Source organism: Rhinopithecus roxellana, chromosome 16 (assembly GCF_007565055.1).
Source record: "Rhinopithecus roxellana isolate Shanxi Qingling chromosome 16, ASM756505v1, whole genome shotgun sequence".
Classification (NCBI taxonomy): Eukaryota; Metazoa; Chordata; class Mammalia; order Primates; family Cercopithecidae; genus Rhinopithecus; species Rhinopithecus roxellana.
In genome coordinates, this window is record NC_044564.1 from 64766698 (window position 1) to 64838786 (window position 72089).

Consider the following 72089-nt stretch of genomic DNA (forward strand, 5'->3'; position numbering starts at 1 on the left):
ATACAATCTGACGCAGGACTTGACCCTCAGACAACAGGTGGGTTGGAGCCAGATTCTGAAGGTTTCCAGGCAAAGTGTGAGGTTTGGCGTCCATCCTGGAGTCAGTGGGAACCAGAGATATTGAAGTAGAAAAGTGAAATAGAAACAGAGGACTAAAAAAAAGGTAACTAAATAGAAAAGACAAGAATTAGTCTCCTGAGATTGTTCCACTTAACAAAGCCAGGATTTTATTATCTGATGCCTTATATTTTGTGTTTTGAAGACAAGCCAGACTGACACTATCATTATAAAAATTATCAAAGTTATTCCCAATGATTTTGTGTTACCACACCAATTTTGTTCCACAATAGAACTAAAAGCTAATTGAGGCCTGTATGTGACAATATGAGTATGCAAAGTAAATCAGCATGTACCAGTTTATGGAAGTGACCTTGTTTTATTCTATTAGAAAAAAAAATGTTTTTCATTGTTTACCATAGTACTGACTACACATAAAGTGCTATTCTCTCACCTCCATTTGAGGTCTACATTAGAGGTTTTCGACACACAGGATGTGTTGGCTTCAGTGGAAAACTTCTGCACAACACATGACATTCTCACACATCTACATAACGTGAATATGATTTCAGGTTTAGCATGGAAGTTTAGAAGCCTGTAAGGAAAGGCTGTGGAATAAATTATTAGTAAAGTATTCATCAAAGAAAATAGTCTAAAATCCTTCAGCAGCAATAGTATATATTTTTTTCTTTTTTGTCAAGAACCTATTTAATTTTTATGCTACAGAAGTACACACTTTTATCCATCACAAATTTAAGTCAAACATTGTATTTAAGACATTTAAAGAAATCCAAAAGAGTAATATTAAATTAAAGATACTATGTAGAATATTTTATACTCAAAAAATTTCCTAGCACATTTATTTCATCTATTTCAACAGGTGATATGCAGCCTTCTATTTGCTAGAAATCTCTCTGCTTAGTTATGTCTCCCAACTGCATTTTTCATTGCTTGTTTAATAAGAAGATATACGAATAATTTCAGTCATTTTTTCCAAGTATCCCTTGTTAAAAATCACAGGAAATGATTCTGGAATAAAATAAAGGTTAAATGCATCTTGGACTTTACAAATCAGTACTTACACAGAAAGAGACATATTGTTTTATGAAAATATATTGGTTTGATGACTATATGGAAGTAATATTTCATTCTTAAAATAACTCTAGTTTTTGTAAGGGTTCCAGTTTGGTACTCATAATGTGTTTTACACTGGGGAAATCTGCCATTTCCATAGAACTGATATCCACAGTCTTCATTTTGAAGCCAAGGTAGGGAATATTCTCTTTCAGAGTAGGCACACAGGAGAATCTTGCACCTTGTTTGTTTCACATGTTTAAATATTGTCTTTATCTTCCAACTGTTTTTGAATTTCTTGAAGTCTGAGACAGTATCTCTTCCTTGTTAAGGTGTTAAATAAGAACTTACTGAACTGCTGGATTTTGTACAAGAAGTAATGGCTAAACTTACTGCAATCTTGCTATTAGTGTTTTGACATGCATCCACCATGTGATGATTAAAATTCTGGATGATTTGGACAAAAATTCCAAATGTATATTAGGTTAATATATATATAATCTGTGCTTATGATTATGTTTACAATAAAGAGACTTTATTCCTTCATTCATTGCAAAAAGCTGACGGATACTTTCTAGGTGCTGGAATAGTAGCTTTGTGGAACTTACACACCCGAGGGCAAGAAAGGAGATGAATAAATAAATAATCCAAGAGGATGGTTTGTTCTGTCTTTAAAATGAGGTCTAAAGCAGCAATAAAACACCACAGTCGGCTTTCTGCTGTTGCTGCCTTTCTAACCCTAGCCACAGAACTGAAGCTCTCCACAACCTCAGACCATGAGATAATCTAATTTTTCAATCTGTAATGAGGCATAGTATCTGAAGTTGTGGAAATAAATTACTCAGACACTGGTTCAGGGAGCAGAAGCAACAGAGACCTCTACTTTAAGTCATACCCAAAGGACTCCTGCATGAAACCCACCAAAGAATTAGTCACTGGGACATGCAGCAAACTGGAATCAGGGAAGCCACATCAACCAGCCTGTCAGAAATGTGAGACAGATGTTTGAGAACAGATGGAAATAAAGACTGGCAGATCCTCCTGCCCTCAGATGGGTCTCTGTTCCTCCAGTATTTATGTGTGCCTTCACACAAACTGGCAACTAGAAGATATAGATACACAAATAATAAGTTGCTTTTTTTTTTTTTTTTTTTTTTTCTGACAGATTCTTGCTCTTTTTCCCAGACTGGAGTGCAGTGGTGCAATCATAGTTCATTGCAACCTCAAACTCCTGGGCTCAAATGATCTTTCAGCCTCAGCTTCCCAAATAGGTAGGACTACAGGCATGCCACCACACCCAGCTAAATTAATATTTTTTTAGGTTTCTTTTTTTTCTAAAGACAGGGTCTCACCTTGTTGCCCAGACTGGTCTCCAACTGCTGGTTTCAAGTGATCCTTCCACCTCGGCCTCACAAAGTGCTGGGATTACATGCAGGAGCCACCATGCCCAGCCCAGGTTGCTTTCTGTTCCAATGAGTTCAAAAAGTTCACAGGCTCTGGTCTAATCACTAATCATTTAGTTTCTGAGATTGAAATGTTAGCTCACAGCATTTAAACCAGTAGATTTTTGCTGTGATACTCAGTTGCCACAAATAGACAGCAATAATATTTGGCTCTGATTGAGGTATACACAGTAGACAACTTGGTTTCTCTTCCATCATAGCCTCCAGAGCTTGGTGAGCATCCCCGTCCTTACCGCTTACTAACATCTCCTCAACCTCTGGCCTCATTCAGGTACTGAAATATCCAGTTCCATTCAATTTCAGTCACAGCAGGGTCTGCTTGGACACTCATTTTCCATCAGGCCTGAGGACAGGGAAATGAGGGAAAATGTATTCATATATACGAACCAGGTTGTATATATGAATATTGTGGTAATGGAACACCTGCGTGGGCAATTCCATGTCCGTGACTTGGACAATGGGCTTATTGCTGATCTCTTCAAATCCTGCCTCAGTTTTTGTATATTTCCAGTCACAGCTAAGGACCTGGCCCACACACCCACAGCATCTCTGCCATACTAAATGTGGGCCTACATTTTGATCCACTGTGGGTCCCTCTCTCTCCACACATGTCTATTTCAGCCAGTTACCACTTCTCCAGCTAAAATCAGACACTCATGTCTAGACATCATGGTCCCAAATGCCTGGAGACACATATCAGACCCTACTGAGAGAATTCTCTCACCAAGCTCTGTCTTGGTGGCTGCACTATGAGTGCAGGACTGTGAGCATGTAAAGCTCACTCCTCCTACCCTTCTGGCACTGCCTACTTTTTAGATACTTCCAAACTCTACATTTGATTCTCTTAGATCTTCCCAAATTTTGGCCTGCATGAGGATAAGGATCAGGTAGCCAATCTCTTCCCCTCACCACCCTTATAAGCAAGGGAAATAGAAAAGTCAAAGCTCTCTTTACTCCTACACTTTCCTTTCGAGGCATCCTCCTTATGGATTTCAAGACATGGCTAATAGTCACTGGACCAGTTTTTCTCTCGTTAAAAAATCCTATGCATGTCTCTCCCAGCTGGCTGTCTCTAGAATATGAATGTATTACCATTGGTCATCCTAAATTTGAGGCTTACCCCAAGAAAGCAGGAAAATCACATTTCAAATCCTGTCATATATTACATTTATTTAAACTATGATCAAAATTGAGACACCAATCATCAATTCTAAAAGCAAAACTAATATAGGAATCCATGATATATACTTGGTATTTTTTCTTTCTTTCTTTTTTTTTTTTTTTAGACGGAGTCTTGCTCTGTTGCCCATGCTGGAGTACAGTGCTGTGATCTTGGCTCACTGCAACCTCAGCCCCCCAGGTTCAAGCGATTCTCCTGCCCCTGGAGCAGCTGGGATTACAGGCACCCGCCACCATGCCCAGTTATTTTTTGTATTTTTAGTAGAGACGGGGTTTTACCATGTTGGATAGGCTGGTCTTGAACTCCTGACCTCAGGTGATCCACCCACCTTGGCATCCCAAAGTGCTGGGATTACAGGTGCAAGCCACTTGCCAGGCCCTTTTTTTTTTTTTTTTTTTAAGGAATGTGTCTGAGTGAAAATCTGTTTGTGCTGTACCTCTCTTCTTGGCAATGGGTTCTCGTTTTATTTTGGCATTGCTTATTTAACACAAGATTTTATCTTCAGAAGAAAGACAGCAGGAGATAGAGAAAGCAGAAACCAGTGGGAGAAATGTTAGAAAAGAAAAAGGAGAGGATATATGTGAATGAGAGATTCAGAATTTTTAGATGATAATTTTCATCCATTATTCTAAATTCTACATGCAACTTTGCCCCCGCCATCCAAAGAAAATAAAATAATAGCTGATAAATGATATTTTCTATTTTTTGTGACATGGCCTACATCTTTCAATGGAAGTGCTTATAAGAGTATTTGGGGAACAACATACATGAATTTACTCTGATTAACATCGGAAATTATCTTCTCAGAAGCCGTATCACTTTACTCTGAGTATGGAAGGTTGTTCCCAGCTGATTCTCAAATGGCTTTGAAAGGCAGAGCCTCCCTGACTGATGAGTGGTTGAACTAAGGCCCTCAGGCATCTATTTGCAAGTGCTGATAAGCCTGGGGACAAGAGAACCTTCAAAGGTTTGTACTAGGTGCCTGGAGAGTCTCAAAATATATAGAACTGAAGCATTAAAAAACATGAATGTGCTATCTCAGCCCTACAGGCTAGGTCAGATGCCCAAGAGAGAGAACTGAATTTCACAGAGGATTTTCCTAGCCTAGTTTGCAGTTTTCTTAAACCTGCTAACCTTGAATCATATAATTGTTTGTTTTTGTTTTTTTTTTTGAGACGGAGTCTTGCTCTGTCGCCCAGGCTTAGCCCAGGTCGTGCAGTGGCGCGACCTCAGATCACTGCAAGCTCCACCTCCGGGTTCAGGCCATTCTCCTGCCTCAGCCTCCCGAGTAGCTGGGACTACAGGCACCCGCCACCATGCCCGGCTAATTTTTTGTATTTTTAGTAGAGATGGGGTTTCACCATGTTAGGCAGGACGGTCTCTTATCTCCTGACCTTGTGATCTGCCCGCCTCGGCCTCCCTAAGTGCTGGGATTACAGGCATGAGCCACCGTGCCCGGCCTATGTTTGCTTTATTAATGGCCTTCTTCTAACACACTTATATTCTACATTTGTGTTGGAAAAGCTATAAATATTGTTTCTTTACCTTGATCCAGTTATCATGCTTTCTGTAGATAGCTAGGTCATATTTTAAGTACTTGATTACAAGATAGGCACAATGATTTGTTAAACCTTTTACTCTGTTAACATGCAGTGCTGTACACCATCCTTTTGCAATTGTTTTATGAATGAGGCCTAATATAATGAAAACTGAACACGTTAAACATGTGTGAGCTGTAGCATTCTTTTCCCATCAACAAAGATTGACATTGATTATAGGACTTGGGAATCTACAACTAATTTCATGTCTAAGAACAAAAATCTCTATTTATATTGGGACAATGCTCAAGTAACCTAAATGTCCTCATACCTCACCAAAAATGAGGTAAATGACTGGAAATGAGATAATATTTAAAACCACTACCTAAATCTCACCACTCCCTAGCCTTTACTTGCCAACCTTACAACCTTGGCTACCACTATCACTCCCAAGCCCATCTGTCTCCTCTGTACTTTTCTCTTGTCATTGTTACTCTTTTATTCAATGCAGACTTTTTCCTCAATGTAGCAAAAATTGAGAATCCTAGTGTTTACATTTTATAGTCTCAACCACACAAAGATTTGAACAACTATATCTTTCTGCATTTTTGAACAAAAGTGCAAAATCCAAAAGCACAGACTCGTTAATCCATGTAGGGTAGCATCCAATCCCCGGGCCAATTAACTGCAGTCAGGGAGGTAGCTACATTGAAAATAGGCTGCTAATGTGATAACTTGTAGATTACGAGGAATGGGTACAGTTGCAGTAAAAGTGAGAACTCTCTCTTAACAGGAAAATCGAGTCGTAAGTATTCATTCTTTCAATCATTTACCTATTATGTGCCCAATATTTTCTAGATCCTGGGGAAACAACAATTAACAATTAATTAAATAAGAGGGATATAGTTCGTGTTTAACAAAGCTCACAGTGTTATGGCAGAGAATGGTAGTTAAATAAGAAATAAAAATTAAGTAAAATAGTAAGCTATCACGAATACAATAACTGATATGGCCTCTGAGAAAATAATTTCTGATATCAATACACTCACTGTATTCATTTACTGAATTACTTATTAAGAGAGGACTTACTAAATAATTAACCTAGTCATGTCATCAATGGGTTCTAGAAACCTCACTTCATCAGTAGGTTCTTAGAAACTGGAACTTTAAGTGAAATGACATACAGCAGGTCCACAAATAATGTCCTTTTGTTCAACTCTTTTGCTACAACATTGATGAGGGAAAAAATGGCTTCGTTATACACCATTTTGCTTTGTTATACATCATAGTTTCCAAGAACCTATAGATGATGTTAAATGAGGACTTACTGTACTTTGAAAAAAAATCATGCACCATTCTAAACACTTTGTATACATTACCTCCTTTAATAGTTTTATAGAACTTACTCATCACTTTACAACTGAAGAAACCTGATGCTTAGCCTGGCAGTATAACTTACCCAAAGTCACACAGCTAAGAAAGCAAAGATTTGAGATTTTGACAGAGGTCTGCCTGTCTTAGTCTGTTCAGTCTTGCTATAAAAGCTTACCTGAGATTGGGTAATTTATAAAGAAAAGAGGTTTATTTGGCTTATGATTCCACTGGCTGGAAAGTCCAACACTGGGTAGCTGTATCCAGTGAGGGCCTCATGCTGCTTCCACTCATGTCAGAAAGCAAAAGAGAAGCAGGTTTGTGCAAATAAATCATATGATGAGAAAGGAAGCAAGAGAGGGTAACCAAGGAAGCCAGAATCTTAACAACCCATTCTCATGGAAACTAACCCATTCCTCAAGAGTGAGAACTCGCTCACTCTCTCAGAAAGGCATTAATCTATTCATAAGGCAACTGTTCCCATGAACTGAACACCTCCCACTAGGCCTCACCTCCCAACATTGACACATTGGGGATCAAATTTCAACATGAGTATTGTTGAAGATAAATCTCATCCAAACCATAGCACTGCCTAACACCAAAATCTGCACAGTTCTACACTAAGTTACACAAGTTACACTCTAAATGCTAATCTGATAGGAGAAGCCCATAGGAACATGTAACAGAGTCCCATGATCAAGGAAAGATTCTCAGAGAAACTAAAGTACTCAACTTACAGATAAACAGAATGTAGTTAACTGAAGAGGAGATAAGTGTATTCTAGATAAAAAGAATAGCATCAGCAGAGATGAGGATAACATAGTCATGATAAAGGAAATAAAAGGCCTGCAGTAGTGCTGGAACATATGGAGGGAAAATCCTAGCAAAAGAAAAGTTAGAGGGCCAGGCGCGGCAGCTCACGCCTGTAATCCTAGCACTTTGGGAGGCCAAGGCGGGTGGATCATGAGGTAAGGAGATTGAGACCATCCTGGCCAACACGGTGAAACCCTGTCTCTACTAAAAAAAAAAAAAAAAAAAATACAAAAAAAATTTAGCCAGGCGTGGTGGCGGATGCCTGTAGTCCCAGCTACTCGGGAGGCTAAGGCAGGAGAATGGCACAAACCCAGGAGGCAGAGCTTGCAGTGAGCGAGATCACACCACTGCACTCCAGCCCGGGCAATAGACCGAGACTCTGTCTCAAAAGAAAAAAAAAAAGAGAGAGAGAGAGAGAGAAAAGTTAGAGGAGAATGCATCCATGTTGGTGTATATATCAATAGTTCCTTTCTTTTTATAGGTGAATAGTATTTCATCATATGGCTGTACCACCATTTGTTTATCTGTTTGTCATTGATAGGCATCTGGATTGCTTCCAGTTTACAAATAAATCCATCATGATTTATTTGTATGAACATATGCTTTGATTTCTCTTGGACAAATACTTACAACGAGAAAGATGCTTATATCGGAGTGTGTGCTTATTTTTATAAGAAATTGTCAAATTATTTTCCAAAGTAGGTGTACCATTTTATATTCCTAACAGAAGTGTATAAGCGTTACAGCTCCTCCACATATCCCTGTCAACACTTGGAATAGTCAGCCTTTTTAATTTTTTTTTTTTTTTTTTTTTTTGAGACGGAGTCTCGCTCTGTCACCCAGGCTGGAGTGCAGTGGCCAGATCTCAGCTCACTGCAAGCTCCGCCTCCCGGGTTCACGCCATTCTCCTGCCTCAGCCTCCCGAGTAGCTGGGACTACAGGCGCCCGCCACCTCGCCCGGCTAGTTTTTTGTATTTTTTTTTTTTAGTAGAGACGGGGTTTCACAGTGTTAGCCAGGATGGTCTCGATCTCCTGACCTCGTGATCCGCCCGTCTCGGCCTCCCAAAGTGCTGGGATTACAGGCTTGAGCCACCGCGCCCGGCCCAGTCTTTTTAATTTTCAGACCTCCTAATAAGTGTGAGGTGATATCTCCATGTGTTCTCAATTTGTGTTTTCACCTTTTCATGTAGTTATTTGTCATCCACATATCTTCTTCAGTGAAGTGTCTTTTCAAATTATTTGTCCATTTTTATTGGGTTGTTTTTTATTGGGTTTTGAGAGTTTTTATGTATTATGGATTAAAATTTTTTATCAGATACATAACTTGCAAATATTTTCACTTAGTCTTTGACTTTTCATTGTGTTTCCATCATGTTTTGAAGGACAGAAGTTCTTAATTTTGATAAAATCTAATTTATTGATGTTTTACTTTGTGCATCATGCTTCTGGTATCACATCTAAAGATTATTTGCCTAATACCAGGATCATGGAAATTTTCTTACAGATTTCATTTTAAAATTTTATGCTTTTGAGTTTTACATTTGTCTTTGATTCATTTTGGATTATTTTTTGAATCATATGGAAATGAAAAGGACCTGTAATGACCAAAAACACTTTGTAATGAAAGAACAAAGTTGCTGTACTACCTGATTTGAAGACTTATTATAAAGCTACAATAATCAAGAGAGTATGTCATTGGTCTAAAAATAGACAAATAGATGAACAGAACAGAGTGAGAAGTCTACATGCAGACTCACTCATATATGGTCAATTTATTTTTAAAAAAGGTACACAGACAATTCAGTGGAAAAGGCTGACCTTTTCAATAAATCATGCTGCAACAATTAGACATACATAAGCATAAGTATTGATCCATACTTCATACCATTCAAAGTGTGTTATAATTATAATTTAGCTAAGAAAAATGTGACAGATGAAGTCTTGATTGACAGGACAGATAAATTACTATTGCTAACTTATGTCAACAATAAAATTAAACCTATTTAAGAGTAAAAATATCAGAAGGGGAAAAGATTTCACTAAAATAAGAATATTGTATATAAGATACATAGATAAAATAATAACACCAAAAAAGGAGATACAAAGAGAAAAAGCTTTAAATTAGATCAAAGAGTTTTCTAAAAGGAAATGTCATCACTTTATAAAAGAATGTCTTCTTATTCCAGTTGTTTTCAAGTTTACTTTTAGTCATGGAATTCTTCATTCAAGGGAAGTCTTAAGTAGAACTAAAAACAAATAACTCTGGTTGAAACCAGGATAACGGGCCAACCACCACATTAATTTACCACTCTCCACCCCACCTTACTATACATACACATAAACATCTACCATGAGATGCATATAATACTTTTAAAAGACTGTAAGTTGCACTCACTAGGTTCTTTGTGTGACTGTGGGAGAATTTGTTTAGGGTGGATAGAATCGTGAATCATCAACATGCACATTTTTAGCTTAACTAGATGTATTATTTCCTAGGTCTACCATAACAAAACATCTCAAATTTGGGGACCTCATGGAAAAGAAATGCATTGTCTCATTTTTTGGGAGGCTAGAGGTCCAAAATCAAGGTGTTGCCAGAGTCGTTCTTCCTGTAAACACGAGCAGGAAGGGTGGATGCTGTCTTGCCCCTTACCACTTCTAGTAACCCCAGATGTTCCTTGAGGAAGCGTAACTCAAATCTCCACCTCCTTCTTCACCTAGCATTCTCCCTGGGTCTTTGTGTCTGCACACAGCCATCTTCTCATGTGGATGTCAGTCCTGTTGGATTAGGGGTCCACCCTAATCTAGTACAGCATCATATTAACTAATTATATCTGCAATGACTGTATTTCCAAATGAAGTCACATTATGAGGTGCTGGAGATAAGGATTTCAACATGCCTTTTCTGGGGTGAATACAGTTCAACCCATAACACTAAATAATTCCAACTTTTTCTTTCACTTTGTTGTGCCAATGTTCACTCCATTATAATAACAATGTATTAAGAATTTGGTTGTTTTGGGGTGCTAAGCATTATCAGATTTTATCATTATGTCTAACCTCATGGCTACAAAATGATACTTAACTGTTGCATTCTTCTAATTACTAGTGAAATTAAACATTGTTTTATATGTGTAATGAGCATTCTAGTTTCTTCATTTGTAGATTATTTATTCACGTATTTTGTCAATTTTTCTGTTGGTTTGTTTGTAATTTTTCATGGATTTGGAGAAGTGTTTATAGCTTCCAGATACTAACGGTGGTTACTTAAATGTCTGCTGTAGTTTACATACTTAACAATTAAAGCTCAATTTTTAATACAACTCACTTACTCTACTACCCTAAAAAGGTAGAAATGACAAGTTGGGGATAGAGAGGCAATACACAGCATTTGTCAACTACGGAGGGAGTGTTGAAATTGTATTGTTTTACAAAATCCAAGATATTCCATTATACACGCATGTACAAACGCACACAGGCACACACACACACGTACACACAGATGTACAAACATTCATAAACTGCTGATTATTCTTACTCAAAAGGTGAAATTGCTGTTTCCAGGCAAGTAGCAAAGCTTCACGTCATGCCAGGCCCCTTAGCAGAGAACCCAGGGGGATTTTCCATGACTTAGAATAAGATCAAGACAAGCTTCGGTAACTAGTTTCAAACAATTTCCTCTATTCATCGTATAAAACACGATTGCAGAACTAATGAAATAACCTGAGTGTCAACATGCTGGGAAATAACTGAAGATGGAAGGAAAGAAGGAACAACTTAAGGAACTACATGGAGGATGCCATCAATAAGAAATCTACAGCTGGATAAAAACCAGCTTACCTTTAGAGTTTATTCTACTTGCAAACATCTAAGATTATGACTGGAAGAGGGAATGCAAATATCTAAGAATAAAAAGTGGTTGTTTTCACTTTATGCTCAGGAGGATTTTATACATAATCACTTTTTGGAGTATAATTTGTTCATTTATAAAAGTAGTATGTATATATGTTCAAACCTAAAACAGAAAAAACATGCAGTCACACTACTTAAACTGAAATAACTGTCTTTCTGGCTTGTTCTACATATAATTTTTATGTCTATTTCTTTTGGTTAACTGATATGTTCCTTAGAATAACCCAGGTTATATTGCAGTAACAATTTAACTTTGATATCTAAGGGTCTTAATACAATGAAGTTACATTTCTTGTTAACTCTGAATGTCCAGTACATTGTATTTTGCCCTACTCCACACAATCTCCACCTGATGGAAGCTTAATTATGGAAAATGTGGTTTCAGAACACCTTTTAGTGAAAGAGTGAGAATACTGGAAAATCTCAGAGATGTTTCTGTTCACATTCCATGGACAAAAACTAGTCAAAGGCCACACACCACTGCAAGGGTGCTGGGAGGAGTAGTTTCCCCTAAGCCCAAGAAGAAAACAGAACTGGATAGATATTGGTAAGCATTATAATGACTACCAGAGCTAATGTGCTTTGTTTTACCTTTGTTTTGGAGCAGTGGTGTTTTTTCTTGGTAATAGTTTCTGAGGAATTTTGACTTATATCTTTTTATCTTACCCAACCCAAATTTGTCTCAGAATTGCTGGGAATTTCCATGTGTAACACTATGTTGGCACTATTTAATCTAAGCATATTACTTGTTTAATCCTTTCTGAAAAGGATCAGCTTAATATACTAGGAATTGAGCTGACAGATATGACCAGAAAGCAGCCCTGGAAGGTAGCAGGAAGGCAGCACTCCTTGCTCACAAATTTTTGTGAATTCACCATTACAGAATTTTCAGTCCCAGCATTTCAACAAAATAGGAGTCCCTCAGCTTGAAGATTAGAAAGTAATGCTTCTTAAATTATTATTAGTCTGAATTTGATTCCTCCCCAACAAATGTGGTCATTTGCATTTGATTTAATTTTTCAGTAAACATGTAGCCCTTTCTTCTCTCCTGTAAAGAAAACTTAAATAGCCATAAAAAATATTGAAATAATCCAAAGTTAGATAGGGTAGGAAAAGTCAGTTTCAGGTTTAATGTCAAATGTGCATTTTCACAACTTTGGGGGGAAAGGAAACCAAAATTTAAATCAAATTTGAAAAAAATGTTATTTTTTTAAATCTATTCTATACATTTTGAGAATTTTTTTAATGCAAAGGTTTGACAGACAGCCATCATTGGACATAGTGATCATTACTCATAGACCTGCCTAGCATCTTACAAGGGATATTTCATTTCAATTTTGATCTCTGTTTTTTATACATACACTATACACTATTTTCATTTGAGTAGGAGAGAAGTTATAATGTACTGATCATGGGCCGGGCGCGGTGGCTCAAGCCTGTAATCCCAGCACTTTGGGAGGCCAAGACGGGTGGATCACGAGGTCAGGAGATCGAGACCATCCTGGCTAACCTGGTGAAACCCTGTCTCTACTAAAAAATACAAAAAATTAGCCGGGCGTGGTGGCGGGCGCCTGTGGTCCCAGCTACTTGGGAGGCTGAGGCAGGAGAATGGCGTGAACCCGGGAGGCGGAGCTTGCAATGAGCTGAGATCCGGCCACTGCACTCCAGCCTGGGCGACAGAGCAAGACTCTGTCTCAAAAAAAAAAAAAAAAAAAAAATGTACTGATCATGCACTTAGGGGTTTTGTCACCGAAATTTTAAAATATTCTTAGTTCAAACTAATTATATTTGGCTTCAGGGCCCAGTATTAATACTATCTCTGTCACAATGTCTTAGAATTCACTAGAAGCAATCACATGTTTGTTCTTTTGTCATAGCCCTTTGTCAACTAACTCCTCTAATAAATAATTACTTTTTTTAGGTTGAGTGCTGTTTTTCTAACCTCATTGATTCTAAACTCCTTGAGAGCAGAACCTATCTTTTACTTAATGCTGCCAAAAACCCTGCATTAGCTTCCCATAGCTTTGTAGTAACAAATTACCACAAAGTTAGTGGCTTAAACCAACAGAAATTTATTCTTTCCAACCTCTAATTTATTCTCTTCAGTTCCAGAAGTCTGAAATCACTGAGCCAAAATCAATGTCATCAGAGTCACACCTTCTTTGGAGTCTCTAGGAAAGAATCTGTTCCCTGACCCCCTGGCTTCTGGTGGCTGTCAGCTTCCTTGACTTGAGGCCACATCACTCCAGTCTCTGCCTCCATGGTCACATTGCCTCCTCCTTTTCTGGGTGTGTCTAATTTCCCTCTGCCTCTCTTTTATGAAGACGCTTGTGATGGCATTGAGGGATTCCCTGAATAATCTCTTCATCTCAAAATCCTTATCAAATCTACAAAGAGCTTTTTTTCCAAATAAGGTTGTATTCACAGGTTCCAGGGATTAGAACATGGACAGATCTTTGGGATCGATTATCAGCCTACCACATATCCCAGCTCTTGCCCAGCTTGCGAGTACAGTCCTAAAATACCCAGTAAACCTTTGTTGATTTGAAAAGTAATATCTTGACGGCAGTAATTTTCTATCTGTCTCTGCAGTTGTGACATCTCTTATCTCTACTTTTCCTGGGTTTTTTCTTCTTCCGTGGACTGACTGCTTTGCTCACCATCAAAATCAATCTAAAATGGCATCCTTAATCTTGGCGCATGCAGAATTCTCCACTTCAATTCTCCACAGATTATTGATTCATTCTCTCGATGACTTTACTCTAGAATTTGTGAGTGAGACAATCTAACTGGCCCACTCTCTGTCCAGTGTTGAATTGCTAACCCAAGGCAGCTTCTGTCAAAAGAAAGAGCCCAAAATTTTGCTGATTCTCTATTAAGAGAAAATATATGGGGGAGGAGATACAACTGGTACTTCTACTATGGGGGAGGCACAGGAGAAATACTTTCTTAATCTTTGGTATGTAATATTAACTTTAGTCTTCATGTTTGCTAATCAGGTTTTAGGACCTGGATTAAAGAAAATTTAGTGAGTCACACTATATCTTTGTTTTCTATGCTTTACCTCCATAAATCTAGAAATTACTTTTTTTGCCTTTGATGGCCAACAAGTTTAAAACTTGTAAACTCTTACGAGCTCCGAGCAAGACACCCAATTGTTTCTTACCCTAGTTTAATCTCTAACTCTGTATGTGACATCTTTTGGCAAAATACTATACATTCCTTCTAGTTCTAACTGTCTAAACTTCAGCAGAGAAAACTTGTGTCTTTTCTTAGAATTTTCAGATATGTTCTATCAGACTTTTTTTCTTTTCGTAAAAGGTAAGATACAAGAATTTCATATGTAACATCAAAACAAACTGCATTTTGTAAGACTTATCAAATAATAGTCTCTGAGAGATTTGCATAGTATATAGACAACTGTAATTGCAAACTAATTTCACCAATATTATATTCCAAAGATTTTATACATTTGTAACTGTTCTGTAACATTTGTCATTTTTTATTGTATTAAGAACATTTAACATGAAATCTGCCCTTTTAACTCACTTTTAAGCATACAATACAGTATTGTTAACTGTAGACACAATGTTGTAGAGAAGCTCTCTAGAACTTACTCATCTTGCATGATGGAAACTCTAACTTCATTGAATGGCAATTCCCCTTTTCCCACTTCCACTAGTCCCTGGCAACTACTATTCTACTCTCTCCTTCTATAAGTTTGTTTATTTTAGATATCTCATATAAGTGGAATCACACGGCATTTGTCCTTCTGTGACTGGTTTATTTCACTTAGCATAGTGTTCTCCAGGTTTATCCATGCTGTTGCTATTGCAAGATTTCCTTCCTTTTTGAGGCTGAAAAATATTCCACCGTGTGTGCATGTCACATTTTCTTTATCCATTCATCTGCCAATAAATGCTTACGTTATTTCATATCTTGGCTATTGCTAATAACGCTGCAATGAACATGGGAGTTCAAATATCTCTTCAATGATATGATCTCAGTTTTTTGGTTAAATACCCAGAAGCGAAATTTCTGTATTACATGATAGTCCTATTTTTAAATTTTTGAGGAACCTCCATATTGTTATCCATAGCAGTTGCACTACTTTACATTCCTACTAACAGTGCACAATGGTTCCAACTTCTCCACATCTTTACCAACATTTATCTTTATATATACATACTTATAAATATATAAAATGGGCATAGAAACAGGTGTGAGCTGATATCTCACTGCAGTTTGATTTGAATTTTCCTGATTAGTGATGTTGAGTGCTTTCTCATATACCTGGCCGTTTGTATGTCTCCTTTGGAAAAATGTCTATTCAAGTCATTTGCTCATTTTTAAATTGAGTTATTAGGGTTTTTCCTATTAAGTTGTAGGAATTCCTTATATAGTTTTGATATTAATCTTTCACTATACCTATGGTTTGCAAATCTATTCTCCCTTTCCATAGGTTGCCTTATCAACTCTTGAGTGTTTCCTTTGCTGTGAAGTTTTTAGTTTGATGTGGTCCCACTCACTTATTTTTGCCTTTGTTGTCAGTGCTTTTACTGTCATATCCAATAATCATTGCCACAACCAATGTCATGAAGCTTTTCGGGAATGTTGTATCTTAATGTATCATTCTCCACTAACTTGAACAACTTCAAACTAATGTAAAATATACTTTTAGTAAGCAATTAAGAATATAAATTTCTAAATGAATGCATTTTATTGTCTCCCCTAAGTTGTGAAATCCAAAAATCGAAACAGAAACAAAGGAAAAAAATAGAGAAGTTCTGTCTTGTTGCTGCCAACAGGCTGGAAATCCCCTTTAAGAAAATATTTTAAACTTAAGAAAGCAGCTGGAAGCTTTTAGATAGTCCAAGACATTTCAACATTCCTTGTAGACTGTCATTTAAAAAGGATTTTTAATCATGTTTTAAAAAGAAATAAAGAGTGGGTTTATCAGCAAAGTGACTTCTTGAAAAATTGCTTTTTTATTTGTAATCAAAGCAGAGATTATAGATATTTGGCTTTAGACAAAACATTTTCTCCTAAACCTTCAAGAAAATATCTCTGATTTATGTCTGCTGCTTCACTCATCCCTGCTCTCATTTTCAAAGCAATATAAGGCAGGGTGACGGAAGGGTGTTAATCTGACAGATATTGAACCAGTAATTAAGTAAAAAATGTTTACAGCATTTCCTCTGAACATTTTATGTATGTTTTTGTCTGCTATCTTACAGTTTGGACTTTTTAAAATATTGTTTTCCCAAGAGACTCACAAGCTTCTTTCTTAAAATGCTTCCACCCTTTTTGTTAAATTCCTCTCAAATTTTCCCAGGACATTCTTTTGCTCCCTGAAAGCACAGAAGTTAATTTTAGAGAAGTTAGTTAGCTTTCAATGGATGAGAGCTGCCCTGGTCACTCACCACCCCCATGTTCATTGCAGCGTTAATAGCCAAGATATGAAAACAGCCTGTGTGTCCATCAATAGATGGATGCATATAAAATATAGTATACATACACACACACACACACACACACACACACACATACACACAATGGAATACTATTCAGCCATTAAAAAAAAAAAAAAAAAAAAAAAAAAAAAAAAAAACAGAAAATGCTGCCTTTTCCAACAGCATGGATTATATATACTAAGTGAAATAAGCCAGACACAGAAAGAAAACTACTGCATGATGTCACTTACACGTAGAATTTTTAAAAGTCAAACTCACAGAAGCAGAGAGTAGAAGGGTAGTTACCAGAGGCTGGCAGCGTAGGGGGGCAGTGGAAATGAGATGTTACTCAAAAGGTACAAACTTGCAATTACAGGATGAATAGTTTTGGGGATCTAACATAAAGCACGGCAACAACAGTTAATAATATTGCATTGTATATTTGAAATTTTCTAAGAGAATAGACTTTTTTCTTTTTATATAGTATACATTGTATTAGTTTGTACAAATATATTCTCATATTACAAACGCAATTGAGTGCATGCATCTTCCTTTGATATTTGAATCATCTGAAATAACAAATAGAACTATACATTCAAAACAATCCTCATTTGGATAACAGAAAAAAGACAAGTTAAACAACAAAAAAAAACTTTTCCTTTCTTACAGGTGAACACCGAGGTAGATTTAATTTGGCTTTCATTTTAAAAGACCCCAAAACCAAAAGCAGCTTAAAAACTAATTAAAATGGATTTAAAATTTGTTTACTAAGCTATTGGTCTCCAGCATCATTTTCTCTTTTCTGTTGTTTTGATGCAGGTTCTTTTTTGTGTTTCTTCTCTCGCTCTTTTCACTGGTCCACTTGCACCATTTTCATCATGTTCATCATCACTAACAAATTTCATTTTCTTGCCCTGAAACTGTACTTTTCCTTTAGCAAACTCAGGCTAGGCAGCTTTATTACCCTTTCCTTTTAAATCTGTGACCTTTTGGCTTCCATTTGTTTGGGGATTCGTGTTGGTCTTTTATGATTTTTTCAATGCTTCTTTTTCCACCTGTCCTTCTAGTACTTCCCAAGTCACTTCTTTGTTCCTTAATTGTAGATTACCATTATTTGCATCTTTGGCTTTTCCCAACGCTTCCTCAACTTTTTCTTTAAATCGAATTATTCCCTCTTTTGTACCTCTGATAAAGTCTATCCATTTTAGTTCACCATGATTTGAGAAAAGGATGTGTGAACCTTCTCTACAGGTCTGATCATCTAAGTCATCCAAAAATTTCAGCAAGCATCCAATCTTTTTTCTCAAGAGATTCCTTTTCAGTATCTTCTAGCTTTCATTTTCCTTCTTGCTCTTGTTTAGCTCTTAATTTATCCTCCATATTACTTTGTTGCCTTTCTTCACTTTTTTCAGTAAAGTAATATTTCTTGAAAAGTATTAGCAGACCATGTCTTTGTACTTCTGGCCAGGGGTCTCTACAAACTTTTTAGCAGATTCATTGTTACCAAACACAGCAAACACTGATGCTTTAAATGCTTTACACAATGTTCTTCTCATCAGGATATTTAGTACTTGACCTCTATCTTCTAATCATTCTTTTATGTCATTAACAGTTGCATCAGTTGGGAAGCCTTTGATATAAATAGATGTTTTTTACGTCATTTTTATACTCATCGGTCACTTCAAGGAGGAGTTTACCTAGAGACATTCTGATTTTAGTTTTATCTTCACTGATTTCCATGAGTTCTGCCTTGTATTTCCTCAATGCTTCCACAATTACATTAAAGTCTGTTGTGAGATGGTTTAACCTGTTGAATTTTATCAATATCTCCAAAGGTACCCAGCCTTCATTCAGTTTGACCTGTTCCTTTAAAAATTTGTCCCATGGCAAATTGAAGTCTCGAAATTAATACTCAATTTGATGACAGACTTTGGCCTTCAGACCAGCATTTTCAGCCACTGTGGCATTCTTTAAGATCCTAGTCCTGCAGAGTCAAGCCACAAGCTCACAAGCAACAGTAACATCTTGACTTCCCCTGAGTAGCTCTTAAGTGTTCTTACCACACACAGAAAAAAAGGTAACTATGTGAGGTAACAGTGTCAGGTAACTTGATTGTAGTCATCATTTTGCAATGCATACATATGTCAAATAATCACGTTATACACCTTCAATACATACAATTTTTGTTGATAAATTGTACCTCAATGAAACTGGAAAAATATTTTAATAAAGTAAAATAAAATTTGCATTTCTGATTTTATGAACCTGTCTTTTACCCTAGGAGAGCCAGGTCGGGGAGGGGGAAGGGAGGAAAGAATGATCTCTTTTTCTTACTCATCCATATAATTTCTTTATGTTGAAAATGTCTTCCTAATGCTTATTTTTGTTTTACTTATCTTAAAATGGAAAGATTTTAATATAATCAAATAATTTAGTATTTTCCTTTATAATATCTACATAAAAGGCAAAAGAAGGGAGGAAATATGAAAATGAATGAGATTCAAGTTTAATAGAATTTGGCAAAAATAGCACCTTTTTCTTTTTAAATGATATTTGCTCTAGTATATGTGCGTATTTGCTTATGTTTGTAGCTGATACCAGTTCTTGAGGTAAAGAAATTACTTCAGGTCTTGCCTATGATGGGTGTCTTTGTAAGATCACTTTAAGTCCAGAGGAAGTTTTCTCAATTATGCAGGTGTAGTATCTCCACAGTCATCCCATTTCAGGAGAACAAGGCATAAAGACACATGACTCATGCCACTCAAATGCCAGTAAGACCACTAACCAAATATTTATTTAAAATTGGAAGCAAGTTCATAAAGCAATCAGTTAGTCAGCTGAACAAAGCATCCCCTCCCTAAAGGAGAGTCATGAATGAGTGTAAGAAGTTAGTTAGATAATATAGAACTAGAGAAAAAGGAGTTGGAAATGGCAATATTCTAATACCTGTCTTTGAATGTATTGAGACACAGTCTTTAATAGGGCCTAAATGAATTATGATGATTTAATTGCCATGACTGTGAGTAAACTAACAATTGTCCTTTTCTTATCATCACATTTATGATTAGTACCATTGTTTTCATCAGTAAATATTTGGAATATTTGATGAGCATTTTTTGGCCTTTTTTGAAGGCATCCAGGTCCAATGTAAGATTACAATTCTTCTCGAGTTAAATAAACTGATTTGTTGGTCTTGTTAGTTGGGGGTTTCCTATACATTGAGTGTCATGTTAAGCAAAATTTACTCCTAAAAGATAGTTTGATGGGGTTGATGGGTAGGATACACAGGTGCGCAAAAATTGCAAAACTAATTGAAGATAATGAATGCTCCACTGTTCTGCCCTGGAGCCACAGAACAGCAGGTAACATGTCTTAGCTTTTTCTTTATTCTGTTTTTCAACATATTCTTTGCCAATTGAGAAATCTGTTTATTTTCGGTGCATTTAGAGTTTGGCATTTTAGAATTTTATGTTATTTATTTCCAAACCATCTGAAAATTTGTCAGTTTTTATTTAACCTGTTAAAAATATTGACTTGCAGTTGCAGCTTTACATAAAGTAGTCACTGGTTTCCAATATAGTTAAGGTTTGTAGATAAACACCAGTCCTAAGTAGAAATATTTCTATACCTCCAGTCAATAGGCCAACATGTGCATTATCAGATTTGATCATAACTGGGAGATCAATGGAGATTAAATGTTTCCGATTTCATTATATGCTTCTGTTTAATTATCTGAGTACCAATTATGCAAGCATTATTCTTTGCAATTCTAGAAAGAGACAAAATATGTGTTCCAAAGGTGGCTGGGTGGTTGTTGTTGTTGTTGTTGTTGTTGTTGTTTTGAGATGGAGTCTCAATGTGTCGCCCAGGCTGGAGTGCAGTGGTGTGATTGGGGCTCACTGCAACCTCTGCCTCCCAGGCTCAAGTGATTCTCCTGCCTCAGCCTCCTGAGTAGCTGGGTGCACACCACCGCACCCAGCTAATTTTTGTATTTCTTGTAGAGACAGGTTTTCACCATGTTGGTCATGCTGGTCTTGAACTCCTGGTCTCAGGTGATCTACCTGCCTCAGCCTTCCAAAGTGCTGGGATTACAGGCATGAGCCACCACGCCCTGCCAAAATAGCTGCTTTTTGAAAAGCTATTTGAAAATATGACATCCACACGTGAAAAGATCAACATTAGGAAAGTTAAACAGCCTATATATATAAAAAAAAAAAAAAAACAGTGAAATAGATGTTTCCAGGAATTATACATTAATATAACACATAGAATAAATGCTGGGTTCAAATGAGTTCAGGGAAAAGGTCAATAAGCAAACTTGGTCAGAGAATGTTCCATTACTGGTCACACTCAAAGGATGGATAGAATTTGGGAAGAACAGAGGATAAGGATGAAAGTGTGGTTGGTTGGAGATACCAAATGGTGTAAACAGAAATGTTCTATTATTAGGTTGGCGCAAAAGTAATTGCAGTTTTTGCCATTATAGAAGAGGGACTTTATCAGTCTAAGTAAACACGGAGGTCAAGTTAGAATGCTCTATTTAATATCTAATGGATGTTTGAAAACTTCTTTTGTGTTCATGGGAACTGTTGTAATAACATTATAGCAAAGCATATTCTATTGTTCAGAGTTTTGCTTTATGGACTTAACTGAGATTTCTCAGAAGAATACTGTATGCTTGTTTTCCATTTTTACCAGCACTGCTACATAACCTGATACATAAAAGTCATTTACCAAATCTTAGATGAATGAAATGGGGCAAAAATAAATTCTGATAGATTTTCCTTTAATTCCTGGAGCTTACATTTTTAGTGAGAAAGGCAAGAGATACCTGAATATTCTCTGGTTTAAAGTGATATTCTATTGGCTTTCCTCTGAAAAGGAAATGAATTGAAAAATACACTTCAAAATACTGTGTTACTGCTGAAAGAAATCATAGATGACATAAACAAATGCAAGAACATTCTTTACTAATGGACTGGAAGAATCAATATTGCTAAAATGTCCATCTGCCCAAAGCAATCTAGAGACTCAATGCTATTCCTATCAAATTGCCAACATCATTTTTCACAGAATAACAGAATTATTCCAAAATTCTCACTGTTGGTGAGAATGTAAAATTATTTCAGTTTTCAGTCCCTGTGGGAAGCAGCTTGGAGACTTCTCAAAAAAAAAAAAAAAAAAACTTGACCTACCATTTGACCCACCAATTCTATTACTGCATATAAACCCAAAGGAAAATAAACTGTTCTACTAAAAAGACACTTGCACTCATCTGTTCATTGGAGCACTATTCACAATACCAAAGGCACAAAATCAATCTAGGCACCCATCAATGGTGGACTGAATAAAGAAAATGTGGTACATATACCCCATGGAATACTACACAGCCATAAAAAATGATGAAATCATATCTTTGCAGCAACATGGATGCAGCTAGAGGTCATTATCCTAGGTAAATTAACAGAAACAGAAAATCAAATATAGTATGTTCTCACTTATAGTGGGAGCTAATTCCTGAGTACACACAAAGATGGGAATGATAGACACTGGGGACTACTAGAGTGGGGAGCGAGAGGGGCAAGGACTGAAAAGCTCCCTGCTAGTTACTACATTCACTATCTGGGTGACAGAATCAATAAAAGCTCAAAGGTCAGCATCTGGCAATATACTACACCTTGTAACAAAGCTGCACATATACCCCTGAATCTAAAATTAAAATTATTTTTAAGAGATTCAGGCCAGGTATAGTGGCTCACAACTGTAATCCCAGCACTTGAGGAGGCTGAGGCAGGGGGGTCACTTGAGCTCAGGAGTTCAAAACCAGCCTGGGCAACAAAGTGAGACCCCTGGAGAGACAGAGAGTGAGAGAGAGAGAGAGAAATTCAAATCACAAAAGCTAAAAAAGAGAGAGAGAGAAATTCACATCACAAAAACTAAAAGAGAGAAATTCAAATCACAAAAACTAAAAGAGAGAGAGAAATTCAAATCACAAAAACTAAGAGAGAGAGAAATTCAAATCACAAAAACTAAGAGAGAGAAATTCAAATCACAAAAACTAAAAGAGAGAGAGAGAAATTCAAATCAGAAAAACTAAAAAAGAGAGAGTCAAATCACAAAAACTAAAAAAGAGAGAGAGAAATTCAAATCACAAAAACTAAAAATGAGAGAGAAATTCAAATCACAAAAACTAAAAAAGAGAGAGAGAAATTCAAATCACAAAAACTAAAAGAGAGAGAGAGAAATTCAAATCACAAAAACTAAAAACGAGAGAAATTCAAATCACAAAAAGAGAGAGAAATTCAAATCACAAAAACTAAAAAAGAGAGAGAGAAATTCAAATCACAAAAACTGAAAGAGAGAAATTCAAATCACAAAAACTAAAAACATAATTCTATGTTAAAGTTAAATGGGATTATTTTTATGTATTAATTTATTCATTCAACAAATATTTATTGGATACTTAGTACACACTGGATACTACTGTTCTAGGGGAATATGATACAGTGGTTAACAAAGTGAATAAAACTTCTGTCCTCATGGAGCTTATATTCTAGTAGAGGGAAACAAACTAATTTGTTTAAAAAGTAAAAATTATTATATGAACCGTAGTTTGTAGAAACTGACCAAATCGTTCGCTTCTTTCTGTATCCCCACCTTGACTATGTCATGTCACCATGCCCGAATTCTGACTGTGCTTGGCCATGCCACCTGCTTTAGCCAATGGGGCACCTTGCTAGTTTGCTGATGGTTGAGAGACACATGCCACAGAGCCAAGACTCCCACCTCACTGGGCCCCACCTAGATTAGCCAGCAGCCAGGGGAGCCACAGACCTGGAAATGAACCTAGCCCACATCAGTGGAGCTGCCTAGAGACCCACAGTTGGCCACAGACACAGGACAGATCAGACAAGCACTGCACACTTGGAGCTAAATAAATGTTTGCTGTTGCACACCAAGGGATTTGAGGTTCTGTGTGAATGCAGCATTTTTGCAGCAATGCTGATAATTGTGTTTGAGAAAAATAAAACTGCAAGGGTCAACAGGGAGAGCAGGGAGGTGGTCATTTGCAAGTTTATGTAAGGTAATCAGGGAAAGTCTCCCTGAGAAGATGACGCTTGAGAAAAGACTTCAGGAGGTGGAAGAGGGACCTATGTCTCTATCCAGGAGGGAAGGGGGAGTGTTTCAAGCTGAGAAAAGAACGTGTCCGAAGAGAGAGCCTTCTGTGTCTAAGGATCCCAAGAAAGCCAGTGTGACTGGAGCAATGACAAAGAGATGAAGGAGATGAAGTCAGTAAAACCACGGGAACAGAACAGACCCAAATTCTGTGGTGCTCCAGGAATTCTCAAAGCTGTTATGCTTACATGCCTTGTGAATTCTAGAATGGATATTTGGAGTTCTGCAATTCCTCACATGCACTTGATAATCCAACCCTTTTTTGCACAGAGCATCTCAAAGCACAAGAGCCTGCAGAACCCTCCTCTGGGAGGGCTAATTTACTGACATGCAGATAAATGGGTTGCCTTAATCTTAAGGTCCCAGGCGAGGCCCAGATAGAATGGTCTGGAGGCCCAGATAGAATGGTCTGAGACAGGTTGAAGCTAGCACCGAGTACGTTCCAGAGGATCCAGGCTCTCAGGTGGAGCCAAGTCGGCTCCAAATCACGCCCCTCCAGCTACGTGACTTGACATGCAGCACATACATTGGATTTTATCATTAGAAAAGTTTCATATGTGGCATATTACGTCAGCACAAGAATGTTCCAAATGAAATAAAATTCTACCAGGGGAAAAAATTAGATAGTGTGTTAAAATACATGGAAGTTATAAATCACTAAGACATCCAGGCTTTCCATTAAAAAAAAAAAATCAGGGTAGATTCTCCAGATGGTCTCAATCCACATCATTTGGGTGGAAACCAAATGCTTCAACGTATCTCAGCAAAGAACGTCGCATTTCGAAATAAAAGTAAGAAATGGAATGTCTGTGGTGATTTAATAAATAAAGATGGATTAATGTTTAAGTGACTTACATTAAAATGCACATGGCTATCGATTTGCTACAGGAAGTATCTCAACCCAAGGCCCTTGCGCTGGAGAGATTCTGCTGTCTGTGCTGAATTTAAGACAAATGTATACACGACACAAGCATTTTCATTCATACTCTATTATTTTATTCTAAACACCCCTCTTTTCCTAACTCCTTCATTATACCTTTTCACCCCTACTCCTTCCAATTATAGCTACTTCTTTTAAAGCAATAGAGGATTTTAAAGGGGAGAATTTATAACATCTCCACCAAGTACAATCTACAATGTATATTTTATTTGAGTTGTTAAAGTTCTTGGCCATCAGAGATACTACTGAGTATACTATGTCTTCCGTATTTTCCATCTGTCTTATTTACATGTTGATATAAAATAACATGTGTAGAAACATCTTGAAATAATGTAAATTAAGCATTTTGCAAGGGAACATGTCCCTTAAACAGCATAGTACATACATTTTTTAAAGTTTCCATGTAAGGATGAAATATCTTTCTATAAACTGAGAAGAGGCAAATTTTCCTTTGCTCCCTTGAAAGGTCTGTATTTCCTCCATTCATGACTGATCAGACTCTTCTAATTCCTTTTCAAAACTGTAGGCCCAAGGGAGAATTTTCCCTCCGTTTCTGATCCACATAGCTGACAGGGGAGACCTAGAAAGTATCTGTAAAATCCAGGAAATGGTGTGCATGAGAGAGCCAGAAGCAAGTCTCTGAGATTCTCCTGCTATGCAATGTGCTATCTACCTCCTTCAAGCAATGTCTGGGTTATTCCTCCTATTGGAATGGAGATTCCACATGTAAGCATCACACTGCATCCTTAGAGGTAGTAGAGGGGGAATATCTATTATTTACCTACTTTAAGAGAAGCCCTCTCTACTAGATCCTAAAAAATATCAAAGTATGGCACCATCACTGGCCACAAGACAGATACATTATAGTTGCATAAATAAGGTAGCATTTCTATTTTTATAAAAATTTTTAATTATTCAAAATAACTTGAGTTGTTTAGATACTAATATATTAATAGAAGTTCAATAGAATAAGAACTATTACTCTAGGATGAGTCAGGCCATCTGGGTAAACTTCAGAGAGGTGGATACTTTGATTTCGCCCTTGTAACATAAGCTCTGCACTCAGGTAGGATGAGAGATGAGGAGGTGGCTGCAAGCAAGCCTATTCCTTAAAACAGATAAGTAAATAAATAAAAATAAAACATATTATGTGAATTAGATACTATCATAGGTGGAGAGATAGTAAAAATAAAAAAGCAACATAGAATGTCAAGTCCTTTAGATTTTATATTCTAGAGTAAAAAAGCAACAAACATGTAATGGAAAAAAAAATCTTCATATCAAATTGTGATAAGCGTTATAGGAAAATAAAACAGGATGATGGCACAGGGAGGGACGGCCACTTCAACCAAGATGGTGAGGGAAGACCTTTCTAATGAGCTGGCATCAGAAAGCTCATCAGACATTGACCTGGGGCAATGGCTGGGCAGAGAATGTGTAGGGCAGGATTTCCTCAAGTCTAGGTTGTAGAACTCTGGCATCCAGGGACATGTCTAAAAGTGACCAAGATAAAAAGAACCTTTTCCATAGATTTCCCATCTGGACATTCATAATACACATTAGCTATTAGAGATGCTTGAAAGTCCCTCAGTAAGGAGAACCTGTTTAACTCAATGCTTCTCCGACATGCCTGAACATGATGGTTGTTTTTTGGGGTTGGTGGTGTATGTCTGTGTTGGGAGTCATGGGGGAGGAGAGGCCAGTTTTACTCTAATAACATCTCTGCTACTGGTTTGCAAAATGCTGTTCATGGCAAACTAAGAAGTCTGAAGATTCCAACAGAATAAAACCAGAATGGAGCCTCCTGTCATTGTGCAACATGGTGGACTGTTTAGAGTTTGATCTATAATAATAAGAAGTCATTTTAATTTTCGTACAGGAAACATACAGGGTAAAAGTGTCTGCTTTGATAGTGTTACCCAGACAGTGATCATGCAGAGTAGAGTTAATGAAGGAAAGAAAACACAGAGTAGTGGGGAAAGTATTACTCTAGCCTAAGCAAGAATGCGTGAACCTTAAAAATAGCAAAGGAAATGAATAGCAAAGAGAAGATACGAAAGATTATTAAAGAAGAATTTGCCAAACAAGAGGAATTGCCAGATATCTGGGACATGGGAAAGATACTAAATATTGAGTTGGAAGCAGTGGGTTGGTATTAAGGTGATAAATCGAAATAACTACAAAAAAATTAAATAACATTATAATAAGCAAACTGAGGACAGGCAAGGACAGAGGATGAAATGGCAATAAGGATTGAAATGAAATTTTGGTTATAACATGAATAGCCTAGAGTGAAAATTTTAGGAGTTTATTACTCATTTTATAAGGAAGCTACTAAAGCTTTCTTAGTAGGGCATGGGAAGATCAACAGTATGTTTTTGTAAGCTTTGCTGGGTACCAATGTAGTTTAGGATTAACTGGAGAAGGGAGACAGTGGAGCAGTGTCTAAGAGACAACGGTGGGAAAAGGAAAGAGGAGAGAGATGCTCAAGCTGTTTAACTGCTAGAATATGGAAACAGGCAGAGCGAAGTTTATAGCAAGCACTCACAGGTAAAGAAAAGTCAAGCATGGGCTGGGCGCAGTGGCTCATGCCTGTAATCCCAGCACTTTGGGAGGCCGAGGCAGGCGGATCACGAGGTCAGGAGATCGTGACCATCATGGCTAACACAGTGAAACCCCGTCTCTACTAAAAAAAAAAAAAAAAAAAAAAATTAGCCGGGTGTGGTGGCGGGCGCCTATAGTCCCAGCTACTTGGGAGGCTGAGGCATGAGAATGGCGTGAACCTGGGAGGTGGAGCTTGCAGTGAGCTGAGATCGTGCCATTGCACTCCAGCTTGGGCGACAGAGCAAGACTCGGTTTCAAAAAAAAAAAAAAGAAAGAAAAAACAGTCAAGCATGACAGTATTGTTATCAGAATTGGAAAGATGGGGTTGGCAGTCAAAGTTAAGGGTGGAGGCAGCAGGTGATTGAGAGCAGATTCTCAGTTCCATCTGGAACAAGTTGAGTTTGAGTACCTGGTGGGTTAATCAGGAAGAGACATTCTGCAGACAGCCGAAGCTGAAGGGAGATGAAGACTGTATAGACAATTAGGTTATCACTGAGGTGAAAAGTACCAAACAAGACTGTCCTGCCTCCATCACTTACTCTCTGTGTGACTCTGTGAACGTTACTTATCTTTTCTGTGACTTAGTTTTTTTTTTTTTTTTTTTTTTTTTTTGAGATGGAGTCTCACACTGTTGCCCAGGCTGGAGTGCAGTGGCGCGATCTTGGCTCACTGCAACCTCTGCCTCCCAGGTTCAAGCTATTCTCCTTGCCTCAGCCTCCCAAGTAGCTGGGATTACACGCATCTACCACCACACCCGGCTAATTTTTTTGTATTTTTAGTACAGACAGGGTGTCACTATGTTGGCCAGGCTGGTTTCAAACTCCTGACCTAGTGATCCACCCGCCTCAGGCTCCCAAAGTTCTGGGATTACAGGCGTGAGCCACCGTGCCGAGCCTCTGGTTTCCTCTTCTATAAAATGGGGTTAATGATAATATCAATCTCATTACACTGTTGTAAGCGTTTAAAAAGTAGGTGCATGGGAACTGCTTAAAAGAGTATCTGGCACACAGTGTTTTCAAAATTATGTTGAATTACATAAGCCTTTTTAATTCTCCACAAGGATGAGTAAATAATGCCTATTGCTATGGAGTTTATATTTTGATTCTCAAATCCAACCTCAGGAAAAGAGTATCTGAAAGACAATGCACTGTGTCTTTGCCTTGTTTCCAAATCACTGTGTTTCCTTTGTAATAGTTGATCAACTAGGCCATTAAAGTAGCCTAGATACTAGATCTAGATTTTTAAATAATTTTAAGACAATTTAAGACTTAAATCTGTTAAATTGAAATGAACTTGGAGGTTCAGAGGGATGACAGGAGACTGTCATATCACTTTATTCCTGAAGGTTTTCTCTCAACTGTTCACATTTTTTACGACTTTCACCAGACTCAGCTTAGACACATTATGGTTAGGGTTAAGATTAGGGTTAGAGTTAGGGTTAGGGTTAGGTTTAAGAATAGATTTGGGAAAAGTTTAGAGAAGTAAGTCTCTAAAAATACATGGTCATGAAAGTATTAACCATTTTAATAGAAAAGCTTATATATCTTGCATCAGAATGTTCACCAGAGTTATTGGTGTAATAAAACTTCAAAACTTGTTAGTGCAACTTAATGAAGCTGCTTATGAACTGCTACTTTAAAAATTCATGCCTGTTAATCCAGCCTGTCTCTCAAAGTGGGCTCTCACAAAGGAAGGGATTATTTCATAGTACATCCTGTTCTGCTGTAGAGAGGATGCTTCGCTGCTTCTACGGGTGACGGTTTTCTGGAAACAGTTACTACCCTGAAGAGACATGCTCAGATAAAAACTAAGTCGTTTCTCTTTGCAAATGGAAAAATGCTCAGTTCATATATCTTACGTCCAAAAACTTGAAAAATAAAATAAGACACACTTTTTCATGATTTTTCATATCTGAATAATATTTACATATGCATTTTAAAAGAGGATTTAGTTTGTTTTATAGAACTTGTCTTAATAATGACCAATAACATCTGTTTAAAATTCTGATGAAATGTTAACCATTCTATTCTATCTACAAATAGGTTAGATTTATGTCTTTAAAGGTCTGAGTCAGAGACACATAGAATAAATTAACATTTTATTTTATTTAGACAGGGTCTTACCCTGTTGCTCAGGCTGGAGTTCAGTGGTACGATCTCAGCTCACTGCAACCGGCTTCAAGCGATTCTCCTGCATCAGTAGCTGGGATTACAGGTTCCCACCACTACACCTGGCTAATTTTTGTTTTTTATTAGAGTCAGGGTTTTACTATGTTGGCTAGGCTGGTCTTGAACTCCTGACCTCAGGCAATCCTCCCACCTCAGCCTCCCAAAGTGCTGGGATTATAGGCGTGAGCCACTGCGCCTGGCAGAAAATAACATTTTAATTTTGTCATCATGTTTATGTAAGTTGTAATTTTTTTAGGTCATGTAAACAGAGCAATTTAGGCAGAGAATAATTTCAATTATTGACCACAAGCTTTGTTCGTTTGTTTGTTTTAAAGAAAGATTTTTTTTCTTTTCTCTCAAAATGGTACTGTGACTATAAAGACATTTTACTTTAAATTCATAAAGAAAACAAAGATAGTTTGGTGCTTAACACTCGAGACACCTGGAGGTAGAAGAATTAGTTGCCAAGGATTGCATTTACAATTACATTTTATATGAAGTAACACATGGTCTTATTAGCTTCAGTTTAATATAATTCTCCCTGCAAATGTCAGTTGAAGTGAAAAGAATCTTCCGAAGACGCTGAATCGGAAGCCGATATGCTTACTGGCATGGGCGTTGGGTTGTGATTTGATTTCGTAGGGAAAGTAATGGAAAACTCCGGGCTTCCTAGGTCCCCCCCTCCTCCTTGACTTCTAGACCACAGTGATTTGGCACAAGCAGAATTGAAGGAGAACTTTCTGAATTTTTTAGCAGTGGTATATGACTCCATTATCAACACCGTGTGGGCTGAGCGCATGTGAGCAATGGAAGTGAACAACCTAACACAAGACGAGACAAGGATACTTTAGTGAAGAGTCGCAACTCCTTGAGAACACAGCCATAAGCAGGTTTATTTCCCCATTGTTAACAAATACGCTCTGCTCATAAAGATCACATTTTTTTTTCCAGCTTGTTAGTGTGCTCATCTGATCATATAAATTTTCACTTATTTTATGTCATTAGAGGAGTTCCTTTTTCCCATTCTGGCACCTCAGTGTTGGAGCAGAGCCATCTCCACATGGGACTTCAGGGAGGGAGGCTGCTGCTCTCCCTGAATACTGCAACCGCTGAGGCCTAGGGGCTGGGTATGAACACAAGTGTTCTTCCAGCTTCCTACTCTCTGCTGTTTTGAGTCTAAAATTATCCGAGATTGTTCTTATTTATTTATTTATTTTTGAGATGGAGTCTCACTCTGTCGCCCAGGCTGCAGTGCAGTGGCACGATCTTGGCTCACTGCAACCCCTGCCTGCTGGGTTCAAGCAATTCTTCTGCCTCAGCCTCCTGAGCAGCTGGGACCACAGGCACATGCCACCACGCCTGGCTGATTTTTTTTGTATTTTTACTAGAGATGGGGTTTCATGAGGCTGGTCAGGCTGGTCTCAAACTCCTGACCTCGTGATCCGCCCCACCTTGGCCTCTCAAAGTGCTGGGATTACAGGCATGAGCCACCATGCCCGGCCCTAATATTTATTATATGCATGACCCTGAAGTGACCAGGAAAAGCTGAGATTGGGAGGTAAACCAGACACATGAAACAGTAACAGGACCAGGATTAGAAATCTCCTCCCAAATTCCCACTTCACGGCTTAACTACTAACTAAAACCCTGGTGCCGCTCAGAGCAATACAAAATTAAGTAAATTTTCCAAAGCCATTAAGAAAGCTATGCTTGTTTAAACTCTCAGTGTAACCTGAAATAGTTTGAAACAACTGTTTACATTTGAAAAACTGAGGAATGAAGACTATAGATGGAAAGCAGGAAATAATGACATAGATAAACAGGCAATAAACAAGAAAATGGCTTCTGTATCACAAATGGACATAAAACATTTTTTCTTGATGGTTCACTTTCCACACATGGAAGTTAAGCTTAACAAAAGAAGAAATGTTTTCTGTCTTTCCTATCTTCATCTGTATTCCCTGGCACCAACAGTAGCACCTACCACATAATTGGCTCTCAATAAATAATCTGAATCAATGAATCAATAATTTTGGCCAGATTTTTAAATAGGTTATAGACAAAAGTGATACAAGTAATAGTGATACAGCAGTAGTACCTGGCACATAATTGGCTCTCAATAAATAATTTGAATCAATCAACCAATTACTAATTTTAGCCAGATTTTAAAGAGGTTATGGACAAGTGACACAAGTAATAGGATCAACACAGGTTTTCAATGCAACAATTAGATTATAGCACCGAGCATCTTTGTCAAATATTAAATGCTCTCATTTAGCTCCCAGATGTTCCTTTCATTCCTGCATTAGAATATTTATCAGACTGCTGTAACCATTTGTTCACATGTCTGTCTGCCCCACTAGACCACCATGCCTGCCTTTCTCCTGCTTATACAGTGTCTGGCAGATAGCGTTCAATAAATATTTGATGAGTGAAGGAACGAATAATAGGCACCTGGAGAGCAAACACTCCAGATGCGTTACTAATTGAGATGTCAAAATCTCCTCAACTTTTCGATGAAAAAACAACTGTAGGGTAATATCCTTCTCAAGGTTTCTCAGGCCCCATGAACGATTTTGGTTTATTTTTGCATTCTTTAAACGGAGTGGCAGGGAAAAAAGCATTTCTTACACTGAAGTCACAGAGATGACCACATGATGGCGCTCACGCTGCACCGTAAACCCAGAAGCAGCTGAGCAGTGTGGATCCCTGGCTCCTCCACGTCCCTCTCTCTCCTCTTCTGCCCCCATTCTTCTGCTTTTTCCCCTCCGGTCCTCTCTGCTTCCCATCCAGTCAAGCTTGATACATATTAACAGTTGCCAAGAAGCTGTCAGAACGGAACTGGGGTACTCCCCACCTGAAGCTGGTATTTTCTTCGTTCTGTGACAGGCCAAATTCTGTGTACTCCTCCCTTTTTTTTTTTTTTTTTTCTCAAAAAGAACATTTTGAAAGCTGTTTAAATTGTGTATCTGTAGTTAAGGATAATTATTATTTTGCCCTTCATTGGCTCCTGCAAGTGACCTATCTTTCCTAAGCAAAATAGCCAAAAGAGCAAATGGTGTCCTAAGTCATTAGAATCCCCTCAGCTAGGGAAATTGAAATCTAAGCCTTTGCCAACATATACAAAAGAAGTAGACAATTACAGGCGATTACTACGTTCAGTGCAGATTGGAAAAGCTGGAGAACAAAAATAAGTTACATGATAATCACTTACCTGTTAAGAATTAAAAATGAGTTTAGAAAGTAGATAACTAATGCAGTTTTAAAAAATGGAAAGAGTAGCCCGGCATGGTGGGGTGTACCTGTAGTCCCAGCTGTTCCTCCAGAGGCTGAGAAGGGAGGATCACTTGAGCCCAGGAGGTCGAGGCTGCAGAGAGACATGACCACGCTACTGCACTCCAGCCTGGGTGGGTGACAGAGAGACCCTATCTAAAAAAATAAAGAAAAAAGAAAGGGAATGGGGATAAAAGTTTTAATTGAATCTTTAAAGTGGGTTTTTCTTTTCTTTTTGATTGAGGCAAGCATTATATATGATGACATGCTCCAAGGTTTATGTTTTCTTATAAACAATTTTATCAAGATATAATTTACATTTAATAAAATATATCCATTTAAGGAAATAATCCAGTGAGTTTTGACAAATGTGTATACACTAATGTAAAACACTGCCACAATCAAGACACATAACTTTTCCAATGCGTAAGAATGTTTCCTTATGACCTCTCAGGCCAGTCCCTGCCCTCACTGGTTTCTATTATCTGAGAACACTTCTACCTGACTTTGACCTTCATGTAAATGGACTCAAACAGTATACATGCGTTTTTTGTGTCTGGCTTCTTTTGCCCAATATATTTTTGATGTTCATCCACACTGCAGAGTGCATTTGCAGCTTATTCTTTTATTGCTGAATAGTGTTCAACTATATGAACATACTTTTTTATTAATTTTCTTCATAGACACTTAAAATGTTTCCAGTTTTGATTATTGTCACTAAAGCTGCCATAAACATTCTTATATACGTATTTATGTGGATATATGCTTTCATTTATTTAGGTGAATATCGAAAAGTGGAATTGCTGGGTCATAGGGAAGTTGTAGGTGTTTAATATTACAAGACACTGCCAACATTTTTCAAAGTGGTGGTATTCCTTTCCTAGGAATTCCATAACAAAATATCAAAAACTGGGTGTATCAGAACAAGAGAAATTTATTCTCTCAGTTCAGGAGTCCAGGAGTCCAGTATCAAGGTGTTCTCAGAGCCACACTCCCTCTGACGACTCTAGGAAAGAATCCTTCCTTGCCCCTTCCAACTTGTGGTGGTTGCCAGCAACCCTTGGCATTCCTTGGTTTGTGGCAGCATAATTGCAATCTCTGCCTCAAGCTCATCTGTCTTCACTTGGTCTCTTCCCTATATGTCTCCTCTGTGTCTCTGTGTATCAGTTTCCATCTTCTAATAAGGACACCAATCATTTGAGTTAGGACCCATGCTAAACCAGCATGACATCATTATAACTAGATTACACCTGCAAATATTCCATTTTCAAATAAGGTCACATTCTGAGGTTCCAGTTAGACATGAAGTTGGGGGACACTATTCAACCCCATACAGTGGTTGAACAGTTTTACAGTTTCCACCATATGTATGAGAGTTCCAGTTTCTTCACATCCTCAGCAGCGCTGGGTACTGTCATTGTCTATTCTAAAATTTTAGCCTTTGTAGTGTGTGTGTAGGGGTACCTCATTTGGGCTTCAAATTTCAATTCTCTGACAACAACTGATGTTGAGCTTCTTTTCATGAACTTGGCCATTTAGGGATCTTCATTTAGAAAAAAGTATCTGTCTTTTGCCCATTTAAAAATTGGGCTATTTTTCTTCTTTTAAATTTATTTTCAGGAGTTATTTATATCATTTTTAGGAGAGATAAATCATTTGTCAGATATATTTCAAATACTTTCTCTCTCAATCTGTGACTTCACTTTTCATTTTCTCTTTTTTATTTTCTTTTTTGAGATAGAGTCTCACTGTGTTGCCCAAGCTGCAGTGCAGTGGCACAATCTCAGCTCACTATAACCTCCACCTCCCAGGTTCAAGTGATTCTCCTACCTCAGCCTGCCAAGTAGCTGGGATTACAGATTTCCACCAGTACACCTGGTTAATTTTTTGTATTTTTAGTAGAGATGGGGTTTCACCGTGTTGGCCAAGCAGGTCTCTAACTCCTGACCTCAAGTGATCCAAACCCCTGGGCCTTCCAAAGTGCTGCAATTACAAGTGTGAGCCACCGCGCCAGGCCCACTTTTCATTTTCTACAGTCTTTTGATCAATGCAAGTTTAATTCAGGTACAGTCAAATTTTTAACTCTTTCCTTTATTAATTTAGTGCTTTTTGTGTCCCCTCTGAGCAATCTACCCAAACTTAAAGCTGCAAAAATATTGTATTTTCCTTCAGAAGCTCTGTAGTTCTAGCTTTTAGATTTAAGCCTATGATCTATCCTAAATTGAGTTTTCCATAAGCTGTAAGAATTAAAGTTCATTTTTTTCTCCACATTTGTGTAGTTGCTATGGCTCTATTTGTCGAAAAAAAACTTCTTTCTCCATTAAACTGCACTGACTGAAAAACTGTTGACTGTTTACCTTGTGTTGAAAATTAACTGATGGTGTATATTTTGTTCCAACCCTCTACTTGCCTACTCATGCTATATTGTTTTGATTACTATCATTTTAGAGTATTAAAGTCAGATAGCGTGAGTCCTCCAACATTATTTTTTGTAGGGTAGTATTGTCTATTATCGGTACTTTTCATTCATATGTAAATTTCACAATTAACTTTTCCGTTTCCACCAAAAAAGAAAAATTACCTTTTTGGATTTCATTGGGATTAAACTGAATTCATAGTAAATAGCCTTTTTAATAGTTAATTTGTAAAACCCATTTCTTGCTCAGAAAGCCTCATCTTCTGATCTTATTTAATTTTCCCAAACGTGTCTTGTTTTTGAAAAATATGTATAAATGTCTCAAGCCAGATCAGAACTTATTTTGAAAATTTTGGAAATCATCCAATCCATTTTAAGCAACTCTGCCTTGAAAAAAGAAACCTCTTCTCGATAATTTAAGTCTGTGGAAAGATTTTTTTCTGACATTAAAAAATGCACATACTTATGATAAGCAACCCATACCTTCAAAAATATTTTGGGAGCTTTTCTTTTTTTTTTTTTTTCTTTTTTTTTTTATTATACTTTAAGTTCTAGGGTACATGTGCATAACGTGCAGGTTTGTTACATATGTATACTTAAATACTGATTTCCATTTCATTTAACTGTTAGGTATTAAATACTTCTCCATTGACTACGTTTGATGGAACAATACTTCCTATTTTCATTATGTTTAAATTATTAAAAATTAAAAACGAATTCATTTTTCTTTACCTCTTACTCTATCCACTTTAATGATATATTCACAATACATATGTACAAAATGTTTGAAAAACCACACACCTGTCACATTCTACTTTTCTTGTTTTCAATCTTAGATATATTCTCAGTCTTGTTTGTGTTTCTTTCCACATGAGATATTTCACTATGAAATACACGAAGAATTGAAAAACTTGAAAACTATAACAAAAGTTAAAACGTGAAAACAAAGTCTTAATTATTGTTATATCCCTACACTTCTTTCACATATCTTGCTCCATGGCAGTGAAGTATGTTGAAGGGATTCAACTGCCCTGTCTCCCCGATATTCCACCCACTGTACCCCAACTTCTCCCCAGTTTGTAAGCGACTGAAATACCTGGATGGTAGCACACAGTCTTTCAGCTTTTCAAATCCAAAGAGATGAGAGCTTTAAAATCAAGGAATGTTTGGCTATAGTATTGAGAGGTGGCAATGTGCTAGCAGCCCTCGCTCTCTGCGCCCCTTCGGCCTCCGTGCCCACCCTGGCCGTGCTTGAGGAGCCCTGTAGCCCGCCACAGCACTGTGGGAGCCCCTCTCTAGTCTGTCCGAGGCCGGAGCCTCCTCCCTCTGCTCGCAGGGAGGTATGGAGGTAGAGGCGCGGGCCGGAACCCCGCTGCGCGCGGCGCTCGTGACCAGCGCGAGTTCCGGCGGGCGCGGGCGCAAGCGCAGGCACGGGCTTGGCGGCCCCGCACACAGAGCTGCCGGCCCAGGGCAGTCAAAGGTTTAGCACCCGGCTGGCACTGCGCTGGAATTCTCACCGGGCCTCAGCTGCCTCCCCGGATGGTAGGGCTCACGACCTGCAGCCTGCCATACTCCAGCACCCGCCTCCGCCGTGGGCTCCCGCGCGGCCCAAGCCTTCCCGACGGGCGCCGCCCTCTGCTCTGTGATGCCCCGTCCTATCCGCCCAAGGGCTGAGGAGTGCATGAGGAGTGCAGGGGCGGCTTGGGACTGGCGGGCAGCTCCGCCTGCAGCCCCGGCAAGGGATCCACTAGGTGAGGCGAGCTGGGCTCCTCAGTCTGGTGGGGACTTGGGGAACTTTTATGTCTAGCTAAGGGATCCTAAAGGCACCAATCAGCACTCTGTGTCTAGCTCAGGGTTTGTAAATACACCAATTGGTACTCTGTATCTAGCTAACCTAGCGGGGACTCGGAGACCTTTTCTGTCTAGCACTCTGTGTCTAGCTCAAGGATTGTAAACGCACCAATCAGCACTCTGTCAAAACGGACCAATCAGTTATCTGTAAAATAGACCAATCAGCTCTCTGTAAAATGGACCAGTCAGCAGGATGCGGGGGGGGGGGGGGGGGGGGGGGGGGGGGGGGGGGGGGGGGGGGGGGGTCAGATAAGGGAATAAAAGCAGCCGGCTCCAGGCAGCAGCAGCAACTTGCTGTCTTTGCTTTAATTTATGTGGAAGATTTGTTCTTTTCCTCTGCAACAAATCTTGCTGCTGCTGTTTTTTTTTGGGTCAGTGTAGTTTTTATGAGCTGTAACACCGTAAAGGCCTGCGGCTTCACTCCTGAAGCCAGCGTGACCACGAACCCACCGGAAAGAAGGAACAAACTCTGGACACACACCATCTTTAAGAACTGTAGTACTCACCGCGAGGGTCCGCCGCTTTGTTCTTGAAGTCAGCGAGACCAAGAACCCACCAATTCCGGACACAGTATCCCAATGATTCTAAGAGACCTGCAGCTGTAACCACATAGTTTGAGAATTAGCCTATCTGTTGTAGGTGCCATGTGCTGGAATTACCAAGGAACACAAAAATACAGCTTGCATATTCCTCACCGACTAAAACATTTGTGATTCCTATATTTATTTCTTCATAAAATGTGTTTTTCCTGTTTCTGAAATTAGCATGCATGGAAAAGTCTATGCTAAAGTTTAACATAGTAACTAGTGGTGTTCCAGTAAATCAGAGAAATATATAACTTGAGATTACTATACGAAACCAATACCTCAAAGCTTGCAACACTAGACCTATTTTGGGAATGGGGTAAAGACTTTATAAAGAAATTAAATCACTTACAAAAACCCACGAAACAAATGATTCACAGTTAATAAGGATATTTATGAAAATATTTAATGATAGGTAGAATTATTTATGTTGTAATATTAAACAAAAAGCCCAGACAGCACAATAAAACATATGTACAACTTAAACTTACACTAAAGCACTATTATATCCTGATTAAGAATGCAGAATCAATAGAGCCAGGTTCAAATCCTACCTCTGCCCTTTATTACCTGTGTGACTTTAGGAAAGGTATTTAATCACTCTGAACATTTCCTCGTAAGAAAATGTGGAAAATTACAAAATTCACAAAAATATAAAATCTACATAAATATGAAGCTTGTAAAGGAATTCCTGGCATGGACTATACCCTTACTGAAAGTATTTATGACTACAGGGAAAATAGCTAACCTAAATCAGACGAAAAAATCTGTAATGAAGTTTTTTCTCTTCATTACAGAGTTTTGCAATTCATAATGTTTAAAGTGGACATACTCTGTTCCAATAATCAGGTAAATAAGGTAAAAATTTAAAAACAAATCTAAATGCTTGTAGGCCAATGGGGCAGTTACAGATAAGCAAAAGAAAATAACTGTTAAAAGGTTCTCATGCAAATCCAAGAGTCATAGACCAGTTATCAAAAAACAGCCCACTCAGACCACTCTTCTAATTGTCTGTAAGAAATGCACCATTCAAAGCAAGTGGGTAGCTGGAAACATCAGGACAGAGGGCCATGGCTATTGTAATTCTGTATACAGAGTTTTGAAAAAGCACATATAGTTAATTCAAAAAAGGGATTGGTCCATACGTTCTGCAGCAAGAGATGATGTTCTTGCATATTACACACCACTGGCAATTCCAGGATCCTGGCACTTCCTAATATAAGCATACCAATAAGGGTGATGGAAATAAACATTTATGCTTATAGTTATTAGTTTGTTTTATGATTCCATGATAACAAATATTCTTAAGTACAAAACGGTTATAGGAAACGTTATAATAAAGACCTTGCTAGAAAGGTATAATAAAGCACTATAGTACTAAACCCTGTATCATGGCAGTTAAGAAATGCAAAAAGTACCAGTTTTAACAGTATGTAACTGTTTGCATATATTGTAATTGTATAATTCCTAATAAAGGTCTGTTAAATTTATACATAAAGAATGAATCTAATGCTGCAATTTGATAACACTTTAAACTACTCCCATGAGGAAATAAGTTTCTTGGAAATAAGACTGTATCTTAATATTTTCTATTTCTTTAGTGCTGAACAGGTGTTATGTATATGCAGCAGGTATAATTCTGCAATCTCATATTTAGGTGTCAATAATTACTACTCTTTATTTTCTTTAATTAACTTAAATTTGACTCCAAGCACACATTTGACAGCAGGCTGTCCAGAAATTCAACCTCGAATGGTACTGGAACTTCCTTTCTTGTGCTCCAAAGTCACAATGACTACATCAGTTTAGGAGATTGGGTGGGGTGGGCCATGGGGAATAAGCAGGCACCCATCTTCTGGAAACACCGGCAGCTGCTGAGATGTTGATAATACAGGCTCTCATGGTCGATTTTGCTCCTGTGTCATTCTGCCGCCTATGAGCTTTCGCCCAGGATGGAAAACTCAAGAGCCAGGAGGCCACTCTCCCATTCAGGTCCCCTCTGATGTTTGGCTGCCACAAAATCCCCCCGACTAGAAGAAACTGGTTTTGGGCTACTCATTTCCTTTGCGTGATATTGCCCCTACTTTAGGTATATAATAAAATTTATGTTTTAACCATTGAAAAAAAAACACTGCAAATTATCCTTTTCTGTCTCAAAAAATTCTGACTTTCTACTGCCTGGATAAGATGTCAAAACTTCTTTATTGAAGCGCAAAGACTAAAGATTAATTTTCTACTTTTAAATTAATAAAATTCTTAAATCTCCACTCCTTTCACCTTAACACCCTACACCACCCAGATCAGGCAGGGAGTTGCCCTTGGGCACCAAGGAAGTCACATACATGGGAAAGCAAAGAGGAGCAGGACGCACATCTTTGTAATCTGTCATGACTTTTCTCCTACTATCTCTGCCAGAACCAGTTACATAATTTGCAGAGCCAACTGCAAAATGAAAATATGGGCCTCTTTTTAAAAAATTATTAAGAATTTCAAGACAGTGACAAGAGAGCATTAAACCAAACACCAGAGCCCTCTAAAGGTAGGGCCCTGTGTCACTGCGCAGTTCACACACCCCTGCAGCTGGCCCTGGCTACTGCCTTAGTTCATGTCCTTGTCACCATGGTTATTATTCAGCTGCCTCCTAACTCATGTCCTTCTTTAGATTTTCTTTCTTCAGAATCATCCTATGTTAGTAAGCTGTATACAAGGTATCTATAGCAGACCTCTAGTTCTCTCATCTCCCTGGTTAAACCCACTAATAAGTCCCCCATGGGGTCATGTCCAAGTTATAAATGTGGAGTTCAAGGTGCTCTTTGGTCTCACCTCTACTTGACCCCTCATCTCCATCTCTTTCCCCTTCCTGGTTCACACTCTATGCTCCACCCAAATGGGAACATGCAATACTATTTAGGTATCGGAGATGCAATTTTCACACTAGAGAAAAAAGGGAAGATAATGCTGGACCATGCTACACAGGAAGCTTTAATTTCAGGTTGTTAGTAGCGTATCCTTTCAGAAAACCCGCAGCTACCAGATATGCTCATTTGTCAGCACAAGAAAGCTACAGAACCAGAAAACACGATGACGTTTTAAATGTGCTTGAGATTCGTAGCCAGTCTCGATGTCACTATTTCTAGTCCCACTATAGCACAAATTCCCAAATGTTCTAAAATTTAGAGATTTCATCACTCATGTATCCTTTATTTGTTTCCTAATCCTTTGAGCATTTTTTTATTGTACGCTTTCTGTATGTCAGGTGCTTTGACAGGTACTAAGCCAGAAAGATGAACAACAAACAAAAAATGAAAAGAGATAGCATCTATTTTCAAGCAGGTCATAGCCTAAGTGTAATCAATAGGTTAAAGAAGCAGTTATAATATCTTATACTATGGCTATCATATTGAGCAATGACTATGAGTCAAGTTCAGCGTGGAGGGTTTCATATATGTTATTGCTAATCTCAAAAAACTTGGGCATTCACATTCCTATTTAACAAATGGGAAAGAGTATAATAACTTGCTATAGAAAGAAGGTTATAAGCTAAGATTTACATCAAAGTTTGGTTCCAAAGCTTCATTCTTTCCACTTCATTATGCTGTGCTTTATATATACTGAGAATGGTGCTCTAAAGCAGGTGCACACACAGAGATGAGACCAACATGTTTGCCCTAGGTTACCTAATAGGCTGGACAGAAGAGGATAAGAAGTGATTGGCCTGGTGGACAAAAGTGAAGGGCAAAGGAATGGCTGCCAAAGAAGAATACTTTGCCAGACCCCAAAGAGCAGCATATTTTGGGAACTGTGAGGTCTAGAAGGAAAGGATCCTTATGTGGGGAATCATGACACAGGAAGGCGTAAACTTAGACAATGGGCTTTGCGGGCCAACTGAAGAGCTTGAGCTTTGTTCAGTAGCTGATAAGGGGTCATTGAGGGGACTTCAATGGGAAATAACACATTAGGTCTGAATTTTAGAAAGATCTTTCTGGTACCAATCTGGGGAAAAGATCAAAGGAGAAAGACCACAGAGGTAGGAAGTTCATTCAGCAGACCATTGTATATAGTATTGGTAAAAATGAAGATGACCTGAACAAGTTAGTGGGAAGATGGATAAAAAGAGGCAGCCTATTTTAGGAGATGTAGATCAAGAAGTGACATTTGGCGATTAATTAAATCAGAATTTTGTGGTAAGTGTGAAAAAGGAATCTAAGTAGACCCCTGAGGATTTCTAACAAATATTTGAGTGGTTGTTTCTTTAACCCAATTATTCACAGTTCCAAGTGAGTAGATCTTTGAAATTGTATCTTCTGTTGTAAACATCTATTTAAGAAACCACAATTACCTTCTTCTTTTTTTTTCTTTTTTGATAGACACAGGCACAGGGTCTCAATCTGCTGCCCAGCCTGAAATGCAGTGGTGTGATCATAGCTCACTGCAGCCTTGAACTCTTGGGCTCAAGCGATCCTCCTTTCTCAGCCTTCCAAGTAGCTGGGACTACAGGCACCCACAACCATGCCCAGCTAATTTTTCAAATTTTTTTAGAGACAGAGTCTTGGTATGTTGCCCAGGCTGATCTCCAACTCCTGGCCTCAAGCGATCCTCCCACCTAGGCCTCCCAAAGTGCTGAGATTACAGGCCTGACCCACTGCACCCAGCCCCATTACCTTCTTTTACTTTTCTTCTAGATTCAAACAAATCTTTATTCCCTCTTTTCTTGAATCACATGGTTTTGTTGTTGTTGTTTCTTTTTTAATGGAAGAGCCCATTTGAGCTCAATAATTACTTATGGATATGGTTCCTTTCTTCTCAATTATTCTCTAAGAAACCAGGTGCTATTCCAGGATAAAATATTTCACAGTGGGTGTTCATCGGTCTCCAGGATTCCCCTTCTCCCAGCCAGGTCTGGATTTTATTGATCAGTAACAAAGTAACTTACCTGTGCAGTGTAAATAAACATAAAATTTTACTTTTGTAAAAATAAGGAACCAACAACTTTCAAGAACTGGGCTGGCTAAGGCTCAAGCCAGTTTCTTTTAAACAAGGATTCATCTGGTCACTTGAATTTCTTACTCACCCTCTGGAGATATTATGTGTGATTGGATTCAGACAGTTTGCACAACACAGTGGATTAGCTAATTGCTCCTCTGCCTACTATAAGCACAATTGGCTACATTGGTTGAAAAACCAACCCAGGGAATAGGCTATGAAATTGGTATTGAAGCTTTGGCAGCAGACTAACTGATCAAGATACTGAATGCAAAGCTAAAACACAAAGCACAGCTTGTTTGGTTTGGTTTGGCTTTTTTAACAGTAATTTCTACTGGCGGAGACAGATGTTTCTTGAAGTGGCAAGAGATTTGCAAAGCAGAATGTTCTACCACTTACTGTAATTGCTTTATTAATATTGTATGTGTTTATGGCTTCTATCTTCTGGCTTGTGGCACCTCTTACTTTAAATGACTTTGGGTTTCCTGATGACTGGCAGTTAATCTTGACTTCAGAGATCCTTTGAGTCACACATCCGGCTTTGCTCCTGTATAGTGAATTATTTCATATGAAGCCGAATTCTTGTTTGCGTTTATTACTCTTAGAAGCCCTCAGGGGGCACTGAAACATCTAGACAGTGGTCCTATATATGTGTGTATCTGTATATAAATATATACACAGACATACCCACACATACATACACACACATATACACACAAATATATACACACACATATACACACACATATACACACACATACACACACACACACACACATATATACACACGTGTACATATGAAAGGGAACCTCTGGGTAGCTGAGAAGTACACACTCAGTTACACACCCTACAACAGAATGGACTTATTTTATACCTAGCCAAGTCTCAGGCTTAATGTCAGCTACAGTATCATGAGAAGGAGGTAAAATATTCTAATCCAGCGTCTTGAAAAGACTGGGTCGGTTTAGGGGAGTTAAGTTTGCAATAGACGTATCCTAAAATAACCTCTCTTTTAGTGCTTCCTTTATTTTGCTTTAAAAGTACAGACTATATTGTAATTATCTTCCAGTGTATTACTAAAAAGAAGAAAAAAGAAACTAATAAGGAAATAAACCAGCAAATGAAAATTAAATTTGGAGTTAAGATTTTTCTGAGAAGATTTGTTAGTTTGTTCAGTGGCTATCGAATTTCTTTTCTTCCCTCATCTGGCCTATCAAAGTGGCTTTTAGCTTTTCCAACATATTCACTCAATAAGCTCTTCTTCTGTAGTGTGCCTGCTTACTGAAGTTTCCTGGATAAGGAAAAGGATAAGGCTTCGTCTGGGGAATTTTAGTCGGAGATTTGTGGTTGCCATCATTACTGTGATTTGTTTCAGGTCTGCCCCTAATGACAGCTTGTGGTTTAAATCTAGGCACCATCCAGCCACAGGCGGTAGGGATATGTGAAAAAGGCAGGAAAGTCTCCCCAAAGATCCTAATTACCGAGTCATTTCTGAAAACTGCTGGGACTTCCTTGTGAAACCAACTAGCAGCAGAGGGCTGAGCCATGCATTATGTAGTCAACGTTCTGCACCATGTTGTGACAATAAGATTCCCTTAGGCAAACACTCACAACTGGAGGCCTTCATACTCCATTGGTGAAAAAGAAGCATCTTTGTTTAATTCATGTCACTAGGAGAAAGCCTACTCGATATTTAATTTTAATCTAAAGTGTCACATTTTTTTCTGTGCCCACAAATAGCCTGCCAGTTATGCATAATTCATTGTAGTGGACAAGACCTACATCAGTTTTAGAGAAAATGCTGTTGAGAGATACGGTGTAGCAGCCAACATAGTCATCTCCCCAGGAACATTGGATTAAGGTATTTTCAAGCCGATCAATGTAGATGGTTTATGTATAGACAGAAATTAGTTGGGGAGAAAAGGAAAAACACTAAAGTAGAGTAAAAACATGTAGATTTTGGAATACACCCTTCACGAGAAACCTAAATAAGTATAGCTTACAGCAAATCACAGACAATCTTTCTGTATTTCAGATTCTTCATCAGTGCCACTGGCCTTTCTTTCATAATGTGTGCGAAATGGCTTCTAGAACAATCAAAGAGAAAGAATCAGAACTGTGCATATACGTCCAAGATACTGCATTATTGCTGCATTTCACTTGCAAATATTAAGAAATTTGAGCCAACATTGGCTTTTTAACTCTCATGATTTAAAAATGTCAAATGATAAGGAATTACTAGAACCTATATTCAACAATGACAAATCCACTATCACCTGTTTTTGTCATCAATAAGCAACATCCTCCCCCTCCACAAAACCTAATCTAATTTCTCTGCTTAATGCTATTTTAATGCTACTTTGCCAATAAAATTTTTTTAAAACAAGTGGGGAAAAGTATCTATAGAAGTTACATTTCATGTATGTAAGCTAATAACATCTTGCAGGTAAATAGAGATTACTTATAAAGTCCAGGTTAACATATAATATTATTAAAATACTACCATTCCCTCAAGCTGTTCAACTGTACAATCCATCTGACACATTAACATACTGCATAGTTAAAAAGCTGCACTTGCTACATTTTTCCCAGATTTTTGTTTCATTTAAAATATTATGTGCAAAAAAAGTCATGTTCAAGATACTGCTTATCCACAACACCCCTGAAGTGCTTTGACAGCTATATGTTTTTTTTTAAGTAACAGAGCCATGTATACATGCATTTGTTCCTCCTTAATAATTCTTTTTATCACTTACCAATATTTTCTTTCACTTTTCCTTATGGTTAGCTCTTATGTTGTACATTTTTTCTTTGTGGTAACGAACCTTCCAAATGGATGCTGCTCACCAGAAGCTACCTTTCTTACCTCTGACTATTTTACATGTGACACCTTCCTGACCCACAGTAAAATTTCTTTCATTAAAAAAGGAGAAAAGGAAAGGAAGAAAAAGTAACTCACAGATATTCTTGCTCCAATTTCTCATTTTCTTCAATTCCATGATGTGCAATTCTCAAGAATCTAATATTCCTTGGGCTGATCAGTATTCTCTTTCAGTAAAACCACAGGAGGTAGCTGTTGGGCACAGAAACTAAATGTCATGAATTCAGTGCCCTTCTCCTTGGCAGGAAACTCTGGCTGCATGCTTTTTATGTAATTTTTTTCACCTCCACTGCCTTATTGTGCTAACAAAAGTTAGACAGTAATAACTAGTATATTTTCACACTGCAGTTAATGATTGTAATAGTATAAGGTAAGAGGATAAATACTTATTAACACAAAAAAGTACAGTATAACCAACCCTACAATGAACAGAAAAAATTATTTCAGCAGTTAATGAAAACATGGATACATTTGACAGAATTACTTAGGGGAAGAAAATCACTTGCAGGCCTCCTGAAGGCAAATTAACTGGGTGTGTATGTATTTAATCCTTTCAAGACCGTAAGTCTAATTGTTGTAAACTGCCACCTTTCTTGCCTCCTATCCAAGTCTGAGTAGGCACCCACTGGTTCTATCTTACCTTTTGGTAGCTAATTTGAGTTTCTCTTCCCAAGATGCACCACAATGTCTGCATGAGAAAGGAGGCTAATAATGCCTTCCTAGGAAATTCTAGATTCTGTTTCCTGGGGTTAATTGTTGATCAGATAATGGACAATCAGAGAAATAGCCATTTGGATTAGGAGGGACAGAGGTAGCAGCTATGGATAAAACAGGAAAAAAAGATAGTTTCAGCAGATATTCCACAGATTATCTAAATTCATTTTTTATTCTAAATTAACACTTTCACTTAACGTCTTTTGATGCAACATTGTCATATTAACTTGCTGGCTAGGCTTATTAAATAAAACTATCTATCTATCTATCTATCTATCTATCTATCTATCTATCTATCTATCTTTCAATGAGATTTCCATGATCATCATCTTCCTTGCTGATCTAGCCATTGACAGCTTTCCCTGGAATATATAGAATATATTATCATAAGGAGATATTTAGGGAACTAATCCATCAAACCTCAGAAGGGTAAAGTAATCTTAGTTAGATGCATTAGAAGTAATTTAATAAGATTAGTAAATTGACAGTCTAGGGCTCGAATCTGAAACTATTTTATGAGAAATGTCATGAAAGCAAAGAAATTCTCATGAGACAATTGACTTATGAAGGAGATTAATTTTATAGTTCTTGCAATTTGAGATGAATCACTTAACTACTGTAGCCCTCAGCTAAATCATAGCATAAATAAAAGAAGAGAACAGGGTTTGCCAAGGTGACTAAAACTCTAGAATTATTAGATTTAGGTTAAATTTAAACTTGTGATTACTATTGAAGAAGGAACAGAAAGACTTAAGAAAATGAGAGCATAGATACATCATTTTGGAGTCTGTGATAATATAGACTTTAGCAAAGTAAATTCTAGTAAGTTCAGAGTAGAAATATGCAGGATTCTATGGCCAGAGAATCTAAAAATTTCACAGGAAAAGATGGGAGAAGTTAATATTTCCAAGCAATCACAGAAAGGAAGAAAAAGGAAAGCATGTAAGGAACTATGTCACTTGGAAGCAGACATGAAAACAATATTTGGATAGCAGGGGGCTTATTGGGTATACAAGGGGTGACGTGCCCATGAAAGACAACAGGAGAAGGAAGCAGATTTGAGCAAGAAAAACCATCAGATCACAATGCAGACATGACCCTTGTGAAAAGAAACCAAAAGGTGCAGGATTGGGCAGGGGGCCTCCAACAAACTCTCAGTCGGCACAACCAGAGCTGCAAACAGAAGACTGCTGATGGGAGGTGTCCTCCAAAAATGGCCAGGTCCTAGGACTGGCTGGGAATACGGGTTCAGTCATTGGCTGGGGACTTCCCAGAAAGTGGCCTTGACTGAAAAGCTGAGGTGGATCCCGGAGGCACCAACAGTGGAGACTGGCAGGTAATTATCCTCCTTGCCACTAAATGGCAAGTGTTTCTTTGCCTGCTACAAGAATTTCCTTTTAGTACAGATGTCTCTTTGCATGTTATGCGAGTATTCTACACACTGCATGTACAAGCTAGATGTTTAAAAACCCTTAAAATAACACTAAAATAAGAATATATTTAAAAGATGGAAGGAACATTATTAACAAAGGACCAACAATGAATGGCACAGGCTTATAAGAATCACACCAAGAAGACTGAAGAGAAAGACTTGTAGAAAATACTAAACAAACAAAAAGAAGGGCCTTTAACAATGTTCTGCTAAAAACAAGAAAGAAAAACAAACAAACAAAGAGCTTGTAATTTATGGAGTTATGTAACAAATGATGGACTCTGAATTAACTCCCTTTCTTATGGTGTCTTATTTACTAAAAAGCAAAAAAGCTGACTGATGCTGTGTGCTGTGCCTCATGCCTATAATCCCAGCACTGACAGAGAGAGAGGAAGAAGAAGAAGAAAAAGAAGGAGGAGGAGGAGGAGGAGGGAGGAAAGGGGAGGGGAGGCCAGGGGAGGGGAGGCCAGGGGAGGGGCGGGGCGGGGAGGGGAGGGAAGGGAAGGGAAGGGAAGGGAAGGGAAGGGAAGGGAAGGGAAGGGAAGGGAAGAAAGGAGGAAGGAAGGGAGGAAAAGAGGAAGGCAGACCAAATGCTTAAGAATAGAAATGTAGAGGCAACTAAAGCAAAAAATATAATAAAAAGGGCTGCAAAATGTCTCAAATGTTCTAAATAAATTCTGTCTCTGGATCCAGATTGTTGACGTTGAACAGGAATTTTTCAAATCATGATTAGTTATCTTAAAGGAATATTTTTAAAAGTGAGAGATACTAGAGGATAAGAGAAATCAACATTGCAGCATTATTTTCAAAAAAGAATGAAATATATTGTATATGTCAGTATCATCCAATAGAAATACACTGCGAGGCAAACCTGATTAAAAATTTGTAGTAGCCACATTTTAAAAAGGAGGTAAAATTAATTTTAATACTATATTTTAATTAATCTAATGTATTTAAAACATTTTTACACGTAGTCAATGAGATTATTTTACATTATTTTAATACAAAATCTTGAGAATTTGATGTATATGTTATTATATCTTGATTCAAATGCTAAATTTCCATTATATATAGTTGATCTCCATTTATAATTCATAAAATTTACAGTTGAGAAAGAAGATTCACAAACTCAAGTTGTTCCAAACATGCTTAAATGTTTTCCAATAAGGGAATCAAGTAGTGAAAAACTGTTTTCCTTTAATATGCACATCTTTATTGACAGCACTTGTCATCCTTAACCAAATTGATTTAACTTGGAAGCAAAGCATATCAGTTTTGAAGTTAAATCTGTCTAAATTAATAAATACACTAACTCTTACGTTGAGTCAGTATTATTAAGGTTGATACATTAGAGAAATTAAAAAACAACTATTATCAACATAAACAGAATTAATCAATTTTTTTCTTGTGGTTTTTAAATTATAATTTAATTAATCTTTGAGATTATTAACAAAAAATTGTGTTATAGAGGCAATTATTTGGTGGCTATGGGCAATTTTTGTAAAATATCTTCTTTTCCTCATCATTGTATAACAAAATTTTGATAACTAAAACACTAACTTTTTTGTTACCATATATACATCTAAAACTGTTTTTCTGTTTTTGTTCAAAAATTTAAACCACTTTTTCACTGATTAAAGTTACAACCTTAGCTCCTATTAAAAATCATTTTATAATGTTTGGTTGGAAATTTAATTCTGATTTCAGATGACTAAATTCATGCATTCATTTATGAATATTAAAAGGAAAGTCTTATTTAGTCCACTAAGTGTTTACCAACAATGACTCTTAACATTGCCCACTTTATTATCTGTAGTTATTTTTAATAAAATTTTTATTTTGGAGTAATTTAAGATTTACAGAAAAGTTGCCACATTACAGAGATTTCCTGAATACCCCTTGCTCAGCTTCTCCTAATGCCAACATCTTAGTAACCATGACATATTTGTCAAAACTAAGATATTGACATTAGTTTGATACTATTAACTAAACTACAGACTTTCCAGTTTTTCCATTAATGTTCTTTTTCTTCTCTAGGTTCCAGCCCACATCGCATTTGGTCATCCTGTCTATTTAGTCTACTCTGATCTGAGATGGTTTTTCAGTCTTTCCTCGTTTCTCATGACTTTGAAGGATACTTTGAAGTGTGCAAGGCAAGTATTTTGTAAAATGTCTCACAGTATGAGTTGCTCTGATATTTTCTCATGATTATATTTGGGTTATGGGTTGGGAGAAAATACCACAGCATCCTCATTGCATCATATCAAGAAATATATGATATCAATACGACTTATTACTAGTTATTTTAAACTTGATTCTATAGTTAAGGTGGTGTCTGCTAGTCTTCACTGTAAATTTACTATTTTTCCCTCTCCATATTCTACGTTTTGGAAACAAATCACTACATCCCATTCACCCTCAAGGGTGAGGGAATTAAGCACCACTTCCCAGGGAGGGAGTATTTACATATAACATCTGGAATTCTTTAAGGAAGATTTACTTCTTATGCTCCATTTATTTATTCAATCACTTAATATCAATATGGATTCATTGACATTTATTTTATTGTTTTGATTACAATCTAATATTATTGTATTTTCTTGCTCAAATTGCTCCAACTTCGGCCATTGAAAACTATTTTTAGGTTGACTTCTCTGTCCTTTTGACATACCCCCATTCTTTGTGTGTGTCTATTTCTTACTTTCTGGCACTACAATATGCTCCAGGCTCATCTTGTATTTTCCCTGTTCAAGCCATAGAATCAGCTATTTTTCCAAGATCCCTAATTATGTTTATTGGAGAATGATATTTAGAAAGAAAATTTGACTGGGCATGGTGGCTCACACCTGTAATCCCAACACTTTGGGACATCAAGGTGAGTGGATCTCCTGAGGTCAGGAGTTCAAGACTAACCTGGTCAACATGGTGAAACCCCGTCCCTACTAAAAATACAAAAATTAGCTAGGCGTGGTGGTGAGCGCCGGTAATCCCAGCTGCTCGGGTGGCTGAGGCAGGAGAATCGCTTGAACCTGGGAGGCGGAGGTTGTAGTGAGCCAAGATCGCAGCCTGGGCAGCAGAGAAAGACTCTGAAAAAAAAAAAAAAAGAAAGAAAGAGAGAGAGAGAGAAGGAAGAGGAGGAGGAGGAGGAGAGAAGAAAGAAAGAACCGAAAGAAAGAAAGAAAGAAAGAAAGAAAGAAAGAAAGAAAGAAAGAAAGAAAGAAAGAAAGAAAGAAAGAGAGAGAGAGAGAGAGAGAGAGAGAGAGAGAGAAGGAAGGAAGGAAAGAGAGAGAGAGAGAAAGAAAGAAAGAAAGAAAGAAAGAAAGAAAGAAAGAAAGAAAGAAAGAAAGAAAGAAAGAAAGAAGGAAAGGGAAAGAGAAAGAAAAAAAAAAAAAGAAAGAGAGGGAGGGAGAGAAAGAAAGAGAGAAAGAAAGAAAGGTTGGTTCTTGGTGCTTGGTATGCTCGCTGCTCCTGGAGAGTCACTGGTTCAAGACCTTCTCAACAGACAGACAGACATAGAAAATATGTGTGTAATACCAGTCCATGTATGTACATATATATCAAATCAGTTCTGTTTCTATTATCTACCTACATACATATACAATTAAAATCAAAATAAGCCTGATGCAGATATCTCAGGATCTAATCCAGCATCACAGTGTTTGGTCTAACCTGTCTCCACTGGCTGTTCAATAAATGGTGCTGAGATAATATATGTAGAATATTGAAACTGGACCCCTTCCTTATACTATATACGTTATACAAAAATCAGCTCAAGATGGATTAAATACTTAAAAGTAAAACCCCAAATCTATAAAAACCCTAGAAGACAACCTAGGCAACACCATCCTGGACACAAGAATGGGCAAGGATTTCATGACAAAGACCCCAAAAGCAATAGCAAGAAAAGCAAAATTTGACAGGTGGATCTAATTAAACTTAAGAGCTTCTGCACAATAAAAGAAACTATCAACAGAGTAAACAGATAACCTACAGAATGGGAGAAAATATTTGCAAACTATGCATCCGACAAAGGTCTAATAATCAACAAATTTATAAGAGAAAAACCAACAACCCACTTAAAACATGGGCAAAGGATATGAACAATCTATTTTCAAAAGACATACTACGTGGTCAACATGCATAGGAAAAAAGGCTCAATATCACTGAGCATCAGGAAAATGCAAATCAAAACCGCAAGCAGATACCATCTCACACCAGTCAGAATAGGTATTATTAAAAAGTTAAAAAATAACAGATACTGGAGAAGTTGTAGAGAAAAGGAAGCACTTATACACACTGATGGTTGAAGTGTAAATTAATTCAACCATTGTGGAAAGCAGTATGGTGATTCCTCAAAGAGCTAGAAGCAGAACTACCATTTGACACAGCAATGCCAATACTGGGTATATACCCAGAGGAATATAAATCATTCTACCATAAAGATACACGCACATGAATGTTCACTGCAGTACTACTCAAAATAGAAAGACATGGAAGAAACCTAAATGCCCATCAATGACAGACTGGATAAAGAAAATGTGATACACATACACCATAGAAACTATGCAGCCATAAAAAGAACAAGATCATTTCTTTTGTGGGAACATGGATGCAACTGGAGGGTCCTTAGCCAGCTAACACAGGAACAGAAAACCAAATACCACATATTCTGACTTATTATTAGTGTGGGCTAAATGATGAGAACTTAAGAACACAAAGAATAAAACAATAGACACTGGGGTCTACTTGAGGGTGGAGGGTGGGAGGAGGGAGAGGTGCAGGAAAGGTAACTATTGGGTACTGGGCTTAGTACCTGGGTGATGAAATAATCTGTACAACAAGCCCCTGTGACACAAGTTTACCTATGTAACAAACCGTCACATGTACCCCTAAAGCTAAAATAAAAGTTTTTTTAAAATAGAAAAAAAATCATTGGAACTGAATCAATTCATTGACACTGACAAGAACAGCGATATGCTTATATACAGTACTAGGAAAGATTCACGCACACCACATGCATAGTACCATACGCTACAAGATGCAATGGGTAGAGTGAAATGAAGGACTAAAATTGTATTACGTTGAAAACTGTTATTTACACTGCTTCAGTGTTTAAAATTCAATTAAATTTAGTTCCTCAGCTACCTAAACTACATTTCAAGTATTTGCTATAATGACAAATTATTTTAATGAGATATCTTCACAGGCACAAATGAAGGAACCCAGGGTGATGGTGTGTGTGCCATGTCACTGTAAAACTCCCTCTCTCAACCTGGCCAACTGTGAGAACCCAAAGCTGGCTCTCAGTAAGAGCTAAAACTGACTCCTTGTTTCCTTGAAGTGTAAGTTTCTGAATTCACTAAACATTCCCCCAAACATCAGAAACAGAGACACCACTCTCATTTTAGAACAAACAAATGCATTCAGGAAGAATAAATATCACTGCTTCTAAGAAGCAAAGATCATTTTTTCAGTGGATGTGGTAATATGATAACTACTTAATTTGTGTAATTATATGGAAATCTTTATTTGACAGAAATTTATCTGTGAGTAGAGGATGGAGAAAATGTTCTGGCTGACCACAGACAGAGCCTGGGGCAGGGGGCAGGTGTGACCATGGCCTCATGGATCTCAAATCCTTGGTCCAGACTGGCAGGAGCTGGTTGAAACACAGGCTTCCTAGGAGCACGAAGTGCATTGCCTCAGTTGCTCATCCAGGAACCTCACAGCTTTCTTGTGTTTTCTGACCCTGCCTGTGACCTGCATGTTGATGCTTAGAGCATTCGAACCCTCAGAGCCTGCTTGACTGTGAGATGTGCAACTGTGAGACTGCAACCCTTTACTTTACTCAAGGAAGGAGGTAGCTCTGTCATCACAGGGAATTCTATATTTGTGCTCTGCTGAGCCCCTGAGTTGCTCTTTGAGTGAACTTTGTTTTCTTGCATTAACTCCATGCACAAATGCACAAGCCCCTGTTTCTTTCTTAGGTCTGGCCAATGATGGTCTTGTTCTGCTAAGTTTCAGCTCAGAATGTTTGGTTCAGTTCAGAGCTGAATGCTGTCTTGGCCATGGAGCTTCCTGCCCCTTCCCTTATTTCCATAGATGAGGCCTCTGAAACAAACACCTCATCCTTTTTTTTTTTTTTTTTTTTTTTTTTTTTTAATTTTACTCTTCAGTAGAATCTCTGACAGGAACTGGGTGTCTTTTTCCCAGATGTTTCTGCTAAACTGTTCCTCAATTTGGGTGGGGCTCCCCTGTTCCTCTCTTTTGCTGGAATTCCCCAATCCTGTTTAATTTCTTCTTCAAGCTTCTCTTGAGTGTCTCACAAGCTCCTTGCTCCCTCTTGAGTTAGAAAGAGATTCTTGTCCTGTTTGCCATTCTCCCAGTCAGAGGGACCTCAGTAAGCCTTTGGGTAAAATTAGAGAGGGTCCCTTTCGTGGCAATTTGGCTTTCTCTACCCAAAGGTGGGTGCAGGGAAAGAGCCAACCATATCAGGGGCTGAAATTTTTGTGACCACTTTTCTCCCTGATCTGCTTGAGGGATTCTTCCTGGAGCTTTGCATCATTGGCTACAGAGTTAATCCTTGAACTGTAAGTAGCTGAACAACAAAGGAAAGAAAGTGACCAGATTGCTCACCTTCAAAAGCCTTTTGGGATTGAAATGTAGGAACCCCACCTCTGGGGCTCCCAAAACTAAATAATATGGACTTCCAGAAATCATTGAGGACTCATATCAAGGCAGGTAAGCCCAAGAGAGGTATTGTGATATCCCTGATACAACCAGCATGCCAAATACATGATTTTCAAGTAGCTATGGGACTTCCCAGGGTGGGACAGTGTACAATGGGAAGAAATATATGAAGAACGCACAACCACGAAGAACCTACATTGATTGAACTGCTCCATCTTTTTGCTCAATGTGTGTTCTGGGTGTTTTCAGGATCCTGCTTGTGTGGATTCTCCCTCAGTCCTGTTGATAAGTCACAAGTGAGTGAGTTACCAAGCCACATTTTGTCTCCTCTTGGAGGTAGCCCCCAACCCATTCACTAGATAGCTTTCTAAGTCCTTTAGTAAGTTGTATTTTGAGCCCTTCCTGAAGCTGTGCAGGAGGTCCTTGCCCAAGTCCTTACATTAGTCGGACTTTGCTGGGTTACTCAAATGAAACATCAATAGGATGGAAGAACATCAAATGAATCAGTGGCATCCATGGTTGGGTCAATGTAGATGAGAGGTTGAGATCCCAAGAGAATGTGAAGTCAGATAAGGACATAGAGTCCAAAGAAACGTAAAGTGAATGTGGGAAATAGGTTGCACAATCTATATTCTGGGTATAGAAGGGAAAAGGCAAGTGGTGGGCATGGAAGATGCACCAATGTAGAATCCAGTGTCAAATGGGCTCTGGGGTAAGAAAGGCACTCAGTGGCAGTGGTGAACAAAAAGAAAGTCAGAGGATGGCTTGGTCAGAGATAGGGTGGAGACCAGAAGTAAGAAGGTCAGAGTGAAGGATGCCTCAGTGAAGCCCAAAGGTGACAGGGAGAGAGCAGCCTCAGTCTCCAGCTCCCCACACAACAGAATATCTGCCTCCATGGCTGCTCCATCGCATCTTTCAGAGCAAGGATTTTACTGTAACTGCTCTGGAAAGCAACCCTGGAAAGAAGCTTATGCAAATTCCTCCAGGAAGGATAAATGCAAAGATTATCCAGACATAGAACAGGTTCAGGCAAGCCTGGCAGGTGTCACATCCTCTGTATCACGATATCCTTTTTTCCCTTGCCCCAAGTCTTGCTCTCATGTCTCCTTCCCTATGGATTCTCTCTCAGATCAATGCCAGGCTGTACTGGGTCCCTAGAATTACACAGGGCAAGCTTGGAAGAGAAATATAGGAAATAATGTAAAATATTAATCACGTTTTTTGTAGAGAAACATTCAGTGTCGCCATGGAGCCTTTCAAGAAAGTTCTTTAGCAGAGAAAGTAGGAGCATGTGTTATATCAGATGAAGGTAGGAGCAAGGGATCTTGTAGGCTGTATACTGAAATTTTCCACTGGAAATAGACTCTTTTAGGTTAGATTCTGAAAACCCAAGGAATCAAAATCAAAGAATCAATATCAGCAACAGTGAGGCTCACGTATGTACAAAGTGTTTCCACTCCTTATCCCAGGTGGTTCTCAAACAATCTTATGAGATTTTCAGGCAAAGTGCTCTTCTAGAAAAGGATCCTGAGACTCAGGGAAGTTAAATGACTTATCCAACAATAGCACACAGAATATCTGCCTCCAAATACTCATTCCACTTGGCTGGTCCACAGTGCCCAGATATTTGGTCAAACATTATTCAGAATGTTTCTATGAGAGATTTTTTGGTTGAGACTAACATTGAAATTGGAGAACTTTGAGTAAAGCAGATGATTGCCCTTCATAATGGGGATAGCCCTCATTCAATCAACTGAAGGCCTGAATATAACAAAAAGCTGACCTACTCCAAGAAAGGATTTCTCCAGAAAATGGCATTCAGACTCAAACTACCTCAGCTTTCCCCTGAGTCTCCAACCTGCCAGCCCACCGTGCAGATTTGGACTTGCCAGGCTTCATAATTGTGTGATCCAATCCTTTAAATAAACCTCTTTACATAGACACACACATCCTATTGGCTCCATTTCTCTGGAGAACACTAACACACACTGCATCTCATGCCACCACCCAGTAAGCAAGCTGTATTGTCCAAATCCACCATGCTCTCATTCCTATGGATAGTCAGAACAAGGAATCTAAGAATTCCCTGGGTTCTGCTTTTCTTCTTATGGACCCCTCTTCTGATGGGTCCTGAGAAGGACTTTCTCTAAAAACTGAAATCGTCAGAGATTGTGGACGTGGGTCTTCATGGAATGGAGATTTTAAGGTTAACCCTTGGAAAGCGCAGAGTTGAATAGGCAAAACGTTAGTTGTTACTATTCCATCTTTGGTCCTTTTCCTGGCTTGCTGCATTGATGCTGAAAGACAAGAAAAGAATGAAGAATCTTGGACTTAATTCTCACTCGCCTCTCTTTTGGCAAGCTGTAGACATTTGTTATTCATCAATAATATGCCTTTCTGGATTGCATTAATTAAGGTCAGTTTTCCTTCCTTGTTATTCATTTTTTAAAGTGCATAAAATAATTTTCTGTTGTTCCTTCTCTGGAAAAACTCAAATAACAAAGATTTCCTGCATGAGGTTCTCACTTGATATTTCTACAAGCAGTCCTTTGCTGATGAGGGACACAGACTTTCAGGTCTTTAAAAACATCTGTGCTCTATTTAACACAATTCTGCTCCCTGAGCAGAGATGGGGTAGCATCTGATCAGAGGCCCACCATTATTCTCCAGGTCAGCCCTAACACATGGAGGATCATCCGAAAGACACCTAAGATGGGAAGGCAGCTGGTGAACGATATTGAGAGACTGTTTTCAAGTGTCCCAAAATCCATTCATAAGCCAATCTGACACCCTTGAGTAAGATATTTGGGATCTACCCTACAAACCTTGCCCCACTCAAGTAGATGGTCTGTGGGTTTTGCATCAAAGTCCTGGTCCCTGCTCTAACTTCCTTCCTGTCCAAATTCTTCCCCTAGAATGTATTAAATAGAGCACAGATGTTCTGTTTACAGTATTAATACTAGTTGTATTAAATAGAGCACAGATGTTCAGAAAGTCTGAAGTGTACCCTAATTTTTGCTAATTCTCAGGCATTTATACTCCTGAAATCTTCTCCATCTTTTATGCCAGCTTCTCCACATAATCTATTTTGGCCCTGCGTTAACCCAGACACAGACCTCAACCTCCACTTTAAGCATTGTGAAAGCATGCCACTTGCAAACAAAAAAAAGCATTAACCCGCAAAGCCAACTTTACTGAAGGTCCTACATGGGTGATAAATGGACAGAGGTGTATAGCCCATCCCCACTACAGTTTACATTATTTTCTATGTTATCACTTTCCATCCAAAGTCCTTTTGTACTGCTTTGTCCTTCAGGTTCTCAATTCCTCCTCTTCCACCGAAGCAGTGTCTTGCCCTGCAAGTCCCCCTCTCCTCTCTCCCAGGTCCTCACACCACCACTACCACGACTACCCCAGTATTTCAAATTCTTCTCTCTTTCTTACATAGAGCTTGTCAGCTCTTCAGACTCCCTACGGCAACCTGGATAGAGAGGTTCATACTGATTTGGAGGGTAGGTGAGGCCTAAATTTTTAAGACAGCATTGGGAGCCACATAGAGCCATGTTCGTGTGTGTGTGTATGTGTGTGTGTGTGTGTGTGTGTGTGTGTGTATGTTTTGAATACATGTATCTGTAGGTTACATCTTCAGATGTAAATTAGGAAAAAACTTTCCTAATTTTTCCCATCTACTTGGTAACTTTGCTACAAAATCTTTTCAATGTTTATTAAAAATAATTAATGGACTCACGTATATCCTGGTGTATATATTTACCTATTTTATCTACCCATGTTAGCCAAACATTTAAGAGATTTACACTATGTACTTTTGGCCTAATTATTAAGATTTTAAGCTGGTGAATTCATGCACTGCATCATTTCTGTACTTTGATTTCTTCAATTCCTCTAATGGTGCTAATATATCACCTTGCTCAGAACTGCCAAATCTTTCCCATCCATGGGATGAGGCTTCACCAGTGTTGGCAGCTCCTCTCTTTCACAGATTCCTTTGGCACCAATTGCTTCTCCTGAGTTGCTAACCTCAAAGGGCTTTGTCTTACTTCATTTGGGCTGCCATAACAAAATGCTATAAACTGGGCAGCTCATAGACAACAGAAATATATTTCTCGCAGCGCTGGAGACTGGAAAGTCCAAGATTAAGGTGCCAACAGATTTGGTGTCTGGTGGGGCCCACTTCCCCATAGATGGCGCCTTTTTGCAATGTCTCACATGCTGAAAGGGACAAGGCTGCTCTTGGGCCTCAACAAGGGCACTAATCCCTTTCATGAGGGTGCTTCCCTCATGACCTGATCCACTCCCAAAGGCCCCACCTCCTAATACTATTATCTGGGGATGAGAATTTCAATGTACAAATTTGTGGGGACATAAACATTCGAACCGTAGAAAGCTTACACGTCAGTCTCTGCCACACTTCTATCTACCCTCTCTTTAGCGAAAGTTGCATTTCTGACAGAAAAGTCCCTGTGCACACCTTAGCATGCCTGGCATTGAATCTAAAGGCCAAAGGACTCTCATATCTAAAAACATCCTTTAAAGTTTTAGAAAAAGTCAACTCCAGAGAAACTATTTCCAGGTGAGAAATAACTCTAAAAATTACTCCTCAACTGCAGTCTTCAAAAATATCAAAGTTAAGGCTGGGCGCGGTGGCTCACACCTGTAATCCTGCACTTTGGGAGGCTGAGGGAGGCAGATTACTTGAGGTCAGGAGTTTGAGATCAGTCTGGCCAACATGATGAAACCTCATATTTACAAAAATACAAAAAACTTAACAGAGTGCAGTGGTGCACGCCTGTAATCCCAGTTACTTGGTAAGCTGATGCAGGAGAATCTCTTGAACTGAAGAGGCAGAGGTTGCAGTGAGCCAAGATTGCACCACTGCACTCCAGCCAGGGTGACAGAGTGAGACTCCATCTCAAAAAAAAAAAAAAAAAAAATATATATATATATATATACACACACACACACACACACACATATATACATACATGTATGTATATATAATATATATGTCATAAAAGACAAAGAAATTTGGGAAACTGCTCCAGATTAAAGGAGATTCATGGGGCATGAGAAGTAAATAAGTAATATGTGATCCTCACTGAGTCCTGTACTGAAGGAAAAACATGCTGTAAAGGACGTTGCTAGGTAGGCAAATTGACAAAATTAGAATATAGATGCTACATAAGATAGAAGTCCTGTGTTCATGTTAAATTTACCTAAATTGATAACCATACTGTGGATAGATAAGACAATATTCTTTTTCTTAGGAAATACCCATTTAAGGATTAAGAGGGAAAGGAGCATGATGTATGCAACTGAATTTCAAAAGTTTGAAACAAAGAATGATGTTTGTATAGATAAAGAAAGCAAGTGGCACAAACCATGAACAATAAATGCATCTGGGCAAAGGGTATTGGGATGTTCTTTAGTGTTCTTGGAGCTTTTCTATGAATTTCAAATTTTTTCCAAATAAAGGATTCTATGTAATGGCCTGTCCGTCAGTCCTACTGAGTTTTAACTCCCTTTGAGATGGATAAAGCTTGGGCCCACAACTGTCACCATCATATCCAACTTTCCAAAGTGAGAAATTCCAACTTTTAGACATTCACATTAGGTTGTGTCTCAGGCAAAAATGCTGGGATCTTCTGTTAAAATGGTATTTTTAATATTGTCAATAAGGGTTTTAAAATATATTGGAAAAAGAAAAAAGAGTAAATGAAATAAAAATAAACACTACATATAAAGATATAAACACAAAAAGAATCACATTTGCATCATAATTTGAGACTCTTGCCTTGTTACATACCAGCTGCCTGACTTGGGAAATGTCATTTTGCCTGTTTGTTTTTCAGTTTCTGTATCTGGAATGTGGAGCGAAAAATCCCCAGTCACATGATAAATGGTAATTATAATTAAGAACCTAAGTAGAATCAGTAGAACCTTACCTGGGCTTGAAATTTCTTTTTGCTGATGATCATAATTATTATGGGGGGATCAGGTACAGCACCTAGCTTAATAATCTGTGGGACACAATCCTACAAGCCTAGAGATGATAGGCTTGTCATCTTCCTGCAAGATGTAGCACTTCAGTCTTCTTGGTTTTGCATGTTAATAGCACCCACTCCACAGAGCTGATCTGCTGAAGACCAACTCCAAGACAGACCCCACCCCATTTCAGCCTTTTCAACATGATTCTTTCAGGCCACACTTTTTCACCAGAGTCTTGATTGAGGCAATGGAAATTTCCAGTTGGAAAACTTAAGACGATGAAATACGGCTCTATTCTACAGTCCAGGGCTAAATGATACAAAATGACTTTATGTTTGAAAGGAAAGAATACAAAGGTTTTGACATGTGGCATCTGTAGTTGCAAGTACATATCAAAATATACGCATGTTTTTAGAGAATTCTTTTAAGCAATTTTTTTACTCTCAAATCCAATTTTTTCCAGGTGTTTCTTTTAAGAAATCATATTCAGACTTGGTGTTTTAGGGCTTTTGTATAATAAAATAACATTTGAGGAACAAGAAAACGTCTTCAAATCATAACGTAACTGAAAAATTGTATGATAATCAATATTTCTGCTGTCTAACTCCCTTTTTCACAGAGAAAATAATTAATCACCTTTATTTCCAGGATATTATATAAGGGATTTCAAGAATGGAACACAGGAATTATAAAAATGTGCATCAGGCCCAAGAAACTAAGGAGGAAATGAGTTGAATTCCCTATTTTATATAATAAGAAACAGAGGTCCACAGAAGATTTATCGAGGGCTACTCAGCTCATGACCACACATCTAGGTGAAGCTTCCTTGGTCTCTGCGCTCTGGATGCTGTTCTATTCAGTGGGCCTGTACATGCCACCAACTCTGCAGCCTTTTCCTCAATATCTCAAGGCCTCTTCAAGGCTTTCTAGACAGGCTGCTTCAGATGACATCTGAAACTGTTCGTATTTCTATTCTAGGTGTCTTCTCACTGCGATATGAAGATTCCTCTCAACTCTAATGGAAAACACCATTCTTGTTCACTGAAATGCAATTTGATAGCTTTTGCATCTAGGGGTTCTTCCTTTTTTTCTTTTCTTTTACCTCCATTTATACAACATTTGTTGAACATCTCTGAGTGAGAAGAACTATTATAGGTGCTGAGGATATAAAGAAGAGTGAGACAAAGCTCCTGCCAGAAAGAACTCAGTCTTCCTTCTGTTGTCATTACAGAGGACATAACCTATCTACCAGCTTGCATTCTTTTGGTTCTTATTCTTGTCTATTGGACACGGACATGACCTAGCTAATATTAGATGATATTTGTTTACATGAGTTCTATTATGTCTGCCCATCTATCCATCAGTCTATGCATGTATTTATCTCAACAGCTGAGAATACCATTCTTTTCCCTAGCATGTCAACTTGCCTGATTTATTAGTTAGCCTAGCATAGGCATGCTTAGTTATAATACCGTTTCTCACAATGAATGGTCTTTTGTCCACAGGGTAAATCATTTTGAGTTATGTAAAATGAGAATCTGACAGTGTCCCCTCAGGGATGTGGTACTTCCTCTGTTATTTTGTAAAGCCGTAAAATGGCATTTAAAAACAGTACCATATAATCAAATCTTCCTAAAATACCAGAAAAGAATTAGTAAACTTCTAAAACTTGAGTCTTCTTGTTCTTAATGGTTAGTCTCTTAATTAACAGCTTAGAGATCCCACCTGCTGTCAAAATAATTGTGCCATCTTCTCACTTAATTTTAATATGACCTCAAAAGACTCCCAGTTTTTTTCTCTCTCTTAGAAATTTGTTTTACTTTCTACCACTCTTTTCTCAGAAAGTGTTTCAATACACATTTTAACTCAAGAGGAGCTGAAATGAAGGCATGTTTTAGTTTTTAAAATACAGGAGCCTCTTTGACAGGGAGGGGATCTGAAATAAAGGGAGCAGCCTTATTAAAACTTGGAGCTGTGCTTGAACACATCCTAAAATGATTAAATTGTGTGTTCTGGTTAAAAATTATAAGCTGGGTATTTTAAAGGCACTCCCATTGACTAATAAAATGGAAAATATTGGGGTAGCCCAGATGCTAGTTTTCTGTGAGCTGCTTCTTTATGAATTGCAATGTGAAATGTTCAGTACAAGTGGCAGTAAACAAAAGTAAGATTAAAAAATGCCTGGAGGATATGTGAGTCACAATAATTATGGAGTCGATTTCTGCCTCCTGATAAAGACTGCTAATAAATTTTAAGTACTGGAGCTACTGATATAATAATAAATATTGATGTAAAACAAAATTCAGACTCTTTTTTTTCCCGCCTGAATCTTCAGCCCAGCCTGGCAGCTATACATTACTCAGACTTTAATGAAGGGAAATTTCTTTATGTTTTTTAGATTAAACCACAACAGAAAACTCTATGTCTATCTAATAATAATATATTACAGTTTACATGAAATGTAAATAAGGCATTGCAGACCCAAGATTTTTTATAATACTAAGTCCTGATAAAGGTCAAACAATCTGCCCCTCTAAAATAATTATTATATCATAACAACAAAAAGAAAATGAGCTTGCTTGAATTCTTGGTGTTTCATGTGAGCCACAAAAATTAAGAATGTGCATCTACTTTTCTTCAAAAAATGATAATAATAAAAGCCTTTTATTTCCATCTGTTGATATACATTCCTGGTCTTTGCTTTTCTCCCCAAAGTACCTCCATTTGGAAAATCTTATGGGAAAGCAAACTCTTTGTAATTGGCTTTGCTTTTTCCTTTATGTCAAAAATCTAGAAAGTGGCATAGAATAAAAGGATCCCCAGTCTAGAAACTGGATAACCTGACCTCTAGTTAAATTCCTGCCTTGCGGGTGCTGTGAGACCCTGGGAAATTCATTTACTGTCTTTGTACTTCTATGTTTTCGTTTAAGAAATGAGAATATTGACCTGGATAAACCTGTACAATCTTTGCTGGTACAACTGTGTGATGTAAAATATGACTTTGTAAGCTCCAACTTTGCACCTCTAAGAATGTTGCATTTGAATCCATTATATCTTTGAATTTTTTTATGTTTGAATTATTTTCTGGGTGACTTCCCTGAGAACGCTAGCAATGGAGTAACATGTGCTCTAGCTAAATGTACTAGGTTTTCATTTGATCTTAGGAGTTAACCCAGTACAAAAAAGAAAGTTTTTAAGTCCATTTACAGACACCAGTCACTCTTTCTTCCATTCATCCTGAATTATGCCTGGCCATTTTTCTTTAACCTGGTTTTTATTTTTGCACTCTTCTCCATCCTAACTTCCCACAGCCCCTGTTCCTGCCTGGCTGAGGAGCCCCATACTGCGCCATCTTCGACTGCTCAGCTCACACACCTTATTTCATGACATGTTCCCATGCCCTAAGAAATGAGTTGCTTTTCCCTACTGCTGCTCATGCCTTTCCCACCGCCATGCCTTCACTTGTATTGTCCACTTTTCTCCTCTTCATCCATCTACAGTAATACTGTCCAATGGAACTTTTGGCAAAGATGGAAGTGTTCTGGGTTTTCCAACATGTCAACCATGAGCCATATGTGACTAGTGAGCAGTAGAAATGGGGCTAAGTGACTGAGAACCTGAATTCTCATTTCATTTAATTTTCACTGATTTAAATTTAAATAGCCACATGTGGCTAGTGGCTAATATATTGGACAGTGCAGCTCTAGATGATATCATCATTAGGTGTCTAGTTCAAAAGCCACTCTTTACAGGATAGGGCTCATTAAAATCACCTCAAGAATTTTTTAAAAAGAGAGAAGCCCTCAGTTTCATTCACAGATTTTCTAATAGAATTGATCTGCCATGAGACCTGGGCATGCATATTTGTAAAAGGTTTCCCAAATGATTCTAACATGTAGCCAGAGTTGATAACGATTGTTCCAGAAAACATGTCAGTCTTCCCGTTTCTCAATACTCACTTGATACTTCTGAACCTCCGCACAATATTCTGAATCATTGTATCTACCATCTCCTTTCACAACTAGCTTCAGTTTTCCTCATCAAATTGTAAACATCTTTTCTTGTTTTGTCCACTGACATGACACGTCCTGAATAAGTTTTTAGTGACTGAATTTCTTTCGCTTATTGTACATATTCTTGAGTTGAAAAATATTCATGTCTTTCGATTTTATAAATCCTAAACGAGGTTAGGCGTGCGTGGCTTTCTATTCGGTCTTTAAAACATCACTATTCGTTGTATTAGTCTATTAATGAAAGATGTCTATGCTAGGCTGTAAGTTCCAGGAGAGCAAGGGCCATCCCCGTTCACCATTGTATCCCTAGTACCTAGTCTGACATACAGAGGCATTGAATAACTTAATGTCTAACGAATAATTTAATGAAAGAAGTACTTGAACAGATGCATTTAAGGTAAAACCCAGGTATTGCCTTGTTGATGAAAAGTGAGCACATTTTCAAAAGATCAAAATACAGACCATCTCCATCTTGAGGTTGTATGCATGTTTGTGCATGTGCATGATATGTGTGCGTGCATGCATGAGTGTCTGTGTGTGTGCATGGATGTTTTGTGTGTATGTTTGAGATGCATGATTATTATGAGCATCCTTAAGAGGATCCAAAATTTGCTGAGTATTCCAAAGAATCTCTCAGCACCTCTTGGTTCTGCACAGCTGGTAGCTGTGCTCTCCCTAGCTATAGTCCTGGGAGATATGGTATTAATACTGAGTGAACAGATGGTGTAGGGTGTGTTACTTAAGACAGTTTTGCCAGGAGGTAAATTTATGCTTTATAAATGTACTTCAAAACTATGCTATTTGATTTAATCACTTAATGCAAAGACAGCTGCATACTATATTTGCCTTAACTGCAGTTATATGGGTTATCTGCCAATCTGTTAATTATAGTATTTTGAAAGACTTCAGGAAAAAAACAGTAATTATACAGATTGGGGGTGGAGGGGAGGAACATTTTTGAAGCCTAAATTCAGACATTCATTCCCAGCTAACACAAACTTATTGAAGACTTAGAAAACCTGTTAGGAAAGTGGGAGTAGATGTGATGGTTTTCCTTTGAAAGGGACTTACGTGTGTGTTCTCACTTTGCACCAGTTTTCCTGGGTAGTAACTGCCAGAGACATGGGAGTTGAGTGATATTTCAATAGGACAGAGCTCCAATCTACTCACACTAAGGTCTTTTAGCAACTGTTCAAGCCCTTAAAATTAAAATAAATGAAAGGAGGAGGTTCAAACATGCCCTTGACTTTTTTCTACTTTCCCATAACCTGCTTGTTCCCTGAGTCCTCTGTACCTAAATTTTCTCTGCAAAACTGTTGCAGCAATGATTAAGCATGTTTAATTAATACTATATGAGGGAAAGGGAATATTTTAAGCTTAGACTGACAGCTTCCTTTTCTTGCCAAGGACTAAATGTCACAAACTTGTAGGAAAAGTCTGGCCCATTTCCCCTATCCCCTGGGAACTCATGTTAAATGAATTTCATTGTCATTTTGAGAACAAGATTTCCTGTCTGTGGGCAGTCCCAGGATTAAAGTGTTGAATGGGATCCAGGTGGTAAATCAAAGAATTCTGGAAAGAACGTTAAAGACTATTTGGTCGAAGTCTCTCATTTGATAGGTGAAGAAACTGAGTATGCAAATTCTTAAATGATTTACCTTCTGAAACCAGTAAAGGAAACGGGGTGACTTTCACAAGGCATCCTTTTCCATTGGTGTAGGCATTTTTCACATGCATCCCCCTGCCAATGAAGACTATAAAGAGATAGAAAAAAAAAAAAAAAACGGAGGGAGCAAAGAGTTCATTTTCTTGTGCTGGTTCAATACATGACTGGCTGGAGCTACATCTAGGCAAAGTAAGAAGACAGTCGTAATAGTAATAGCTCTTCTTATTGATTTCCCATGGCCTCCACATTCCACAGCAGCCAGGGCCATCCACTTTGAGAACAGTGCCCATGGGGTGTGGCATCGCAGCCTGAGTGGTCATCAGCTGCCTACTGTGTGCTAGGCAATGTATTGTGTACTTTCCCAACATCATCTCAATTGCAATATCTAGAAACCTACAATTCAAACATTATTTCATGCATTTCACAGAGAAGAAAACTAGCTTTCAGAGTTTCAATGATTTTACACAAAAAAAAAGAAGAGAAAGGAATCAAAGATTCTCACTACAGAAAATCACCAAACAGCAAATGCAGACAACAGGACAGGAAGAAAGGAACAAAAGGTCTCCCTACAATAACCAGAGAGCAAAAAATTACAGCAGATGCAGAGGTTGAGTAATTTGCTTCAAGTCACGTAGGTAACTTCTAATGGAGTTTCATATTTAGACTTGGACTTAGAGATTCAGAAGGTGTTGCCTTTCCAAGAAAATATTTTTTTCTTAATATCTTTTTTCCAAACCTGGCTAAAAATACTTCTTCCAATTCTCTGAGGTCCTATTACTGAGGCTGTTCAGTACCATCTTGCAGCCTGTTACTCCTAGGCTATCCTCTGCACAGCAGTCCATCTGATGGCTATCTCATCTTCATGGATGGACTCTATGGAATGTTCAACAAACCTCAACTGATAACCTGATATGTGCTTAAACCAGGTCATCAAAGCAACCACATAGTCCCAACTCTTTCTCTGCAAGAAGCACCCATTTTGAGAATATCCTGGTCATGCTGATATGAAGCTGCTTATCTGACCGGAAGAGTAATTAATTTCTTTTTGCATTAGGCAGAAAAAATAATGCTGAAGTTGGCAAATGGAGGAAGAATTGAAGGTTCAGGCTTCGCTTTTGGTGCTTCTCAAATCATACTTAAGTGACTGCCGTACTTAACTATGAAGGAGTGTGAAGGGTCTTACAAGTGGTCCCTAGGACTTCCATTTCCTTACAGGCATTTAGATCAAAATTAGGACAATGGTCATCACTTTGAGCCTTTGGATCTCTACTTTGGACCTCTTTTATAGAACAGAGGCAGATGTTTTATTAAATTTCTTAAATGCGTGCCTATTTTCATGTTTTGTGGCAGCATTTTTGATCAATATTCCTTGACTGCTATCTATTTTCTCTATTCCTTTTCTGACTTTTTACAATATCTCTAATTAAATATATATTATATATATAAACCTTATATATAATATATAATAACCTTTCTTTAATTAGTAGAGGATAAACCTGCTTCTGCTTCACTCAAAGATAACTATATATATATAACATAATTTGCATCAGTTATCCTGGGTAGTAACTGCTGGAGAGATGGGAGTATATATATGTGTGTGTATATATATATAATTATCTTTGAGTGAAGCAGGTTTATCCTCTACTAGTTAATTAAATAAAGTTCATGCATTGGAGGCAAGTATTCTAAGGAGAATTTTTTTCTGTTTTATACTAAAGTTAAAAGCTTATGGTATAGATCTTTTATGGCACAGGGCTGTGTGTGTGTGTGTGTGTGTGTGTGTGTGTGTGTGTGCTTCGTTATGGTATGAAAAAACTTTCAGGGAAGATCTGTCACTAGTCCAATTACCCATTTCTGTTGTTCAAAAGAAGGCATTGCTCCTAGGAGGTATGTCAATTCTGGAGAATTCCAGCTGTTTAGTTTCACAGCCCCACATAGAAAATCTGGGTTCCTCTTGGCATCCTTATTTAACCAGTACTGCATTCGGCAATCCTTTCTTAGACACTGTGATTTAGGATTTTTTTAAATAAACAAAAAACAAAAAACCTTCCTACTGTCATCAGAGATAAAATCTGTGTCTGTATGCCATTATACTTGTTCCTTTGGGGTGATTTCTAAAACAAGGGAGGAAATAAAAATGAACTTTACTCCATCATCTAATACATGGAAGCCCCCCTCTTTACAGATCATTTGTATTTTTATTTTATTTCATTTGTTTTTAAAAATCTTACTTTTTAAATAGAGAAAAAAAAATCATACCCACTCAAATATAGTCCATTGATCTTTGACAAAGAAACAAAATTTAGTAGAGAAAGCATTTTCTTTTCAACAAGTGGGGCTGGAACAGTTGGACATTCACGTGTAAAAATATAGATCTAGACACAGACCTTATACCTTTCACAAAAAATAACTCAAAATGAATTATAATCCTAAATACAAAATGTAAAACAATAAAACTTCTAAGAAATAATATAGAAGAAAATATAGAAGACATTGGGTTTGGCAATAAGCTTTTAGATACAACACCAAAAAAAATTTTTTTAAATGCAAGAAAAAATGGTAAGATAGACTTTATCAAAAAAATAAAAAAAACTGCTCTGTGAAAGACACTGTCAAGAAAAACATCTCAAGAAAAATCAAGACACAGACTGGGAGAAAATATTTGCAAAACACACATCTGAAACGATTTATATCCAAAATATACAAAGAACGATTAATAACAATAAAAAAAACTTGAAAATAAGCAAAAGATCTGAACAGACATCTCATCAAAGAAGATGTACATATGTCAAACAAACACATGAAAATACTTTCAACAACACATCACTGGGAAAACTGTGAATTAAAACAACAACGAGAGAGCCAGGCATGGTGGCTCATGCCTATAATCCCAGCACTTCAGGAAGCTAAGGTGAGAGGATCACTTGAGCCCAGGAGTTCAAGATCAGCCTGGGCAGCATGGCGAGATTCCTATCTCTACAAAAAATTTTAAAACTAGCCAGGTATGGTAGCTTATGTCTGTGGTCCCAGATACTGAGGAGGCTGAGGTGGAAGGATTGCTTGAATCTAGGAGGTCGAGGCTGCCGTGAGCCATGCTTGTACCACTGCAATCCAGTCTGGCAGACAGAGCAAGAGAGCCTGTTTTTTAAACAAAAACAAGAAACAATGAGATACCACCACAAACCCATTAGAATAGCTAAAATCTCAAACACTGACAACACTAAATGTTGGCAGAGACGGCGAGTAACAGAAACTCTCATCCATTGCTGGTAGGAATGCAAAATGGTAACAGCACTTGGAAGAAAATTAGACAGTTAGTTTCTCATAAAACTGAACTTATTCTTACCACATGATCCAGCATTCACACTTCTAGGCATATACTCAATTAGGTGAAAATGTACCCACACACAAAAGCCCACACGTGAGCATTTAGCTGATTTATTCAGAATTGCCAAAAACTGAAAGCAACCAAGACATCCCTCAACATATTAATAAATCAACAAACTATGGAACATCTTAATTGAGCTATCATGCCACCAAAAACCTAGAGAAACCTTAAATGCCTATTGTCAAATGAAAGAAGCCAATCTTAAAAAGCCACATGACATGATTCTAATTACATGACATTCTAGAAAAGTCAAAAAGCTACAGAAACAGCAGAAAGATCATGGTTATCAGGAGAAGGAGGAGAGATGAATAGAGGAAGCATGTGACATTTTTAAGGTGACGAAACTACTATTTATGATGCTGTAACGTGGGTAAATGCATTATGCATTTGTCAAAACCCATAGAACTGTCCAACATAGTGAATCTGCATGTAAACTATGGACTTCAGTTAATAATAATGCATCAATAAGATTTATTAATTATAAAAAAATCACATAATGAACGATATGAATGCAGCCGGGCGCAGTGGCTCAAGCCTGTAATCCCAGCACTTTGGGAGGCCAAGGCGGGCGGATCATGAGGTCAGGCGATCAAGACCATCCCGGCGAACACAGTGAAACCCTGTCTCTACTAAAAATACAAAAAGAAATTAGCCGGGCGTGGTGGCGGGTGCCTGTAGTCCCAGCTACTCAGGAGGCTGAGGCAGGAGAATGGCATGAACACGGAAGGCGGAGCTTGCAGTGAGCTGAGATTAGGTCACTGCACTCCAGCCTGGGCGACAGAGCGAGACTCCGTCTCAAAAAAAAAAAAGGAAAAAGAAAAAATGAGAGACTTTGACAGAGGAGATAATATGTCAAGAGAAGAAAAATGGGGAATAATAGTGGAGGTAAATAAAAGGGAAGTATTGCCTGTTTGTTTATAAGGGGTTTTATGCCTGGTGAAATAACACTATTTCCAGGTTAAATTTAACTTTATAATATGCATGCTAACATTATTTTCTTGCAGAATATAAATGATGTTCTGAAACTGTAGGAAAATTAATTACATATATGAAACAATTTTGGGATGATCCACCTCCTGCTTTAGTATGCCCTGAAGGCCAAACTTACATACCCGTCATTCACAAAAACTTCCCTTTTTCATAGATTCTGCTTTCACACAGCCACACCTTCTATACTTTAAGCTGCCCTAGAGTGTCTTTTAAGTCTTCATGAAAAAGACTTCAGACAAACGATTTAGAAATGGATTAATCCAACAAAGGGTGTTACCCAGTGTATGCCTGTGGCTGTATGAAATGCAAGCTAGGACAGAGTTTAGGATGAGGTTTGTGTCTAAGTAACTTAGTCTCTCTTTACTTAGGAATAGTAGAAAGAATATCCCTGGGAAGAAAAATGCTCATTTTTGAAAAAAGACAAGGCATTCAGCCATGAAGGCCTGTATCATATGTTGTGTTGCTTAGGCTCCAGAAAAAGGTCCCTAACACAGTTGAAACCCACTGGATTCTTGTGGCTGTGATGTACGTCAATAGTTTTGAGTTCTCTACAAGCTACACAGACCAACGTACACTATTAACACTTTCACTCATTAGGAATTACCTGCCTTTTTCTTCTGTCTTATTTCCCCAACTAGATAGTGAATTTCTTAGTTAGGAAACACTGCGTCTTTTTTTTTTTTTTTTTTTTTTTTTTTTGGATCATAACACCATACACATATTAAACATCATATATGCTAAAAAAATGTTAATTTTTAATTATTATTTTAAATTTCACTTAGATTTCGTTTAAATATATGTATTCAAAAGTGCATGTACTACAGGTTATAAATTTGTTGTGTTTCTCCTTTTGCTTCTTGAATGTATTTTTCTCATCTTAAACTCATTTCAAAACTATCTTATAATAAATGTAACATTTTCTCTTTTCTATTTTCTTGTTAAAAACCCAGGGTATTCAGTATTGACCTTAAAAAATTATGCCTTTGTAATAGGGTTAAATCAGCTATAAAGTAAAAGCTATGCCAGAAGAAACTTAATAATGCTTAAAAGCAAAACTCTAAAAGCTGACGTGTAAGTTACTTAACCACCTGGCAGAACCAAGTTCACCACTTTTAAAGACAACAAAAACGGCCAGGCATGGTGGTTCATGTCTGTAACCCCAGCATTTTGGGAGGCCGAGGCGGGCAGGTCACCTGAGGTCAGGAAGTGAAGACCAGCCTGGCCAACATGGTAAAACTCGTGTCTACTAAAAATACAAAAATATTAGCTGGGCGTGGTGGCAAGTGCCTGTACTCCTAGCTGCTCGGGAGGCTGAGACAGGAGAATCGCTTGAACCTGGGAGGCGGAGGTTGCAGTGAGCTGAGATCGTGCCATTGCACTCCAGCCTGGACAAAAAGAGTGAAACTCAGTCTCAAAAAAAATAAATAAATAAGTAAATAAAAATAAAGACAAC

The 72089-nt window shown here is 37.9% G+C and overlaps 1 pseudogene; it reads right to left on the reverse strand.

Annotated features, from left to right (window-relative positions):
• Window positions 1-17633: 17633 nt before the first annotated feature.
• LOC104677989 lies at window positions 17634-32499 on the reverse strand (annotated as a pseudogene).
• Window positions 32500-72089: the final 39590 nt, after the last annotated feature.